This window comes from Euleptes europaea, chromosome 5, assembly GCF_029931775.1.
Source record: "Euleptes europaea isolate rEulEur1 chromosome 5, rEulEur1.hap1, whole genome shotgun sequence".
Classification (NCBI taxonomy): domain Eukaryota; kingdom Metazoa; phylum Chordata; class Lepidosauria; order Squamata; family Sphaerodactylidae; genus Euleptes; species Euleptes europaea.
The window spans coordinates 22,442,140-22,514,228 of record NC_079316.1 but is presented as its reverse complement, the minus strand read 5'-3'; the positions used below and the strand labels follow the sequence as shown (position 1 = coordinate 22,514,228).

At 43.0% G+C, this 72,089-nt stretch overlaps 1 protein-coding gene across 1 annotated transcript; it reads right to left on the bottom strand.

Annotated features, from left to right (window-relative positions):
• Positions 1-16,968: 16,968 nt before the first annotated feature.
• BCHE (butyrylcholinesterase) lies at positions 16,969-57,108 on the bottom strand. The gene is made up of 3 exons (XM_056849667.1): positions 55,592-57,108; positions 23,615-23,781; positions 16,969-17,307 (listed from the first exon to the last, which is right to left on the bottom strand). The coding sequence occupies exons 1-3, from the start codon at positions 57,106-57,108 to the stop codon at positions 17,183-17,185; spliced, it is 1,809 nt and encodes a 602-aa protein (XP_056705645.1). The 3' UTR covers positions 16,969-17,182.
• Between the last annotated feature and the right edge of the window lie 14,981 nt (positions 57,109-72,089).

The window sequence follows — 72,089 nt, the reverse complement described above, 5'->3', positions numbered from 1 at the left end:
CATCAAGTCACAACTGACTCATGGTGACTTATCACGGGGTTTTCAAGGCAACAGATGAGCAAAGTGATGCCCCAGAAACCCTCACCCCAGAGGTTGTGACTGTGCATTACTGTTACATGTGTACAGTCCTTTAGACACATCACAGTCCTATCGAAGACAAATGGTGGCTCAAAGCATATCTGTAGCTGTGGAAAGGATGACAGGGATGTCTAACATAATTTCAGTACTGCCACCGATCTTCATTTGACTTAAAGTCATTTTAATTTATTTGAGATCTCAAAGTTTGAAGTGGTAAATAAATTATGCATTATTATTAATTCATCATCATCCTTACCATATGGTTCTGAGGATGGATATAGAGAAGGAAGGAAGGAAGGAAGGAAGGAAGGAAGGAAGGAAGGAAGGAAGGAAGGAAGGAAGGAAGGAAGGAAGGAAGGAAGGAAGGAAGGAAGGAAGAAAGAAAGAAAGAAAGAAAGAAAGAAAGAAAGAAAGAAAGAAAGAAAGAAAGAAAGAAAGAAAGAAAGATGCCATGTAGGTTTCTTGAAAGCCCTCATTTCAGTAACTTCATTGATACCTGCTGAGTTTGCCTTGTTCATTTAAACAAGGACCAGTGGGCCAGGTCAAATGAAGATCTGCCTAACAGATTTTGGGGGACCCACTTCAGAAGCCAAAGTACCCTAAGCAATTTTTTTGTAATTCTTAAAGATCCAAGTTCTCAGCTGCTCGACCCTATACATTAAATTCAAACATGATAGGAATTAGGCACAACTTTAGCACACCTTTTGGAAATAGTAGTGCCTCCTTCATAGCTCAATAAAAACAATGTTATAAAATGCTGGAGACTGAAAGTGTTCACGAAAATGATTACAATGGTTACAGAACACAGTCCTCTTTGGCTCCTTCATAGGGCTATAAAACGAGAATCGGAAAGGGCCTCTTACCAAAAGAGTGAAAAAGAGAGAAGTTTTAATATAATCAGAGGGATTGATTTCTAGAACCCGTTGCTTCACAGTTCGCTAGCTTTATTGTAACTGCCCTGTAGAAAGTTGATGCTGCTGAGCGACACCTTTGTTTGCGACACCTTCATGTAACCATTAATCTTCTCTTACAGAGCATATTAATGATATAGTCCTAATGGGGGGATCCATCATCTCTGATTATAAGAATCTGTCTGAAAATAAATGAAACCAATTAGCAGTAAAAAGAGTGCTTTCAAGTACTGTTGAACAAGGGCAATGTATTATGAATATGAACCGTGTCCTTAAGGCAACTAATGGCAAGTGTGTAATCCCCCCAGTTAGGCACGGCAAATGTTTCCATAAAGTTTTATGTGGGAAAACAGTCTAAAAGGGTACTAGCTCAGTGGTAAGAAGGGCAAGGCAAGTGAGACCCTTGCCTCAGGCCCATAAATCTGAGGGACGCAGAAAAATATATGTAAAAGATGCATCTACTATCTCAAGCCGCCATGCCATCAGGAAAAGGGTGCATTTCTACATATTCAAATTGAACCAACTAAGCAGGGTTGACTGGTCTACCAAGCTCAGTTCCTTGCTGCTTGTCTCCTTTACAGGAAAAGTAAGGTAAAACAAAAGCCTTACTGAATTTACTACCCGTCTAAGGCTTACAAGTAGGATTGCCAGTTCCAGGTTGTGAAATACCTGGAGATTTTGGGGGTGGAACCTGAGAAGGGCACGGTTTGGAAATGAGAGGGACTTCAATGCCATACCCAATTAACATGTTTGTATTTTAAAGTCTCCTTACCACCAGACAACCAGGAACATTAACACAAGCAGACTGACACTGATGACTTGAATGAGTTTAACCATTTCTATTTCAGACTTTCCCTGACACAAAGCAATCAACCACTACTCTTGAAAAGGGCAGAGAGAATGGAGCAGCAGCATTTGTGGAACCATGAACTTACACACTACCACACAAAGTCTGAAATAGAAATTGTTAGCTATTTTTTTAAAACAGAAAGTTCAATACTCACTTGCATACGCATTAGTTGATTGTGTATGCAGGTTTCATGACTAAAATAAACATTGTGTTGGTCCTTGTAGGTTATCCGGGCTGTGTAACCGTGGTCTTGGTATTTTCTTTCCTAACGTTTCGCCAGCAGCTGTGGCAGGCATCTTCAGAGGAGTAACACTGAAGGACAGTATCTCTCAGTGTCAAGTGTGTAGGAAGAGTAATATATAGTCAGAAGGGGGTTGGGTTTGAGCTGAGTCATTGTCCTGCAAAGTATTAAAGGTAATGTGCAAATCATTGTCCTGTAAGAATCAAGATAATGTGCTAATGACTGTTTGGTATGTTAATGTGGAACCTTTGTATCCTGAAGTGATCTGTTAACATGTGGAATCCAAGGCTAATCCACATGGCTATTGTGGACTGTAGTCTTTGTTAGTCTGGAGGTTTTCAGGACAGGAAGCCAAGCCTCTGAAGATGCCTGCCACAGCTGCTGGCGAAACGTCAGGAAAGAAAATACCAAGACCACGGTTACACAGCCCGGATAACCTACAAGAACCAATGAACTCTGACTGTGAAAGCCTTCGACAAAACACTGTGTTGTTATTCTTGTTTCTTGTTATTACCTTTTTACTAAAATAACTACTATGAAATTAGGGGGGGGGATACAATTTTATAATCTTGCCTCAGGCACAAATTTAGCTAGTTACAGCCCTGGCTCAGACAAATCTCTTTCTCTAAAGGTGCGGATGCAAGCCTCCAGGTAGGACCTGGGGATAGGGTCGCCAACCTCCTGGTAGTAGCTGGAGATCTCCAGCTATTACAACTGATCACCAGCCAACAGAGATCAGTTCACCTGGAGAAAACGGCCACTTTGGCAATTGAAGTCCCTCTCCTCCCCAAACCCCATTCCCCAGGAACGCCTGGGGAACACTTCCCAGGATGCTGGCGCTGGGAGATATGCCGGAGAAATGCCACCCGGAGGCAACTCCGGTGTCCGAGAGCCATGCTGCTGCCACAGCCCAAGAAGTCTGGCATAGGTTGCCCTACACCAGTGTCTGTGCCAGTTTGCACGGCTTAAGTGGGGTCATTCCGGCTCCTATGGGCATTAAGCCCCCCCTTCAGGATTGCATAGTTAATCTTGTTTTCCTCTACTTTTGCTTAACAGAAGAGTTTCTTATAAAACATTTCTCTTATCTTTTTTTCTTTAATTCTCACCTAAACTTCCAGCCATATATAAAAATAATCATTTTTCCTGAAATTCTGATATTGGTTTTTCCCATATATAATTTGTTAGTTTTGCCATGACAGCCTATTCAGCTAATTTGTTTTCCCATTCTATTAGACTTGGGCATTTATCAGCTTTCCATTTTGCTGCAAATATTATTCTAGCCGCTGTCACCATATATTTGAAGAATTTATTATATTTTTCTGGGTATTACTTGGCAATATATTTAATATTGGACATAATAAACTTAATTTTTTAAATCTTTTTCATTTCATCATGGATCTCTATGCAATATCTTCTTGCTTTCTTGCATGACCACCCCATATGATAGCAGGATGCCTCCATGTTTGGACATTTCCAACAGATCCCACTATAATTGCTATTATTTTTTGCTATATTTTGGTGAAATATACCATCTATAAAACATTTTATACCAATTCTCTCTAGGCTATGATTTAAATAAAAGAAAAAAAAATACCAGCACAGTATGAAACATTCTTAGAGTATGGGTAATGAAGGGGTCAACATGCAGAACTTTCTTTAGGCATGTATGACATGTCATGTAAAATGGAACGTCTTGAATGCTTCTTCTTGTTGCAAATACATTCCATAATTGTTGCCTCCCAGCCAAAGTGGGGTCCCATCTGCATGATCTTTGAAGATATGTTGAAGGTCAAAAGATGTTTTTGCTGCTATGTCAGGCTTGAAGCAAACTATAAGACGCTTCTCAGTTTATACATACAATTGGAACTGAAGCTGTTTGGGGAAGGAGAGAGGGAGAGACGACAGTAAGAGGAGGTAAGAGAAACTTGAGAAGAGAGCTGCATGTGTTTTTAGTACAAGAGCAAATCCTGTTACCGGAATTGCTGATGGCAACGATGAGGTCATGGATAAGGTCTGGGAAATGAAAGACCAATCCAGAAGCTCTGCTTAGCCTACAGGCTTAAACAACAGGGTATGTTGTGGGGGGGGGGGGATCCTTTGGAACAAGATTGAATGCAGCTGAAATCCTGTCAGTAGAAACATGTGTACTGGCAACTGCTATGGAAAAATTGCCTCAGGCAGTTTTTTGTTTTTAGTAGATAAGTACAAACGGAGAGCAGGGACTTCAGGAAATGGCATCAATATCTTAATATACCTAATGATTATGAGTGTAGGGAGAAGGACAAGAAACTAAAGCCACCACAGTTAGAAGGGAAAGAGAAAATGAGAAATGAAAAGTCTTAGTTCTAATGTTGATGGAAGCACCCCATCCCCCAAGGATTTTGTCCATACAGTCCTCATGATCCTCAGCATAGCCTTTTTGGTGACCAATGAGGAGACCCTCTTCTCTCAATTTCACCAGTGGGAAACCTGGCTGCAACCAACACATTAAGAATGATAATCCTCAAATGAATGTTAATTTATATATATATATATAACAACGATAATGTGCCAGAATAAGTGAGTTGTGTCATGAAACATATGAAAGCAATTTCAGTCTTCTGGGAAGAGGAACAAGGAAAGAAGCTTTTGTTAGCTCTTTGACAAATGGTGTCCTGTTTTGACTTTAGGAGGGAGAAAAATTAAAAAGGTTTTTGCTGGAAAGATGCTGCGGCTCAACTGATCTGCAAATGTTTTTACCGATCCTCTACAGTCACTTCGAGAGAGAAAAAGGCGACTAGAAATATGTTCCAATTAAGAGAGCCAATACTGGCTGCTTTCTGGATTTTCGTTACTGAAAGACAGCATGGGATAAGTGTAGTGACAAAAATTATTGGGGGCGGGGGGGAGGGAGAACCTGTTCCTGGATTCTTGGGCTTCAAACTGTTGGTGACATGGGCTCCTCAGACTAGAACCATCTCCAATATACACACTAGTGTTGCCAGACAGGCAAGAATTCTCAGGAAAAAGAGGCTGTTCCATAGAAGAAGAAGAAGAAGAAGAAGAAGAAGAAGAAGAAGAAGAAGAAGAAGAAGAAGAAGAAGAGTTGGTTTTTATATGCTGACTTTCTCTACCACTTAAGGAAGAACCAGCTTACAGTCGCCTTCCCTTCCCTTCCCCACAACAGATGGCCTGTGAGGTAGGTGGGGCTGAGAGAGTGTGAATAGCTCAAGGTCACCCAGCTGGCTTCGTGTGTAGGAGTGGGGAAACAAATCCAGTTCACCAGATTAGCCTCTGCCACTCATGTGGAGGATTGGGGAATCAAACCCGGTTCTCCAGATCAGAGTCCACCACTCCAAACCACTGCTCTTAACCACTACACCACTCCTTCACTGCTCTTAACCACTACACAGCTTTTTTTTACTATAGTTTTGTCCAAATACCAGATCATCTCCTCCACGTTGCCAATGTGATGACATCACTTCCAGAAGAGGTGTCATCATGTCGGTGACATTGAGGCCTAGGCATCATTTTAAGCCCAATAAAACCCCCGCAGGCCAGCTGAACTGTGCCAGGGGGAGGGGGCCAAAAGTGGGCCCCACCCCCAGCAGGAGTCTGGTACCCTATTAGCAGCCAAGCTCTGACAAGACTGGGCTAGTCTGGGTCATCCAGGTCACAGCTAAGTATAATATACTAAGTATAATATACTCTAATATGACCCACATAGAGTATGCCACACTAGCTGTAAATGTAATGCCAGGAAGAGCTATGATTAGTCATTTCTATGCCCAGAGCAGCCTCCCCCCCGCCAAAAGAAAAAAACTCTATTCCCATTTCCTCCACTTATGGAATTGGAAGAGTGAAGAATTGATGATTTTTATGAGTTCTGTTGCTTAAATACAAATTCCTGCAGCTCAAACCTGCTGTCTCTCGGGAGTCATGTGCCTGGTTTTGTCCTGCCCTGCCAGTAATAGTTACTGTCTGAATTTACTTGACTGTATGGGGCTGCAACACTAGTGATGTGTGGAATCTTTTTGACAAATTTCACAAGTCTTACCATCATCCCTCTGCTTTCTTCTATATTCCTGATATATTTTATCTGAGCAGGCCTGTCCAAACAAGCTTCAGAACTTTGTGAGAGCTCCAAAGGCAACTTTAGGCCAATGAGAATCTGCCTTGGTGCTCTTTAGCTTACTTCACTTACAACTAGAGTTGCCAGCCTCCAGGTACTAGCTGGAGATCTCCTGCTATTACAACTGATCTCCAGCTGATAAAGATCAGTTCACTTCGAGAAAATTGCCGCTTTGGCAATTGGACTCTATGGCATTGAAGTCTGTCCCCTCCCCAAACCCCGCACTCCTCAGGCTCCAACCAATTGCCAATATGCCCCTCAACAAGTGTTGCCAACTCCAGGATGAGAAATCCCTTGTGATTTAGGTGGCAGAGCCTGGCAAGGGCTGGTTTTTGGGAGTGGAGGGAGCTCAGCAGGGGGGAATACCATAACATTGGCTGCGACTTGACAGCGCTTTACAGACACACATATCAATACAGAAAGATGTGGATCTATAATTTAACAAATGATTTGGCATTTCAAGACAATACAAATGAAGATCAAAGGTGTGAAGGCTATTAGAAGATCAAAGGGTGAAAAGCCAAGAGCTGAAAATAAAACTGTAGTAAGATAGACTGCTAAGGCGGAGATACTTACCACAATAACCATACAGCCTTAGGCAATTAGATGTAGTCCTTATAGTAGCAACTATATCACTAAAGAATTAATTTCCCCTAGTAGGGTTGCCAACCTCCAGGTACCAGCTAGAGATCTGCTATTACGACTGATCTCCAGCCGATAGAGATCAGTTCACATGGAGAAAATGGCCTCTTTGGCAATTGGACTCTATAGCATTGAAGTCCCTCCTCTCCCCAAACCCTGCTCTCCTCAGGCTCTGCCCCCAAAACCTCCCACCGATAGCGAAGAGGGACCTGGCAACCCTATCCCCTAGTGTAGTGGCCTCCACATTTCCAAGAATTGAAAGATTTCCCCCCATGGTAAATTAGAGCATTCACACAAATGCTTTAGGCTGATCCTACATTGAGCAGGGAGTTGTACTAGATGGCCTGTTTGACCCCTCCCAACTCTATTATTCCACGATTCTATGATCTCTATCATCTGGAGATCAGCTGTAATCCCTGGTGATTTCAAGCCGCCACCTGGAGGCTGGCAACCCTATCAAAATCTGGCTGCATCCCACTAATTGCTTGATACAATGTGTATCCCCACATAATCCATGTGAGGTTGCAAATCTTGTGGTATTTCTGCATATCCCTAGGTGATTCCCAGCTAGATAGGGTTGCCAAGTCCCTCTTCGCAACCGGCGGGAGGCTTTTGGGGCAGAGCCTGGGGAGGGTGGGGTTTGGGGAGGGGAGGGACTTCAATTGCCATAGAGTCCAAATGCCAAAGTGGCCATTTTCTCCAGGTGAACTGATCTCTATCGGCTGGCGATCAGTCGTAATAGCAGGAGAACTCCAGCTAATACCTGGAGGTTGGCAACCCTACAGCTAGATCATCACATGTCTTGAACAAGACAATAGAGTAAATGAGGGAGGGTTTTTTTGTCTATCTTGATTGGTCAGAACCTTCTAGCAAAGGATGGGTTAAGAAGTCCACTTAATTATAGGACGGTAAGAAAATCTCTGGCCTTTTCTCCCTGCAAATGTCATTTCTTCCCCGAAAAGCTCACCTTTCCCATTGCTGTTACCTCCACATAAGTACCTTGTGTCTCATAGAAAAGTGAAACGTTTGAGGGTTGACAGGAAGGTACAGTTTTTCCTTCACATGTGAAGATAAATGGTCTCTCAGTTCAACTTAATATCTCAATGAGGAGGGTTAATTGCAGGCTTTTGCAAACAGCAAGAGCTCCCCCCACCCCACCCCAACTGAAGGCAAATGGCAAACTTTTCATTTATTTAAAGGGAATAAATACCCTTTCTTCTCAACCAGAGGGCATGACACATGATGGTTAGCAGAGATAGCAAATAAGAGGCAATAGCTATCAATCATTTTAATTATATTATAATTAGGACCACAGAAAGTGGGGGTGGGGAATTGGCTTCTTTTGCCTGTAAAAGCCAAGACCTTTCTCCCCACTTCACTCTTTTTTGGTACAACAAAATAAAATACAGAATGTAGAGCTGTCTTTTGAACAATCCAAAAGGAATAAGTTATCACTGCCCCGGGCCCTCGCTACAATACTAACAATTCCAATATTTATTTGCTTCGCTTTGCCTCATTTCTACTGATTAGAAACAAATACAGTATTAACAGCCACGTATATATCTGCATATATCTGCGATATTTCATCGTCCCTAGATCTCCAACCAGTAGCATCTATAAAATGTATCGCTTTAAAATTAGTGAGTGGACACGGGTTTTATATTTCAGAAATATCATTGTGTCTAATTTAAATCGGCTTTTCACCATCCAAGAGTGAAGATCCATGCAAATTACTTCCTAAACAATCCCTGATAGATGATCAGTCACAATCTTTGGTCTCAGTCCCAGTTTAACATCTCGTGCTCTCGAGAGCTGAGAGAATAACATCGGATCAATCCAGAACTCCACTGAAATATACATATCTATTTTCAAGCAAAAAAAGGGGGTTTTCAGTTGGTAATAAAGCGATGGATGGTGAGGTGCCCTGAAAGTGATTAGGCATGCAGCAAGAATAGATTTAATTTGGAAGATTGAGAAGTGTGTCGGTAACTGGTTGCCTGCCTACACACTTTTACCATTGCTCTGTATAACCGAGACTTTAAATACTTTATAAAGTGAAGAAATTAACCGCAGCACTCCTGAACCGAAAGAACCACCTACACCATTTGTGCGTTTATTCTATTAATAGTGTCGAGCACATTAGCTGCTGAAACGGTGGAATAAATTAGAGAAGAGACGAACGCTTGTCTCTCGCTCGTGCGCTTATGGGTGCTAATTGAGGACGTCCATCGAAAAGATGAGTTCAGAAACTCTTGCAGACCATTTGGGGAGGATTGAGTGGGACTGCACCTCCTCTGGCTAAAGAGTAGTCATAAAGAGGGGCTGATTGGGAAGCTAAACCGCCCTAAGGGAAGGGGAAAAGAACATTTCAGACTGGCCCATGTGTCCTGATAAGACACAAATGATGTGAAAAATGAGCATATGTCATAACGCTTACTGGTTCCACAGGTGGACTTTTGACACATTGTGGGCACAGCTGAGGAAGCCATTTATGTTTGTTTATGTATTTATTTATGACCCATGTAGAGTGCATTGCGCCCTGACCTGGATGGCCCAGGCTAGCCTGATCTCGTCAGATCTCAGAAGCTAAGCAGGGCCAGCCCTGGTTAGTATTTTTGGATGGGAGACCACCAAGGAATACCAGGGTTGCTGTGCAGAGGCACTGGCAAACCACCTCTGTTCGTCTCTTGCCATGAAAACCCCAAAAGGGGTCACCATAAGTCGGCTGCGACTTGACAGCACTTTACAAACACACACAGAGTGCACTGCAATGTTCTATCCTCAAGGTTGCTGGGGCATGGATCCACGTTGGCCAGATCAACCTGGTCAAGGAAAAGAGCCATCTCCTGGGCTAAATGAGGTCAGTAAAAAGTAGAGTTGTCAGGTCCCTCTTCGCCACCAGCGGGAGGTTTTTGGGGTGAAGCCTGAGGTGGGCGAGATTTGGGGAGGGACTTTAATGCCACAGAGGTCCGATTGCCAAGGCCATTTTCTCCAGGTGAACAGATCTCTAATGGGTGGAGATCAGTTGTAACAGCAGGAGATCTCCAGCTAGTACCTGGAGGTTGGCAACCCCTAGTAAAAAGCAATTTTTTTGCCATTGAATTAATGCTGGATCCAGTATGACCCTTAGACTCTTAACTGAGTCAGCTGAACCCCATCAAATGTGGAATTTGTGAGGAATTATTCAAAAATGGTACATAATACATAAATAAATAAAAACATAAAAATTGTATCTCCCACTATGAAGTGGTGCAGTCATCACCTTAAGATCCCAACATTTCTTTCTTCTGTGGGGATTTTTCACAGCACAACATGCACATCTTTGCATGTTGTTGTCCAACTCTGTATTTAAGTACAGAAGTTACCACAGGAAGACATCTTTAGTGTCTCTGATGTTAAAGTTTAAACCGTGGAAGAAATTTACAAGTGCATGAATGGAAGCTGAACGAAATCTCAAAGAAGCTGAAAGAAACCTCAAGGAGAAAGGAAAAGATTGCATTGGGCAACTGAACAGTCCCATTGTAAAATAGCATTGGCCTCAAAAAATAAAACTAAGAATTAATAGAAAAGGCAAAGGAAAAAAGAAAAGGAAATGTGATCGAATGAACAAAATAGAGAAAAATATGATTGAAAGCTCAGTCGGGTAAACACAGCTTAATTTAAAAGCAACTCAAAGTGAGTTTGATGGTACTGAAATAAGTGGAGAGAGAAAACTTGACAGAATGGAAATATCCCAAACATTTTACTTGGATAAAAAACAGAGGTGGAAAGCTTTTGACGTGGAAGTGAACAGAAAAAAACATGTGAAAGAAAGCCTCATTGAAAAGCTACAGGCAGAATATAAATAACAGAAGGATTGGGACCGGGGTCATAAAGAATATTTGCAACTTAAGCATAGAACTGTGAAGAGGGTTGCCAGGTCCCTCTTCATTACCAGCGGGAGGTTTTGGGGGTAGAGCCTGAGGAGGGAGGGGTTTGGGGAGGGGAAGGACTTTAATGCCATTTAGTCCAAAGTGGCCTTTTTCTCTAGGTGAACTGATCTCTGTCGCCTGGAGATCAGTTGTAATAGCAGGAGACCTCCAGCTACCACCTGGAGGCTAGCAGAACTATCAGAGACTGTTGTGGCATCACTTCCTGCTTTGGAACAGTGTTGATTTCACAACTGTCTAGGAAGTGTATGGTAAACACCATAGACATGTTAATTCCTAGAGGGTCATCATGTTGCTTACTGTTTCAAAACAGGAACTGCTGTGTCATTGTCAATCAATTTGCCCCCCACTTCATTGATTGAGGACAGGGAATGGGAAATGTTGACAAGAGGTCCCCTCCTGAACAGGGTAAGTGAGAACCATAGCTGCTTGGGGAAGGTCAACCAAAAAGGCATCCTTGTGAAAGGCAGGTTGTTCATTGCAGTTAGGGTTGCCAATCTCTAGGTGGGGCCTGGAGATCTTCTGGAATTACAACTGATGTCCAGACCACAGAAAATTATAACTGATGTCCAGACTGGAGAAAATGGCTGCTTTGGGAGTTGGACTCAATGGCCTATACACTGCTGAGGTCCCTTCTCTCCTTAAACCCCACCCTCTCCAGGCTCTACCCCAAATCTCCAGGAATTTCCCAATCTGGAGCTGATAATCCTAAACGCAGGCCAGGGTTGCTAACTCTGGACTGGGAAGTTCCTAGAGAGTTAGGGGGTGGTAACTGGGGAGGGCAGGGTTTGGGGAGAAGAGGGAGGTGACCTGGGATGTTTCTTTCCATAGGACACAAACAGACCAGGGCATTTTCCTCGGGTTAACTGGCACCCCTTCCTCAAAGAATTAAAGGCCCTCAGGTAGCTTAAGTGGAAGAAACTAGACCTAAATCAATTTAAGTTGCCTTTTTGGAGTTGGCATGGTCCAATTGATGAAACACCCCCACCAACTAAAGCTATCACGAGTTAAATTGTTCCTTCATCATCTAGGAACAATTATGCATGTTATCCACTCCCCCAAAGATCTGCAATGTAAATGACTGGACTGTGATAAAAACAGAACATGTCAAAACAGGAGATTGATGTTCTTGTTAATTATGCCAGGGACGTTCTCCAGGGGAGTTAAGTTTCCAAGTCCACCCACAGTAAATCCACTGGCATGTGGCCTTTCCTACAGATGGCTCAGCCTTGCTAAAGATATCCAGCTGCAAATGTCTGTTCCATAGGTGCTTGCTTTTCTAACTACAAGCCAGCCAGGAGCTGACAATTTAATTGGCCCTGTGGCTAGTTTTCACTGGCACTGTGGACAGAAGCATGTTGGTAAAAATAGCCCATTCCATACGCGCAAAGTGCTGCATAGCAGGAAGCACCATGCAGAGACAAAAGAAGTCCTCAGATGCAAAGTCAGTTTTACGGGGTGAATCCATACAGCCATGTTCATCTCAGAGGGTTGCCAGGTGGTACCTGGAGACCTGGAATTACAAGTGATTTCCAGATTACAGAGCTCTGTTCCCCTGGAGGAAATGACAAATTCCAAGAGTAGACTCTATGGCAGGGGTGTCAAATATACAGCCCATGGGCTGGATCCAGCCCCTTGAGAGCTCTTATCTGGCCTGTGAGCCAGCCGAGACAGCCCCCCCCCCCCCCGTCTCCATCTGGGCTGGCAAGCCCACTACGATCTTTCCAGCCAAGGAAACCACCACCAGTCCGCTCCCGATCTGGGCTGGCAAGGCATGGCCTGGCCTGGCCTGGCCCAACCAAGGGACATTAATGTCATATCCAGCCCTCGGAACAAATGAGTTCAACCCCCCTGCTCTATAGTATTATACCCCACTGAGGTCCCTCCGCTTCCCAAACCCTGCCCTCCGTAGACCCCCAAATCTCCAGGATTTTCGCAACCCAGAGCTGGCAACCCTATCGTCTTCCCAGTATGTAACTGTGGCCTGAGAGGCTTGTAATTGACCCATTTCAAGTTTTATATGCGTTCCAGGATATTCAAATCTGGAGAAGTTCCAGTCCAGGCTTTACTCATGTATCTGGATGAGCTGGCTGGCAGAACCGCTAGGAAGGAGTCTGGTAAACCTTGGGTTCCTGCACTCCTTTCACCTGAATAAAGTTACTATATTTTATTTAAAAGATCATCAGCATCTTACAAAGCTATTTCAGACAGACCTCAAAAGGGCAGAACGTTTTCAGTGGAAATTTGATAAGATTCGTTCACACGGTTTGTTTTGAGATGATTAAGTCCTCATGAAGTTTTTTGGCAACTCGATTAGAAAAGAAAGCACAGCGGAACCGTCCTGGCTGTCAGCATGCAGATGACAAAGCTCATGTCATGCATGATCAATATGTTAAAGAAAAACATATGTTCTGGGAATGTTATGGCTGCCAACAATTTGAAGAAGAAAAAATATGTCCTGTCCTTTGAATATAGGCTTCCTACATTGAAGTGGGCAGGTGAAGCTTTTCGTGGCATGGAGGTAAGTGACACCATCTGGCAAATAACATCCCATTAAACCTTGATGGGAAGGACCCAACACTTATCCTCCAGGCTGTTGGCAACTGCTTTTCTGTATGAAGAAAAGGAAGAGCTTCTCAGCTGTGTCCCGTCTGGGAACACAAGTTCATCTGAGGACACTGATTTCTTGTTTTGTTTAGACTCAACCCATAAAAGTAGAGGCCTGCTAGATTAAGCAGCAGGTAGTGGCTGAATTTCCAGGGCCATGCCTTTTTTTTGTATCTGTGTTTGAACCCACTTCTTCTCTTTTCCACCTTTAGTGGGCTTTAAATGGGGATTTGAGATATCCATGTAATATGAGAGAGGGACCTCAATAGCTATCGGCCATCCTTGTTCAGAGGGTGTGCTGAGGGCTTTGTGCTCCATCGGGCTGGGAACTCTAAACTGGGAAATTTCTGATGATTTGAGGGTGGGGTCAAGGGGCAAGGTTTGAGGAAGGGAGAGCCCACCCTCCATGGCAGCTTCATATGAGTTGGAAAACAGTTTGAGAACAGAATAGGATCTGTTTCTTAAAACCTAGATACCTGCCCTCTAGTTTTCTAGTGAGAGAGTTTATACACTGTCAGTATAGCTCAATCAAGCAGAAGGATGTACATTTCCATGGGATTATGACCAGGGAAACTCAAAATCCAGATTAGGAAAAGCAACTAAACTGGGCCATTGCTGCATTTCAAAGGTAATTTGGTGGTGAGCAAGAAATTTTGACTTTGACATCTGGTTCTGCTTGTTTTGTGTGTTGTCTTGGGCCAGTTTGCTCCTGGCGCTGGGAGGGAGACTCCGTTATGTACTTGGAACTCCGCCAGCAGTTCTTTGCATGACAGGCAGTGTGGTGTAGTAGTTAGAGTGTTGGACAAGTTTCTGGGAGACCCAGGTTCAAATCTTCACTCTGCCATGGAAGCTCACTGGGTAACTGTGAGCCAGTAACACACTCTCATCCTCACCCTACATCGCAGGGTTGCTGTGAGGTTTAAGTTCATGAGAGGAGAGTGATGTAAGCTGTTTTGGGGTCCCCACTGGGGAGAAAAGCAGGTTATAAATGAAGTAAAATAAATATAAATTTGCCTCCTCATCCATTTTATCAGAAATTACCAATAAATAAATAAATTAAAAGATTCATTTCTGGACCAAGCTATAATTTGTGTTACATGTGAATGCAGGAATGCCAGCTCCAGGTTGGGAAATACCTGGAGATTTGAGGATGGAGCCTAAGGAGGGAGGGGTTTGGGGAGGGGAGGGACTTCAATGGGATATAGTGCCATACAGTCCATCTTCCAAAATGGCCATTTTCTCCAGGTGAACTCCGTCGCCTGGAGATCAATTGTAATCCCAGGAGATCTCCAGCCACCACCAGGAGGTTGGCAAATTTATGCCTGGGTTAAACAACCACAGTTTTATTGGATTTTAAAACAAAATAACCTCTACTTAGAAACATGTGAATAACTCTGCTTTTCCTTTTCCTTTTCTCTATTTAAACAAACACACACACCTCTCAAATTATTATGCTAAGCAGGTCTACTCCGAATCCTACTCAGGGCCTTCAGCAGGGCTTACTCCCAGGAAACTGTTTTTAGGATTGCACTGATTCTCCTTGATCTCTTTTAGCATAAGGAAAACAATAGATCTACAGTGAGAGGATATTGAAGCAGGAACACACCTGGTACAGCGTTCCTGCTAAAATCCTTGGAAGGGTCCTAGGGCTTCGGTGTTGGCACCCAAATCTGTTGATGTAATCTTGGGGTTCAAGAGAGCCAATGGGATGAATAGACCATGAGCCTTAAAAGGAATCTCCAAACCTGCCAGCAGTGATGTCACATTCTGCTCAAGTTTTTTTTTTCTACTGGGACATAGCCAAACAGTTGCCATGGGAATGGGCTCGTGTGTTCTGATCGAGACTTGGCATTGGATCTGGAAAGTCTGCATTCAAGTACTACGACAGCCACAGACCCATTGTGTGTAGGGTTGACAACCTCCAGGTACTAGCTGGAGATCCCCTGCTATAACAACTGATCTCCAGCTGACAGAGATCAGTTCACCTGGAGAAAATGGCCGCTTTGGCAATTGGACTCTATGGCATTGAAGTCCCTCCCCTCCCCAAACCCCACCCTCCTCAGGCTCTTCCCCAAAAAACCTCCCGCCGGTGCGAAGAGGTGCACTGGGGTGTAACAGGAAACTGCAAAAAGAAATTAAAAAGAAATTATTCTTTTGAAAGAGAAAAAAGAGCATTAGAGGAATCAATGGCTATATCTAAAAAAACTGATTTTCAGAAAGAGAAGTGCCACCCCCCATAACAATTCTAAAGCTACACCTCCTCCTCATTATGAAATGTAGACATGCTAAATAACCAGCTGTAGTACAAAATAATGTTCTTTCTTGGTGAGTAGGGTTGCCAACCTCCAGGTATTAGCTGGCGATCTCCCGCTATTACAACTGATCTCCAGCCGATAGAGTTCAGTTCACCTGGAGAAAATGGCTGTTATGGCAATTGGACTCTATGGCACTGAAGTCCCTCCCCTCCCCAAACCCCACCCTCCTCAGGCTCCGCCCCAAAAACCTCCCGCCGGTGGTGAAGAGGGACCCTATTGGTGAGACAGCTGCCCCCAAGGAAACAAATTAGAGAAGGGATCCCCAACCTTTTTGAGCCTGCGGGCACATTCGGGATTCTGACAGCGAGGTGGGTGTGTTCACAAAACGGCTGCCACAAAATGGTTGCTGCAGGAGGTGGATACAGCCACAGAATGGCTGATGCCGCTTACTTTCAGTTATACATGAAGTTAGACATTGAAGCAATGTGTTTAAAACTCTGTGCAGCCAATCAAATTTCCAATGGCCATTCATAAGCCTTGCTGGGCAAAAGCCCCACCTGGCCCTGCCCACTTTCTAAAAACATTTGGTGGGCACCAATAAAAGGTGTTGACGGGCACACACAGGCACCTTGTTGGGGACCCCTGAGTTAGAGGCAGGAGAAAATATCATCTAAAGAATTCCCCGTTTCATCCAGCTGGGAAAAAAATATTCTGTTCTCCTTTGGACCAAGGAAGAATATTGGTATAATTTGATGCTGAGCGTTTTGATACTGAGGACGTTTAGTTTTTAAAGAGTGAGAAATACAGATGTAGCATCTTTTAAGCACCCCTTTGATTTTACAAGACAATTACATTGGCTTCTTTCCTGCCCAGTTGGCAACTCTTTATGTCTTCATAACAACTAAATTGCAGCTGAAGCGGCATTTAAAATGCTGTAGCGTTGCAGTTGGAGATCTGAGACGGCTGAGCAGTGCCCTGGAATACTGATCTTTCTAGTGCTTTTTTTTTAAGGAGGGAAAAAAAAGTTTCCATTTATCTGTGAACCTAATATAAAAGTTTCCTTTCTTTCAACCCAAGCGTACTAAGGAGAACTGCACTCATAAACAAGTCAGGCATGTATTTCGTTTGTGGGATGGAGACCAGTGGCCGTGAACAAGATACACATTCCGATGCGCATTTGGCTGAGCCTACGGCGCATTTCTTTGGCTGGGATGTGCTCTCAAATGTCCCTCCCCCCCCCCACATACCCGTGCATGGCAACACCTTTTCTGCGCATGAGTAGAGTGGGATCTATGTGTGCTCTACGTGTATAACAATAATAATAATAATTCCGTGGCTTATACAGTCTGTTTTGCATTTCCTGAAGCTTCCAAGTGTAGAAGAGCTTATCATAACATTTATTGATATAAATAGAACTGGGCTTGGCAAGCCAGTATATTTGTGACATGTCACTGAGCCTGCATAACATGCCTCATGGCTAGATGCGCTACATTAGCTATCTCTGTGTTTGCCTTGATCTTTGACAATACAGGCATTCCAGAAAGGCTGAAACTTTTAATTAGAGACCTGCACAGCCTTCCTTCTGACTAGCGTAATCATTAAATTGATTTTTCCAGTCCATCATGTAATTGTTCCAGCGAAGGAATCCAGCTTTCCACTCTCGTTCTGCTTCGTCGATATTTCCTGTAAAACACCAAATGGGTGGCATTAATCTAAATTTAAATCTCTTTGTACATTAATTGAAAAATAATTCTGATTACCACTGCCATTTCTCTCTAAATACACCCCATGCCAAAGTGCCGTCCCGTCCCCCCCGTGCTGCCCCCTTTCACCTAATTTTTATTGAAAATTCAAAGAGCAACATTTTAACTCCAGGTCCTTAGATAATCATTTAAAATTAAGCATTATTCTTCCCCGCTAATATTCAGGAAGCTTGCGTTTTCAACGTTTACAACCTTTTGACATTTTACCGAGGTGCTTGCAGATCATGAGGGATAGGCAATTAGTGAACAAGGGCCCTGATACAGACTTTCCACTAGGGAATGCAGTGAATATCCATCATTTTAATTTGGGAGGGATACAAAAAAAAAAATTACATATTTGCAATCGTGGAAAAAGAATCTTCCAAATGTAGCAACAGGATCCCAAGCTGTTTTGGTGGCTCCGTTAAACAAAAAGAAAAGTGGCAATGCAATACATTTCAAAATTAATTGGCTAATCAGGATATGGAAGAATGCACAAACAGCCCTGCAAAATAGCCTGGTTTTTACACACAGCAGCAAGCCCGGCAGCCATTTGAACAGGAACAATGATGACCGAGCCTATTTTACATTAGCTAGTACTTTGGTCACATTATGAAAAGTCAAGAGTCACTGGAAAAGACAACAATGCTAGGAAAAGTGGAAACCAGCAGGAAAAGACCCAACATGAGATGGATGGACTTAATAAAGGAAGCCACGGCCGTCAGTTTGCAAGACCGGAACAGTTAGCAAGATCTGTTCACACAGTGGCCAACCAAGTGCCTCTAGGAAGCTCACAAACAAGACGACAGCAGCAGCAGCCAGCATGTGTTTCACAGCACCTAATATAATATGCTTGCTCATCTGATCCTGGAGAGAATAGGTACGCATCATGACTAGTATCCATTTTGACTAGTAGCCATGGATAACCCTCTCCTCGATGAACATGTCCCCTGCCCTCTTAAAGCCTTCCAAGTTAGCAGCCATCACCACATCCTGGGGCAGGGAGTTCCACAATTTAACTATGTGTTGTGTGAAGAAATACTTCCTTGTATGTGTTTTGAATTTCTCACCCTCCAGTTTCAGCAGATGACCCCGTGTTCTAGTATTATGAGAGAGGGAGAAAAGCTTCTCCCTGTCCACTCACTCCATAGTATGCATAATTTTATAGACCTCTATCATATCTCCCCTTAACTGCCTTCTTTCCAAGCTAAACAGCCCTAAGTGTTTTAACCGCTCCTCATAGGGCAGTTGTTCTAGTCCCCGGATCATTTTGGTTGCTCTTGGAGTGGTGGACTCTGATCTGGAGAACCGGGTTTGATTCCCCACTCCTCCACATGAGTGCCAGAGGCTAATCTGGTTAATCTGGTTCCCCACTCCTACACACGAAGCCGGCTGGGTGACCTTGGGCAAGTTACAGCTCTGTTAGAGCTCTCTCAGCCCCACCTACCTCACAGGGTGACTGTTGTGGGGAAGGAAAGGTGGCTGTAAGCCAGTTTGTCTCTCTCAAGTGGTAGAGAAAGTCGGCATATAAAAACCAACTCTTCTTCTTTTTCTTTTCTGCACCTTGTCAAGCTCTGCAATATCCTTTTTCAGGTGTGGTGACCAGAACTGTACATAGTATTACAAGTGTATATTAGTATATTATTACCCATACCTGCTTCTTTTATGCCATTAAAGGTTTTGATATTGATACTGAATAGTATTACAAGTGTGGTCTCACCATAGATTTGTACAAGGGCAGTGTGATAGCAGCAGTTTTATTCTCTCTCTATTCCTTGTCTAATTATGGCCAGCAGCCACACACTGGGTTAACATCTTCATCGAGCTACCCACTACCAACCCAAGATCCCTTTCTTTGCCTGTTGCTGTCAGCACAGATCCCATCAGTGTATATGTGAAGTTGAGATGTTTTGCCTCAATATTCATCAATTTACACTTGCTTACATTGCAACACATTTTCCATGTTAATGTCCATTCCTCCAGTTTGAAGAGATCCTTTTGGAGCTCTTCACAGTCTGATTTTGTTTTAACCACCCTAAATAATTTGTCATCATCTGCAAACCTGGCCATCTTGCTGTTCTTCCCCAACTCCAGGACATTGATGAACAGGTTGAGGGACCCCACTGCTCACATCCCTCCATTGTGAGAACTGACCATCAATTCCTACTCTCTGCTTCCTATTTTTCATCCAGCTCTCAATTCATAGGAGGACTTGTCCTCTTATCCCACAACTATAAAGCTTGCTTAGCAGTCTTTGGTGGGGGATTTTGTCAAAAGCCTTTTAGAAAATTATTTATGATAATATGAACTTTATATAAAGATTATTTGGCCTCACTCGTAGGCAGAAGTATACCTTTTCTGGTTCTTGGATAAGAAATAGGAAGCTGATCTTCGATATAAAAAAAACGTACAACACAAAAAGTCTGAAAAAGGGGCAGCTTTATCTTTCCCCCTGAAAATCAGAAAGATCAGGCTTTCCTCGCAATGGAAGCCTGCTCACTAGCCCATAAGGGATAGAACATTGTGCTGAGTCAGTTCCCCCTTTACGTGCTAAAAACAGCCTCTGACAGTTGGGAGACATTTGCAGTAAGAGTCACGAACTGAAGTCTAAAAATCGGATAGGCAAAAAAGTGGGATATGGGCAGGACTTTCCCCATCATACAATATTTTCAGAGGTGGCAAGGAAAGAATAACCGTGACAGCTAGAAAAGTATCTCCATATGCAGAATGACAGCTGTATTTATTATTATATCTATGTGTCTAAGGTGTAGCCCTCTCTTACTCACAGGAGCATCAAATTGTTTACAGTGCCACCATAACAGACTGAAAGTTGAGATTTCATGAACGGATAGACCAACACACCCCGTTAAGTAGGAAACGCAGAAAATAGGATCTTTTTGTATCTCTCGCTCAAAATACAAGACACGACTCCGACTTCATGGATCAGCCAGCATTCCAACAGGGAGGCTGCAGAGACACACTTATGCTTGAATGGAAGGGTGTGTGCAGGGTTGCCAGCTCCAGGCTGGGAAATTCCTGGAGATTTCGGGTTGTACCTGGAGAGGGACCTCTAATTCGGGGAGATCTGCACCTCCCACATGGAGATATGCCAGAGGGCATACCCCAATAACTAGGGTTGCCAACCTCCAGGTACTAGCTGGCTATCTCCTGCTATTACAACTGATCTCCAACCAGTAGAGATCAGTTCACCTAGAGAAAATGTCCGCTTTGGCAATTGGACTCTATGGCATTGAAGTCCCTCCCCTCCCCAAACCCTGCCCTCCTCAGCCTCCACCCCCAAAATCTCCAGGTATTTCCCAACCCAGAGCTGGCAACCCTACTAATAACAGTTACTGGCCTTCCTTCTAGTGTTGTTTATATGGTTTTAATTGAACTATTTTATAATTTCAGCTGTATTTTTAATTGCTTAAACGTTTTAATCTTTTCTGTGTTCACAACCTTGTGGACCCTGATTGGGAGTAAGATAGCATAAAAATGTTTTAAACAAACCAATATATAAACTATATAAATATGCAAGTTTCCCCTCCCCCCTTCATACACAATCTTTTGATTCAGAGGCCGCCTATCTATGGTTGTGTACACAAAAGCACACATTTTTTCCGTATTACATCAATAAATCTTCTGGTAGATTTAAATCTGTCATCTCAATTCTCCCTGCCCCTTCCCCCACATGCAAGATGATCTCACTAGCCTATTAACTAATGAATAAGTTTTTCTATCAGTTATGTCACTGAACATTTGGTAATACACAGTGCATTTGTACATCACCAGCATCATCCAAACAGATGGTATCTACTGTGATTATTTCTGTGAGTAATGCCTGATGATCAAAAGGAACGTTTAGTCAAATTCACAATTTACCCTGTTTTTGCCTGAAAAGGGTCCAGATTCACACGGAACCTACTCACTGAGGTGAGGGGGTGGTAAAAGAAATCTCCTCCATATCCTACATAGAATGAGATGTCATGATATGAGGAATAACATCTCTCAGACATCAAATGAAAAACTGAAGAACACTATGTTCTATGAAACTTTATGCATACAGGTACTTGAAAATCCAACCAACCAAATCCTGCATATTTGTAAGGATACAAAGAAAAACTAAACAATATTGTAAGAGACTTTTTTAAAAGCAAATATATAAAAGAATTCAAGACCAATTTTTTTAATGAGCTGATGATTGTGGCCTTAATCTAAGTCAAGTACCTTCAAAAATGCTTATGCATCTCAAGACAGGGCTATGGTCTACTACCTCCAATCATGAAGGTTCTGTCTGACTTGGTATGGTTAATATCTGCAGACACATTTATCTTCCATGGGTTTGTCTAATCCTTTAAAAACATTTCAGGTGGTGGACACAGCACACAAATGAAATACTCCTTTACTCAATGAGTAATTAAATTGTGGAATTTACTGCCACAAGCATAGAGGGTTTTAAGAGGAAATTGGAACAGATAAGCAGTCAGTCCTAGGTAAAACATGCAAGTCAGGTTGTATTAAGTTTCTCTGTGGTTGTCACCAGGCATGGCCCCAATAAGTTCTTCCTTAAAGGCTAACACAGCGATGGCAATTGATCTGCCCCTCTTTTACTGATAGAAACCAAGGCTTGAAAGCTGCTAATAGTATTGTGGTTGCCTAGCAATAACTATTGATGTCATTTGTTTCTTAAAGCTGAAGGCACTGTTTCTATTATTTGGGTTTTTTAACCCCATCCCATTTTTTCAAATGTATGATTTTTCTGCAAATGGGAGACTTTTTCATGTTTGTAGAAAGATTTTTTTTTTGTCTCTTTATGGCTCAAGTTTCCAGATTTAAGTATCCACAAATAGAACCATGTTGAGAATTAGATACATTGATTCAAAGAGGATAGATCCATCAATGGCTATTAGTCATGGTGAACCCACTGTTCTTTCTTGGAGACTGCCCACTTGGGCCCTGCTGTTTCTAATCTATGTTGTTGCTTCTTACTTGCCTGTTTGAAAGGGATCAGTGAACAGATCAAAGAATCAGCTACTACTGAGTATTTCCCACACTCTCTGAATGGCAGAAGAAGAGGGCATATTAGTGGGCAGCAGCAAGACAATGCAACCACTGAAGGAAGGGGAATTCATCGAGACCATCACACTCAATAGTTCTTCAACACCAGGACCTCGCTGCTACATGTTGCTGGTATCACACAATGACTTTCAGATCTTGCTGCTCTTATACCATTGACTGCCAATCTCATACACTTCGCCTTTTGTGTTTTCTATGGTCATTCCATGTACCCTAAGACCTGTCACTAGTTCAACCTGTTTTGCCTTTTTGGGATATTTGGAAAGACCTCTTCAAGCAATGCTAGTGCACTCAGCTTATTCCGTGTTTACCGGGGGGGGGGGGAATTGGGCCCAATAAACCTGAACCCAAAATTTACTGATTTTTTTTTTGCATCCCTAATGGTTTCAGAAGCTGGTTTGATGGATCCTAACTAACCACATTTAGTGATATGGCTTATGGTCCGTTGAGTTAAATCATGGCTTTAAGTGATGTCTGAACTAATGAGTAATTGATCCACTTCTTATATTAAATCTCTCAATATTGAATAGTTTGTGATCTTCTTGGTCCCTTTCAGAAAAAGACAAAGACTTCCCTTTTCTCTGTGTTCTTTAGAGACCCCATTGTCAGATCCCTAAAGCTGCACTGGAATGAGTCTGAAATCATTATAAAGGAAAATCTGTCATTAATTCAAATTTATGAATTGTGGAGAAGAACCAGCATGATCCACTCATCCTACCTCCAGTCTTAAACTTCTTTGTTAGGAGGAAGGTCCCACTGAACAATAGTAGGACATAACTTCAAAATGAATCCTTCTTCTCACTTCCCATTTTTGATTCTGCTGGAAATGAGATCAGTTGTAGTTTTGCCCAGCCCGTTTCAATGGAGTTCTTGCAGAAGATGTTCTTTCCCCAACAGATTGCAATCAGATACTAAACAACCAACATAATCTGAATAAGGCTGAGGAGAGAATGCGAAACGTGTATAAAGCTATATTGTGCATAAATTAATAGATAACCTTATTTAAGTGAAGTTGGATGTTTTTCTGGAAGGACTTCTTGATTTAATTTTACACAAATAGTTCTTAGGCTTAAAAACCCTGAAATTGAAATCAAAATCAAAATTTAGTAGCAGTAAAGTGACCTTGTATTAACCAGTTTACAGTACATACATACATTTACCACAAAAATTACCTGTCATCTCCAGGACTTCTGGAAAAAATATGTCCCAGAATCGGCACTGCTGGGCACGTAATTTTCTACGAATCTTTGATGCTTCTGTGCTTAATGTTAAGTATTTTTGTTCAGTGCGGGTGAAGACTGGCCATCTTGTCCCATTAATCTGAGTCCCACTGGGTGTTCTAGAGGATTAAAGAGAAGCATTAGGTCCCTCATGGGAAATTACTGGTGAGCATCAGTAGTGTAAAATTATTCTATTGAAAGTTATTTTATTTCAAAGACGGGCAGGTTTGCATGGAATTACCTCTGTAGTTTTGAAAGTAGGTAGGAATAAATATCAACAGCTTAAACTTTAAATGGGATCCTAGCACAAAGTTTAATTAAAAATATAGCAATATGCAGTGGGTTTTTAAAAGCTCCAAGAGGAGGAAAAAACACACACCTTAATGAAATCAACTTTCATCAGTCCCATGTGATGAACTCATGAGGTCAGAGAGAAAATGCAATCTCATGGCTAACATTAAGGGCATTTATTCAGTCACTTGGATTGCTCAAAGTACTTAACAAGAATGCTAATGCCCAATTCAAATATGCAAGAATATTGTTTTGAATTTTAGCTAGAAAGCCCTGCAAAGGTGTGCACCTGTGTTAGTGAAAAGAATTAAAAAAAACATGTCCTGATTAAAAGTATGCTGAAAGAAGTATGAGGTTAGTGTGATGTTGTGGGCAGTTTCATTGCTGTCAAGACCTGGATTTGAATCCCCGCTCATGCTATGGTATATGGAAGCTGGGTGACCTTGGGCAAATCATAACTGACCTCACAGGGTTGTTGTGAGAATAAACTGGAGGAGAGGAGAATGGTTTAAGTTGTTTTGGGTCCCCATTGGGGAAGCAAATAGAAATGAAGGAAATAAGCAAATAAATAAATTCCATTGGTAACATATGAAAGAAGACAGTGTCAACAGCTTAAGGTTCAGCACTAGAGAATAATCCAACTAAATTAGTAAAGTATCTGCCCCACAAACCTATCCTGTGTATGTCTCCTCAGAAGTAAGCTCCACTGAGCCTGAAGGACTTACAGAAATATCTGCTTAAGACTTTAGTCCTAAACTCTTGCCTTTTTCTATTATCTACCTGTCCATTTTATCATACTCTTCCTCCAATGGAGTCAAATTCTGATACATTGTTCTCCCTTTCCATTTTATCCTCACCACAACACTGTGAGATAGGTTAGTCAAGGGAAGAGTGAGTCAAGGGTCACCGTGTGACCTTAACAGATAAATGGGGATTTAAACCTGGGACTCCCAGATTCTAGTCTGCTGCTCGAGCCCCTACAAATCACTGGCTCTCACATTTTCCAGTAATGTCATATTTGTACGAACAAAAAGTAAAGGTCCCCTGTGCAAGCACCGGGTCATTCCTGACCCATGGGGTGACGTCACATCCCGACATTTACGAGGCAGACTTTGTTTATGGGGTGGTTTGCCAGTGCCTTCCCCAGTCATCTTCCCTTTACCCCCAGCAAGTTGGGTCCTCATTTTACCGACCTCAAAAGGATGGGAAGCTGAGTCAACCTTGAGCTGGCCACCTGAAACCAACTTCCGTTGGGATCAAACTCAGGTCGTGAGCAGAGCTTGGACTGCAGTACTGCAGCTTACCACTCTGCGCCACGAGGCTCCTTATTTGCATGAATAGGAATGGCATAACCACATTTCTTCACCTTTAGAAATCCCTTCCTCCAGACATTTCCAAGTGCCGAAGATTGATGGTGTTCTTAAATACTCTGTTCTGGAGGGTATAAATTAATCACTGGGTATCGACATAAATTTAACAGCTTCATATCAGTATACAACAATGAGAGGAAGGATTAGAGTTCTGTATTATTTTATTTCCTTATTTTTAAAAGCCATCAGCTTCTTTTCTGGGCAAGACTCTGAATCATAGTGACACGATAACAATCACAAGGCAGGTTCTACAAAGCAAAGCCCTGCCTTCGGGAGAAGCATGTTTTCTTCTAATAGTTTATACAGTGTTCTAAGTAGTATTTAAAAGGACAAGGAGGGGGGAGAGAGAAACGAATAGAAGTCTTTAAAATGTCAAGATAATATGAACTGTTTGGTGTCTTCACCAGGATTTTCAGCCAGGATAACCAGCAAGGAAAAACCTGACTCTGTGGCGGTTTAAGACTGTTTACAGTAGTAGAGGCAGAGGTCAACATTGGGCATTTGAGGAACCATCCGAGAACTGCAACTGTTTACTTCAGAGTGATCCCCTCTCTCTCTTCTTCAGCGGCGTGATTGTTAATGAACGCTACATTTAGCAGCTGAATGGCTTCAATAAGAGGGAATCAGCTCTGAGGTTCACCTACAGCTGAAGACAATTCTCCCTTGCTGGACACAGTTCGAGACAAATAGTTTGGTTTGTACAAGGGCTGGATTGTCGTATCACGATTCTTCAACAACAAAGATGCTGCGGCTAAATGTTTTAAAGGAGTAAACAACCAACCAATGCTAAAACAAAAAGAACACCAGCTGTTCTTGCTACAGGCCACTGGCTGGATGCCTAGAATATCTCAGCTCTGTGTAGTGACTACCCAGATGTCGCCGCGGAAAGTAACTTTCCCATTTCAGCTGCTACTGCATTTTGTGATGGCTCCAAGAATTGGGGAGAGCTCTGAATACCGATTTGCATATTTTAGCCCCCCAGGTCTGTTTCAAATTGAGCTCAAACGCCTTCAAAGATCAGACACGATTAGAAATGGGCATGCAGTATTGCCCAGGTCTCCTCAAGTATCCTTATCCCTGACCCTTTCCCACAGAAAAAAATTACCTGGCTGCAGGACTGGATCAAGTCATGCTAAGGTTGCTGACCCAGGGATGAAATGGGGAGGACCCGAGAATCAGGCCACACACTGGTATTTGTTAAAGAATGAACATTTTATTAAGAAGGAACTTTTTATTGGACAAATGGCCACAACTGTGTTGGCAACAGCAATGAAACTCTTTTGGCGTAGCATGAGTGCTGGATCTTAGGCGTAGTCCGACCCCAGCGCGGACCATAGAGCCAACCCTGCCCCCAGCGAGCCCGCTGGGGGTAGCCGGGATGGCGGTACTGGGACTCACCAGGGCTTCAGCCACTTGGTGATCCCCCGCCACTGAGGAGAGGCTGACCTTTTGCCCTCCGAGCTGGGCTTGATTCACCACAAGCCTCTCCACCAAATCCCTTAGTGGGATCCCCTCACAGTAGGGAAAGGGCCACACAGGCTGCTTTCCCCCAAATTAAATTCAGCCTCATGTGCCACCGCCCAGTTGTGACATGAGCAAAGAACACTTAACACTTCATAATACAGGGAGGGAGGGCAGGACAAAGTCACGACGACTGAGCTCAGTCACCACAAAACCCCGCTTTTATGCAGGGCAGACTGACTGAAGGGAAAACCTCCCTCCTTCATCTGCTCTGCTGAGTCACTCCACCACCACCCCGCACTCGATAGGTTATTTTTGAACCTGTCCAGGAAAGCCGATTGGTCGGGGCTGGCAGAGAAAACCATGCCACAAGAGCGAGAGCCTGCTCAACCATTCTTGTGCGCTGCCGCCCCGACGACCAGCTGCGTCCAACCTGCCTTTCCGTTCTGTTTCCTCCCCCGCCCGGGCAGCAAAGAAGATTCCCGGTAAGTTGGGAACCTGCTTATAAGTGAAGCCAAGTTTAAGTTTAAGATTCTCTATGGTTAGGGTTCCCAGGCCTGCACTCTCAATCTCTGGGAGCTGCTGGAGGGGGGCAGAGCCAGGGTGGGGGAAACACAGCTGACTCTGTGATGTCACTTCCAGACAATCACCAGGAAGTGATGCCACTGCCCCTCAGACGTAACAGGGAGCGTTTCCTGGAAGTGACATCACAGCATCATCTATGTTTCCCATTCCCAATTTTTTTCCAGCTACTCATTGGGTGGACTATGAGCAATGAACGGAAGAGGTATGAAAATATTGTCGAAGGCTTTCATGGTCAGAGTTCATTGGTTCTCGTAGGTTATCCGGGCTGTGTAACGTCAGGAAAGAAAATACCAAGACCACGGTTACACAGCCCGGATAACCTACGAGAACCAAGGAAGAGGTATGAGTTTTTTCTGGAAAAAATTGATAATTTAGAACTTGGGTTTTTGTGGGGGGGTTTTTGGTATTTAGATGCCCCTCATAAACAGAGGCCCTAAATGTGCTTTGTTTATGCCTAAATGCAACTCTGCATGGTTGAAGCAGCTGCTGTAGAGACAGTTAGTAATGGGGCTTCTATTATCCACCCCCCCAAAAAAAAACCACTGCTGGAGTAGCATCCTAAGCACTATAAATGTTGGGAAATTTCTCGAGACATCAGACATTCCTAGTAAGGATCCAGGAGCCCTATTTCCCAGGCTTCCTGGAGCACAGAACACTGCTGCAGAAACATTCTAATCAAGGTATTAATGGAAGCTAAATTGTGTACGTAGGGTTGCCAGCCACGGCCAACAACCCGCCAGGAGGAGGTGGAGACAGGTGTGCCAGCAGCATACCAGTGCATAACATCACTTCCAGTGCAATGCTGGAAGTCATGACGTGATGTCAGAGAGACATTCTAGGATTTCCCAACATCATGATGGCATTTCCAGTTTTGTGCTGGAAGTTACTTCACACCTCCTTTCCAACCACTATCCTGTGAATGCCAGACGTCCCCCCCCCCCTCACCTGCATGGTACCTCCCATAGTTGCTGCCACCATCTAGACATTTTTGGAGAAAACATATCAGGTAGAAGTCATGTATTTGTATTTATGAACTTTTTTTGCTTCTCCAGATCATACAGGGTGCAAGCATGGCATAGTGGTTAGAGTGTCTGATGTTGGTCTGGGAGACTCCAGGTTCAAATCTTCATTCTGCCATGGAAGCTTGCTGGGTGACCTTGGGCTAGTCACAGGCTCTCAGCCTAACCTACCTCACAGGACTGATGGGATAATAAAATGGAGAAGGGGAGAATGTTGCATGCCAATTTGGGTTCCTAAAGGGGAGAAAGGTGGGGCATAAATGAAATAAATAAATACATTAGTTTCAAACCCTTAGAAAGGCAAGAGTGAATATTATGAACTAGCAGAAGGCAAAATATATATTATTGCATTTCAGCCATTCAATTATTGCCAAAGCATCATAACCAGTTTCAGAAACTCAATATTTTAGATACTTCAATTCTAACATTTATTTTCACCTCAAATTCTAGCATTTATTTCCTTCCCCCACTGGATGGGGGACTGTAATTCCACCTGAAGTCAAGCTATTACTTTTATATATTCCTTAATCTGATCTGGCATGGTAATTCCTATGTTCCTAAATGCCCCCCATTACTTTTCGCTGATTAACTTATGGCACCTATTTAATTGCAAGTTTATCTGCGGCTCCTGAGAATAGTGACTTAAGCAGAGCTGACTCGTGCTTCAGCTCAAGATCAGAACACTAATAGCACTGTCAAAACTCATATAAGTGTCACAGTGCTACGAAATAAATCATGACATTCCAAATTGTCATCTACAGGTAGGAAGGGGGAATGTGCTTATGGACACATATTCTGCTTTGGAAGAAATTATGGAAAGCATTATTAGTTTAATATAGTACAACACAGTACACCACCATAAGAGATCTCGGTACAACTTGTATTTTTTTTGCATTGCTAGAGCACTAACCGCTTTAAAGAACATGATGAAGAAACTGTCCTCTTGCCAGATTCAGATTCTTTCTTTCTTTCTTTCTTTCTTTCTTTCTTTCTTTCTTTCTTTCTTTCTTTCTTTCTTTCTTTCCCTCCCTCTCTCCCTCCCTCTCTCTCTCTCTCTCTCTCTCTCTCACACACACACACACACACAAACAGCCTAACCAGGGTTACATTCTGAAACTTATTGAAACAACATTCTATATTTTTATCCCTGGCCATTCCCAAATAACGTCTGCCTTGGACTTTTCAACTGTAAGCCTGTGGTCAGGATGTAATTTATTTTAGTACAGTACTTGTTTATTTGTATATTTATATCTCCTGCCCTGCCCTGGATGGCCTAGGCTAGCTTCATCTTGTCAGATTTCGGAAATTAAGCTCAGACAGGCCCGGTTAAAATTTGAATGGGAGACTTCCTTGGAAGTCCAAAGTTGCTGAGCAGAAGCAGGCGATGGCAAACCACCTCTGTTTGTCCCTTGGCTTGGAAACCCTACGGGGTTGCCATAAATTGGCTGCAACTTGACAGTACTTTCTTCTTCTTCTTCTTCTTCCTCCTCCTCTTCTTCGGACTTCAATGCCAGAGAGTCCAATTGCCAAAGCGGCCGTTTTCTCTAGGTGAACTGATCTCTATCGGCTGGAGATCAGTTGTAATAGCAGGAGATCTCCAGCTAGTACCTGGAGGTTGGCAACCCTAAGTATGCTAGTTCCCATCAATATAAGATGTTTGAAACATTGAAAGCCCAAACAAGACAGTAAAACTGTCTTTAAATAACGTTGTGAGGTTTTTTTGCTAAACGTTACAAGTGTTGCAGCAAGCAACTGCTTATTAACCACTATTTTGTAGAAAATAATTCTTTACTGGCGGCCATTAGAAATCTCCATGCAGAAGATTATGTAAATATATGGGATCTCTGAGTATGTATGATGTTTTAATTTAAGCTTTCATTATGTTTATAGATTTTATTATAGTTCACTATGCTTTACAGATATTCCTGACTTAGAAGTGTGAATATGTTTGAATGATGTTTCTTGGCTGTGGTTTACTCCTATCTCTATACAAGATGTAAACTTTAAATTTAGTGAATTTTTGTTGTTCCCTTAAGATCGGGTATAAATAAAGGTTTAATTTTGTATCAACACGAAAGGGTTCACATTATTAAATGACAAGGAAATATTTCAAACTGCAGCTGTGTTAAAGACTCAGCAGAGTTTTGGGTTATTATGTTGGGTTATTATAAATTCAAAAACAATAACTAGCCAGAATGTCCTTTGCTACTTATTGTAGTTAATATATTCATCTTCATAAGAGGTAAGAAGAACAACATTCTGGTCTATTTGGTACTTGTGTTCTGAAAGAAAATTATCTCAGAACATCCGGAGCCTCATAATCTTTGAACTGTGTTTGAACGTGAATTGTGATTCCTCAGTCATTGTAATATTTGTTGTGTGTTGTTTATTTTTTGTTATAGTATGCCCTTCCACAAGTATTGCAGAAATAATTCTTAATATATTTGTATTTTTATCAACACCCTGGTTTTTCCTTATCTGTTTTTCTATTAGCCACTAATGCCGTAAGAGTTTGTTTATAATCCCCAGACTTCTGTGGATTCATTTCGACACTTTTCATTCAAAAACAGGAACTTAGTGGAAATCTTTACTCTAGCGGGGTGGGGGGTGGGGACTCCAAAGTCAAAATGAATATATTCTCCATTATTGTTTTCTCACAAATATAAACAATGAAACTGGAAACACTGGAAACAAATATGTTCTGAGCCACTTTATGAATTACAACAAAAAATTGCTTATTTTTTTAATTTCCACAGAACACATTTGTTCATCTATTTTTATTAATCATTCTTAAAGAACACATTATTAGGGGAACTGGTGTAAATTGTTAAGTGACACAGCACGAGTGAGTGCGTAACAGCTTTCTCCTGGTGGGAATAAGAGCTAACAGATCTTGAAAAAGCAGGAATTCCACAAATGAGGGAAAGTCAATGTAAAAGCTTTATTTTTATAACTTTCCCAAAGGCTGGATTTAGGCTGCAACCTTTCAAGCATTGTAAGACCCATTGTATCAAGTCAAACTTACTTCTGAATAGATCTGCTTACAATTGCTCCCTATGAGGAGTAAGGGTCTGATCAGATGACACATTAAACATGGGTTGTGCTTAATGTATAGGGTTGACACCTCCGGGATGGGAAATACCTGGAGATTTTAGGGCGGAGCCTGAGGAGGAAGGGGTTTGGAGAGAGGAGGGACTTCAGTGCCATAGAGTCCAATTGCCAAAGCAGCCATTTTCTCCAGGGGAACTGCTCTCTGTCTCCTGGAGATCAGTTGTAATAGCAGGAGCTCTCCAGCTAGCATCTGGAGGTTAAGTGAAAAAATAGTATTCAGCTCGCACTGATAATGCAAAAGTGTGATGTTGTTATTTACAAGTGCAAGAAGCCAATGACTTTGTCATTGTACTTACCCTTAAAGGACTTTTCAGGTTGAAACAGACCATCTGTATTGGTAGCTTTTTAGCTACATTGTATCATTGTATACATTTTGTTGCATGTATCTCTATTATTGTTGGCTTCTTGCACTTGTAAATAACAGCATCACACTTTTGCATTATCAGTGTGAGCTGAATACTATTTTTTTCACTTAGCTAGTCTATTTAGTATTTGGTGCTTAATTTTGCTAAGTATCTGGAGGTTGGCAACCCTACTCATTGGTTTGTAATGCCATAGAGCATCTTCCAAAGCAGCCATTTTCTCAAGGGGAAACTGATCTCTTTTGTTTGGAGATTGGTTGTAATTTTGGGAGGTCTCCAGGCCAGGCTCCATCTGGAGACTGGCAACCCTAATACTAAGCAAAGAAAACACCACCTTGAACTCATAAAAATGTGATGGCTAGGTCCAGTGCCAGATTAAGCCATGAAGAGACCCTAAAATGTTTCAAGTTTCAAATTACCCCCCCCCCATGTGTATTACCAAACTTTTGTAATTTAGAGGGTCCTCATAATGTGAGGCCCTCAACTGTAGTTTGCTTATCTTATCTGGGAATGCCACTGTCAGTGAGTGCGGGAACATCTAGGACATGGCTCTACTACAGATGAGTATATCATTTGCATGAAGAATGTCTGAGAATAAATATAAAACATTTCCAGCAAGAGGTCTCACATAGTTGGTGTTTGAAAGATGTTTTCTGTGTCTGAGACTCCAGAGAGCAGTATGTTCTTTTTTTCCCCTCTGACTGAAGGATTTCTTTTCCTACCCATTTCCCAGTTTCAAAGTCTGGGGGGAAAGGAACGGATAGCTTCTTTAGCCAAACATAACCAGTTCAGATGAATCTAATTACTCTTCAATCCATATTTCTTCGCACCCATCTTTAAAGCAACTTTTTGAGTGTTCTTTAACTCCTTGGCGTGAAGCACATAAAAAGGTAATAAAATCAAATGTTTTTTTTTTCTTTCTCCCTTGATGACTTTGGAAAAATACATTTTAAACCTTCGTTCATCACTTTGACATCTTTATTCTTAGTTCATTGTTTATTTTATAACACCTACTAAAAATGTTATAGTGTAACAACATTGCTGGACTGTTGATTCATTTGAAAGTTGCTCTAAAGCAGGCTGTGGTTGGGGTGTCCTATACAGCAGAATCCCTTACCCCTGCATAACCATACAGAGTGTTGTTCAGAGGAATTCTCTTACTTCCTCTTTACCCGATATCTCCCTGAAATCTCTTTTCATCTTTTAAGGAATCTGGAGTCCATTTCAAATCAATTAAATTTTGATCAAAAGAGAAATTCAAGAAGAGAAGAGGCAGAAAGGGAGGTCATACAACATTTCAAGAATCACATTCTGTAGATGTTCCGAACCAGGCAATGTCTTCCCAGACCTTCCTACCCTCTAGCTAGAGTACTTCCACGTGGCATGTAGCTTCAAAATAAATAAATAAATAAATAAATAAATAAATAAATAAATACCTTACAAGAGCTGAAGATACAAAAGGGCATGTTGCTTCAAAATAAATAAATAAATAAATAAATAAATAAATAAATAAATAAAAACCTTACAAGAGCTGAAGGTACAAAAGGGTGCACAGAAGTATGAGAAAACGACAAAGAGAAATCAAAGAGGTTTTTTTTTTTAAGGGAATAAGATAAATCCATGGCTATATCTAAAAAAGGGAATTTCCAAAAAAAGAACGTCCACTCCCTGTAACAGCACTACCACCAACCGCAGCTCTATAAGGACTTTCTGGCCAATTATATGCGGTATTATTAGGAACAGAGATGTCCCATTTCTATATTCCCTGGGCCTATTCTGTTTTCCAGATTATGGTTTGAGAACCAGAGATGTCTTTTTCCATGCATACATGATAAAAGATAATTTGGCTCTTTATTAATGTCAGCAGCATCTAGCTACAAACTGTACAGTTATGGAATATGGGAATGATGATGAAAACATGAAGCTGCCTTATATGAAGTAGAATCATTCATCTATCAAAGTCAATATTGTCTACTCTGACTGGCAGCAGCCCTCGGGGGTCTCAGGTTGAAGTCTTTCATGTAACCTTTTGCTGGATCCTTTTAATGAGAAGCGTTGAAGACTGAACCTGGGACCTTCTGCATGCAGTTCAGATGCTCTACTTGTGAGCCATGACCCCTCCGTTCATTAAGAGGGTATATCTAACTTATCATGCAACAAGCACATTTTAAAACAGTGGTATTTATCAAGTTTGGTGTACAGATTTACAGCTCAGTGCTGCACTTGGGATACTGAACTCCACAGGTAAGAGCAAGGTTAACCTCTGGATATCACAGCATTTGTTCTTGTAGGTTATCCAGGCTGTGTAACCGTGGTCTGGGAATTTTCTTTCCTGACGTTTCGCCAGCAGCTGTGGCAGGCATCTTCAGAGTAGTAGCACTGAAGGACAGTGTCTCTCAGTGTCAAGTGTGTAGGAAGAGTCAGAGAGGGGTTGGGTTTGAGCTGAGTACTGTCCTGCAGACGTAATGTGCTAATCATTGTCCTGTAAGTATCAAGATAATGTACTAATGAGAGTGTGGTATGTTAATATGGAAGCATTGTATCCTGAAATGATCTGGTAATGTGTGAAATCCAAAGCTAATCTGCATGGCTATTGTTGACTGTAGCCTTTGTTAGCCTGGAGGTTTTTCAGGGCAGGAAGCCAAGCCTTATTCATTCTTAAACTCTCTTCTTTTCAGCACAACTTTAACAGAAAAGAAGAGAGTTTAAGAATGAATAAGGCTTGGCTTCCTGCCCTGAAAAATTTCCAGACTAACAAAGGCTACAGTCAACAATAGCCATGCAGATTAGCTTTGGATTTCACACATTACCAGATCATTTCAGGATACAATGCTTCCATATTAACATACCACACTCTCATTAGTACATTATCTTGATACTTACAGGACAATGATTAGCACATTACGTCTGCAGGACAGTACTCAGCTCAAACCCAACCCCTCTCTGACTCTTCCTACACACTTGACACTGGGAGACACTGTCCTTCAGTGCTACTACTCTGAAGATGCCTGCCACAGCTGCTGACAAAACATCAGGAAAGAAAATTCCCAGACCACGGTTACACAGCCTGGATAACCTACAAGAACCAATGAACTCTGACCGTGAAAGCCTTCGACAATATCACAGCATTTGTTTATTAAAACAGGTAATACCAGTGGCGGACCTACATTTTTGGGGTCCTGAAGCTTGAACTGTTATGGGGGCCCCTTCGTAACCAGCAACAATAGGGCAACATCTAACAAGGTCCAAATGAACTTGCTGCCCTTGCAAGGACCTTGAGGCCCAAATGGTGGAGAATAGGGTGGTGGGATGGAATCCTTGAAAATGGGCCATACAGTGATGAAATAATACTATACCATTGTTAAGCCGTGCACCAACAAAGGATTCGAGGATCCAGCTGCCAAAATGTAGGCTACGAATAGATTCTGGTGAGCTCAGAGAGCCCTTACAGCTGAGGGTTCGGGCTCAGCAAGCCCCCAAGAAAATTTTGAAATCTGATCAATTACAGGGACATTTTGAGGCCATATGAAATGGGTATTAGAGCATATTCTAAAGTCAATATTAAGTACTTCAACCCATTGGCTTATGTTTCTATCACTAACAAACTCCATCGATTTTATGAGAAATTCACTCATTAAAAAAAAGTTGCTTCAGGGGGCCCCTCTGGGATTAGGGGCCCTGAAGCTTAAGCTTCATTAGTTTCACAGTAGATCTGTCTCTGGGTAATACAATAACATCTTTAAGGCTGCAATCCTGGGGTGGGGGGCGAAGCTCCTTAGGAGCTGGTGTAACCCCGCTCTGGCATAAGTGCCCATTTAACCCAGGATAAGGGGCACTTAGAGCAGCACAGGGGGCATTCACGCTGGCCCCTGGACACCACACCACTGCGCGGGGCTCAGGTGCCAGTGTGACCTCTTGCCAGCATTCTCCCAGCATATTTCCCAGGATCCTGGGAGGCATTCCCAGGGCGGAACTGCCTTTAGACAGCTTCCTAACCCCTTTCAGGCTGGGAATGTCCCTTTGCCCTTACTGTGAGTTACGCCACCTTTTTAGATAGAGTAGGCCCGTGGAACGCTATGGATCAGTTCCACGGGGTTTGCAAGTAAGAGCAGCTCTCTGGCTAGATCCTGATTTGGAGGTGGCACAGCCACCTCCAGCCGCCAGCTAATTGCCTCCCCCCCACCAGGAATGGGCTGCCCAACTTTTGCTATCCTATTGGAGAGGATAGAGTAACAGTGCTATTTGTGGAACTGGAAGACAGTCTGCGAAGAGTCCTGCTCTATTTTCTACCAGGACAGAAGGGCACTCATAATTATTTTGAGAACTGGAGCAGAGCACAGGCGTGATCATTCCATCCTAGCCCTTCAAACCACAGCCAAGCAGTATTTGCTGCATTACTGAAGCATATGTATCCAGATGTCTCCCATAATTTCTAAAGGCCAGGATATACGATCTGCATCTACTTCCTTTCATTCTCCAGTCACAGCAAAGCAGCAGCTAAGCGAGCAACCTTGCTTCCAATTCCAAGCCTTGGTGTGATTCCCAGTAGAGCTTCAAACCAGAATTCTGATGGTGATGTGCATTCCCATACGGCATAACATGAATGCCACCAGTTTGCAATTAACGATCAGAATATTGCTTATTTCAAATTGCAAACAAGTAATATCAGAATATTGGGAGAGAAAATGGGCATTATGAGCAGGGTAATTTCAGCTTTTGAATATAGTGTTTGACATCCCATTGGTTGTGTGTAGAAGGGGTGGGGGTTGTTAAGGGATAGAGCTGAAAAGAGCTGCTACCTGAGATCATAGAGAGCTGTTGCTAGCCAAACAAGCTGCTGCAGTAGATACACCAATAGTGCGGCTCTTATAAGAGACTTCACATCTAATTATTTATTGTCTAATGTTGCTTCTGAGAAAGTGATATAGGTGTTTGTGGAATGATACCATTTGATTTCCTCCCAAGTTAGCCAATGAGAAGTCACTTGCAAAAAAAAAAACAGGATTATAGTTAGCAGTCGCTTCAGAATAAATAAAATCGGAACCTGCCACACTTTTGCTTTTATGAATGATCAGATTACATTTGAAGTCACTCTCGCTCTCACTGGAGTTCACTGATGTGTGATTTGTTATAACGACTTCTCTCTTTAGATTTCCTTTGAAATTCAGAACCATTCTCCATTTTGGCTAGTCGTTTATCATCTCATCAAAGGATGTGAAGGATTCCCTGTGCAATTCCATCATCCCCTGTACTGAAAGCACCCAAAGAGTCTATTCAGGTTTTTTTATACTGATAAGCCTAAAATAAAAGGTGACAGAAATATTTCACTTCGTGTTTTCAGATATTATTCATGATGCCACTTTGGATCAGTATGGGTAGAGGATTGACAAAGTGAAAAAAGCTGAATCTCTAGATCACCAGCTTCTCTGTTGCCATTTGATTCTCCCTCAGCCCCTTTCTGGGATGCCTCTGTCTCCCTTGGGGCGTGGGACCCAATAGTAGAACATCTGCTCATCTTATTTTATTTAGAATCATAGAGTTGGAAGGGGCCATACAGGTCATCTATTCCAACCCCCTGCTTAATGCAGGATGAGCCTAGAGCATCCCTGACAAGTGCTTGTCCAGCCTCTGCTTAAAGACTGCCAGTGAGGGGGAGCTCACCACCTCCCTAGGTAGCCGATTCCACTGTCGATCAACTCTTACTGTAAAAAAAAGTTTCCTAATATCCATCTGGCAATTTAAATCCATTATTGCAAGTCCTATCCATCCTGCTGCCAACAGGAACAGCTCTCTGCCCTCCTCTAAGTGACAGCCCTTCAAAATTTACAAAATTTGTATCTTGCCTTCCTGCCCTTACAAGGACCACCAAGGTGGCTAACCATGTAAAATGCACATGATAAAATCACATTTTAAAACCACTGAAATAACCCCCCTCCAAACACATATCACTAAAACAATTAAAAACAGAACTATAATGCATACAAAACATTAAAATACTAATGGAGGAAATTATAATGGGGCAAGCATTAGACTTGTGGCTATTAGACTTGTGCACATCGGTCAACCCGAGCCAAAAATAAATCCAAAAATTGCTGTTTCGGCTAATTTCGGCATTCAGGTTTATTGGGGGAAAACCTGGGGTTATTAGCCGAGCCAAATAAGCGATTCTCGAATAAGCCGAATAATTATTTGGCTTTTCGGGTTCATCTTGGAGAGGCATTTTTGGCAGTAGAATCCCCAAATTTGCAGCAGAGCTTGAAGGGACTCTTCTTGCACAAACCCCAAAGTTTGGTGAAGATTGGGTCAGGGAGTCCGTTTTATGGGGTCCAGAAGGGGTCACCCCTCTCCATAGAGAAACATTTCAAAGTTTGCAATGTTTCTCTATGGAGGGAGGGTGATTCCTTCCAGACCCCATAAAATCAGAGCCCCTGACCCAATCTTCACCAAGCTTCAGGGGTTGTGCAAGGAGTGTCCCTACAAGCTACGCTGTGAATTTGGGGGATCTACTTCAAAAAAAATGCCCCCACAGGAGCTTAAAAAAATCCACATGAATTGGCCCAAATTTTTTTTGGCAAACCCGGAAATAAGCCGAATATTCATATTTACTGGTAAGGGTATTTGGCTTATTTCAGGTTTACCCCAAAAAATCGGGTTTATTAAACCCGAACCCAAAATTTTCCATTTTTTTTGGTACAACCCTGGCTATTGTATGCAATGAGTTACATCCAAAGGCCAAGATCAAAGAAAGGCTCTTTCCTATAGCACCCTCCTCTCTGCCTCCCCTGAGCTCCCTGATAAGAGACTTCAGGAACAGTGTGGGATATGATGTGATGCTCTGCAGTGGGAAGTAGAAGGAGCAAAAATTGCTCCCTGTTGCACAAGTGTAAGAGCTCAGGGGGAAAAACTGCAGACCTAAGCCACTATTGACAGCACCAAGCACATGTTAATTATCAGTAGCTAAGCAAGTAATTGTTTTTAAAAAATGTAAATTTAGAAGTGTATGCTAATAGTCCCATCGAAAGAGAGGCCAACACTTTTTTAACCATAGAGATTTGGGTGAATCCTAGAGCATCACTCCTCCAAATGGTGTAATCCAATTTAGGTCCCCTTTGGTAGTGGGGGGAAGTCAGTAAATAAACACTCATGGGTGAGGGGAAATCCCATTTTCTTGGCTCTGGCAACTCCAGATGTCTGTTCTCTCTCCCCTCCCATTTACTAATATTACCAAGTTCTGGCTTTCCCTGCCACAGCCCTGGCTCATTTTCTCTCCCAATATCAGAGGCATGAGCCAGCAGGAAGGGAAAGAAGAGGGGAAATGGGTCTGCTCATCAGAGGTCCTCTCTTTGTATACACATCATGTTTAATGCAAAACATTTTAAATTTTATTTTTTTACAGGGGTTCTCCACATTTGCAGAACCTTTAGTCTTCCCTGTGGCTCACCCTCTTCTGAGGATCTGCCTGACTGCAAAAGGGCCATCCTTGTCGATAAAATAGAGGGATTATACATATAAATGACATACACTTTATGCATAAATACAGTATTCATTGGTATGCAACAGGGATACTCAATGCATATGATCCTCCACAACCCACTGTGAAACCACAGAGTGGAGAAGTGAAATAACGGACAAAAATGTCAATGAATCTAAAATGAGGTGGAATAGGGTTGACTCACCCCTATTAAGAAGCTATGCCTCAGACCCATTTCTGGCCTTACACCATCCCCTCCTGCATAAGTAGGAGGTGGGACGCTTTTGTCTGTATCCATATTTGAATTGGAGCATGAAGCTATAGGAGTGATGAACTAATACTAAGTCAGTCCCTCCTCTTTTAACCCTTAACTATATTGTCTTTGCAGGTGCTGCCTCATGTGGGATTAGCTGACTGATTAGCAGGCACTAAGAAAGGTTCTTTTGAGGGAATTCTTTCAGATTGACCAGAAGAGAGGCAGTGTAGTGTAGTGGTTAAGAGTGGTGGACTCTAATCTGGAGATCTGGGTTTGATTCTCCACTCCTCCACATGAGCAGTGGACTCTAATCTGATGAACTGGGTTTGTTTCGCAGCGCCTACACACGAAGCCAGCTGGGTGACCTTGGGCTAGTCACAGTTCTCTCTTAATACTCTCAGCCCCAACTACCTCACAAAGGGTCTGTAGTGGGGAGAGGAAGGGAAGGAGATTGTAAGCTAGTTTGATTCTCATGCATAGGTAGAGAAAGTCAGCATATAAACAGCTCTTCTTCTTCTTCTGGTTTTTTTTTTTTTTTTTTTTGGCTTACTTAGCATTATAAGAGGAGGTTGGGACTAAAGTTTCCAGCCACTGGCTGGCAACACAGCAGGAGAGGGACAGGCCAAGGGCAGGGTGATAGATATCTAGAATAATGGATGGAATGAGTAAGTGAAAGTGTTGTCACCACATCAGCATGATGCTCTAGGATTTCCACAAAAATCTATGGTTTTACAATAGTTTTGGATGAATCCTACAGCATCATGCTGTTGCAGTAACATCACTTCCAGGAAGAGGAAGAGGAAGAAGAAGAAGAAGAAGAAGAAAGTACTGTCAAGTTGCAGCCAATTTATGACGACGACAACAACAACAGTTGGTTTTTATATGCCGCCTTTCTCTACCACTTAACCTAGGATTTAACTCATAAACTAAGATTAAATGGACATAAGTCTGACATCAGAAACCACAATATTCAAAAACCAGTGGGAGAACATTTCAACATTCCACGACATTCTGTTGCAGATTTAAGAGTAGCAATTCTCTTACAAAGGAATTTCAAAGGGCGATTGGAAAGAGAAACTGCTGAATTACAGTTGATATTCAAACTAAAGACAATGCATTTACCTGGGCTGAATAAAGACCTTGCATTCATGGCTCATTACCAATGCTGATTTCTCCACACCCATCACTCCCCTGGACATCACAGACTCTTCTGCATACCACACCTAATCCCATCATGCCTGCTATTCACATTTACATACTGTTAACATTTACATACTAATGCTTGTCTGAATTCACTCTCCTCTACTTAAAGACAGATGGATTCATATTCTAGCTATATCTGAAGAAGTGAGCTGTGGCTCTCGAAAGATCATACCCTACCAGAAAATATTTTTGTTAGTCTTTAAGGTGCTACTGGGCTCTTGCTCTTTTCTACTAATGTGTGTGGGAGCAACTGCTGCTGCTGCCATGAGCTGGTGGCAGCTGGTAGACCTTGCCTTGAGTAGGGTTGCCAACCTCCAGACACTAGCTGGAGATCTCCTGTTATTACAACTGATCTCCAGCCAACAGAGATCAGTTCTCCTGGAGAAAATGGCCACTTTGGCAATTGGACTCTATGGCATTGAAATCCCTCCCCTCCCCAAACCCCACCCTCCTCAGGTTCTACCCCAAAAACCTCCCACTGGTGGAGAGGAGGGACCTGGCAACCCTAGCCTTGAGCAAGGCTACAGTTGCAAGCTCCAGGTTGGAGAATAACTGGAGATTTTGGGGATGGAGCCTGAGGAGGGTGGGGTTTGGGGAGGAGAGGGTATAATGCCATAGAGCCGACCATCCAGCATGGCCATTTTCTCCAGGTGTACTGATCTGTTTCACCTGGAGAAAAGATGCAATAGTGGGAGATTTCCAGCCACCACCTGGCTGGAGGTTGGCAACCCTAAGCGAGGCAGACACAGCCCATGCCACCACCAAAACCATGCTTCCTCCTTAGGGTTGCCAGCTCCAGGTTGGGAAATACCTTAAGATTTTGGGACTGGAGCATGAAAAGGGCAGGGTTTAGGGAGGGGAGAGGAGGGACTTCAATGGGGTATCATGCCATAGAGTCCACCTTCCAAAGCGGCCATTTTATCCAGGTGAAGTTACCTCTGTCGCCTGGAAATCAGTTGTAATAGTGGGAGATCTCCAGCCACCACCTGGAGGTTGGCAACCCTATTTCTCCTTCCCCTCCAGGCCAGGCTGGGAAGGGGCCCTTTCCAGGTCCACTATGGCCTCCTGATCCACCCTTGGCTGCCATCCAATAATGGGGGTGCCTGATTATCACAATTCTCTATCCTTTTGAAGAAGAATTGTGCTTCCTTTGCAATTGTGTATAAGATTGGATCACCTGTTTAAACAAGAAGGCAGGGAACAGGGAAGGCAATGAACCCAGTTCTTAACTCCATTAAGAGGATGGCAGCTGAGGGTAACTTAAGAATAAGGTCTAAGAGATTAACCCCAATGCCTATTTTATTGCAACCATATACAATACATTGACAACATATAGTTCACTGTCACAGTGACCCAAGCACTCAGTATCTCCCGGTCTTTTTAAACCATTGTCCTTTATACTCACAAATTAAAGAGCATATTGTTCTTCTTTCCTCTGTAATGCTTGGCCTTGTTTAAAGAAAAGAAACAATCCGCAACGTCTTTGAGTGCCGCATGAGTCACTCTCTGGTTGCATTCATTTCATGCCAATCCATTAGTCATGGTTAGCCAAGATAAAGGAGAGGGTAGTTTATGAGAAGCTACACTGCTTACATTCTGTAAGATGCTCTTGGATTTACAGGCAGCGCTTCCTAGAGGATTGCAAAGGCTGCATATTATGTGATAAGGTGAATGACAGGAGGGCGTGCAGTACCCAGCCGAGGAGGTAGCTCTTTCTAAGCATTTATAACAAAGAACGACATGGCAGATACACCGCTCCCTATCAGTCGAAGTCTGAATAATTTGCATGACACCAAACTGAACACTACCTTTATCATTCTAGAGCTCTACTTTGAACACTTAAAGCCATCCTTTTCAAACATTACAGTCATGCGTGCTGGAAGCTCACTGATGGGAGTGGGGTCTACCCACAATGCTTCTGATAAGCGCAGTTTGTGTGAAACCTTCGGTTCTTGTTCATGTACAGGGATTCTGCCAGGGTTGCCAGGTCCCTCTTCGCTACCGGTGGGAGGTTTTTGGGGCGGAGCCTGAGGAGGGCGGGGTTTGGGGAGGGGAGGGATTTCAATTCCATAGAGTCCAATTGCCAAAGCAGCCATTTTCTCCAGGCTGGCGATCCGAATGGCCACTTTGGCAATTGGACTCTATGGCAATGAAGTCCCTCCCCTCCCCAAACCCTCCCAATGAAGGAAAAGATACAAATTTAGATGTAGCTTGAATGATAAAATCGTTGCTCTCTGGGGGTATTTTCGGACATGCCACATAATATTTTCTGACAGACCAGGAAAAAAAAATGTAAAACACAGGGCAATTTATCCCTGAAAGCAAAGTTTTCATACATATATTAACAGTCCTTTTTCCAGTCTGTGAATAAGATGCAAATATTTGTTTACTTATGCAGAGTGAAAGATACCAATGTATTTGTAATGTGCATTATACAACCCATGTATTGGGTGGGGGTAGTTTGGAATAAGAATTTGTCCAGTCTTGTATTGCTCAGATATATTCTGAATCAAGCAGACACACATCAAGTTCATATTTGGCTCAGTTCTTAATCCAAGTTGGACCAACTTTTTTTGCTGCCTTGCTTTCAAGATCAGTAGCAACAGAGAAGATAATCCTAGTCTGACACTCCTAGAGTTCTTGTTGCCTGGGATGCTGAAGTTCCAGGTGTCAAGAGGGTGGATGGGATATAGGGTTGCCAACCTCCAGGTACCAGCTGGAGATCTCCTGCTATTAAAACTGATCTCCAGCCGATAGACATCAGTTCACCTGGAGAAAATGGCCACTTTGGCAATTGGATTCTATGGCATTGAAGTCCCTCCCCTCCCCAAACCTCGCCCTCCTCAGGCTCCACCCCCCAAATCTCTCGCCGGTAGCAAAAAGAGACCTGGCAACCCTAATAGGGTCTCCCTGTCTGTTGCCACTGTCGCAGTTGTTGCAGTTGCAGACACTGCAAAGTATCATGGGGCAGTTGGAAGCTTGTGGGAGCAACTGGAAGCTTGTTTTATTCCTGATATTGGGTTCAATTCAATTATTCCCTTCTGCTAAATGAGCTGTCTTGATCCAATGGAAGCCTTCTTCAACTCCATCCATCAGAGGAAGACTCCTCGCTCAGTGGAAGGCAGTGATTGGAAGCACATTCTGAGCCCAAAGGAAAGTGTCCTGTATCTGTAAGCTACCTACTTTGTTCATGTGAATGGCACCTGATTTATAGGATTGCCAACCTCTAGGTACTAGCTGGAGATCTCCTGCTACCACAACTGATCTCCAGCTGATAGAGATCAGTTCACCTGGAGAAAATGGCTGCTTTGGCAATTGGACTCTATGGCATTGAAGTCCCTCCCCAAACCCCACCCTCCTCAGCCTCTGCCCCATAAACCTCCCACTAGTGGTGAAGAGTGACCTGGCAACCCTACTGATTTAGCACAGAAGTGGAGTCTGGGGGTGGGGACAGACATGGGTAAAGCACTCTCAGGCAATGGTGTGATGTCACTTCTGGAGAAAACCAGGAAGTGGCATCACACCTCTCTAGGGTTTCACCAGAGTTCCCAGTTATATAGTGCCAATTGCTTTTTTTTTTTTTTTTTGGTTTACATTATTTTTATCCTACCAGCCTCAGGAGCAGAACCAGAAAACAGGATATGGTGATGGGAAATCCCCTGTCTCCAGCAGGAATCTGGGAATCCTACCTGCATCTTGTGCCTCATTATGTTACAGCTGTTGAGTATTACTTATTAATATACCTCATCTTCAGTGCAGTAACATAAGCATAAAAGAACTGGTTCCCCTTCACAACACAGGTAAGGTCAAGGAAGTAACCAAAACTAGATGATGATGATGATAATGATGATGATGAAGAAGAGTTGGTTTTTATGTGCTGACCTTCTCTACCACTTAAGGAAGAATCAAACCGGCTTACAATCACCTTCCCTTCCCTTCCCCACAACAGACAACCTGTAAGGTAGGTGGGGCTGAGGTAGCTGTGACCAGCCCAAGGTCACCCAGCTGACTTCATGTGTAGGAGTGGGAAAACCAATCCGGTTCACCAAATTAGCCTCCGCGGAAGAGTGGGGAATCAAACCCAGTTCCAAACCACCACTCTTAATCACTACACCATGCAGTGAAGCAGGGAGAGTGCATTGAACAATGAATTTGAGCAGATGCACTCCTTGAACTCAAAAGTCCATATCCTACAGCCCTTTTCTGCTTATGTAAGTACTCTTGTGTAAGTGAGATCATGTTATCATCAATTTTTAAGAGAGGCCTGTACTAAGTTATCCCCATTGTATCCCAACCTTGTATTCTGCTTGCTCAAGACCTAGTGCAAATGCTTATAATAGGTTTAATGGATCATTGAACATCTGTACTGACATAAATTTTGTTTTCAGTATGGAAGATTCACTTTTATAGTAAAACATGATGTTGCCAGTTCAGAAACACAATGCATAGCTTTGCAAAACTGCCTAGGGAGGGCAGAGTTTGAGGAGAGAGCTGAGAGGGGATGCAGTTCCATAGAGTCTACCCTTCGAAGCTGCCATTACTTCCAGGGGGACTGATCTCTGCAGTTTGGAGATGTTGTATATCTGGGAGAGTTTTGAGCATGTGCTTAAAAGTGATTAATCCCAAATAAAGTTTGGCTCAGCTAGACATTCTAGGTCTACAGGATCCCAGAGCCCGACACATAAGTTGTGTAGAGGCTATCAGTGTCCTGGGTAGGACCTAGTGATAGAAAAAGAAGAAGAAGAACCACAACAACAACCACAGTTGGTGTTTATATGTCGGCTTTCTCTACCACTTAAGGAAGAATCAAACCAGCTTACAATCACCTTCCCTTCCCCTCCCCACAACAGACACCCTGTGAGGTAGGTGAGGCTGAGAGAGCTGTAACAGAGCTGTGACTAGCCCAAGGTCACCCAGATGGCTTCATGTGGAGGAGTGAGGAAACCAACCCAGTTCACCAGATCAGCGTCCAGCGCTCATGTGGAGGAGTGGGGAATCAAACCTGGTACTCCAGATGAGTCCACCCTCCAAACCACCGTTCTTTAACCACTACACCATGCTGGATCCCTCATAGAATAGCAGTACTAATAGAAGCACTTCCTCGCATGGCTAGGAATTGTACCATCTGAGAGTCCATATCACTTGGCTTTGAAGAGGTAGACTAGTCACCACAGCACTAAAACAAAATTAACATGGAAGTTAACTGTGTGTTAAACTTGAAAGATAGTCAAGCTGTTAGTGCCAGTTTATTGCCTCCATTCTGCATGTGCAGTGGCCTTAAAATGCACAGACATCTGAAAATAATATAATGCCACAGAGTCCACATGCCAAGGCAGCCATTTTGTCCAGGTGAAATGATGTCTGTTGGCTGGAGATCAGTTCTAATCCCAGGAGATCTCCAGCCACCACCTGGAGGTTGGCAACCCTACTCACGCTCCTAGTATACACATTTCAACCCCCCAAACGCTGCATATGAAAAAGTTTCTAATAGGCATATAACATTGATTTATTGATACACAATATTGTAAAATGTGTACTTTGGGAGGGGGGATTCAGTGTGAAGGAAAAACTGGCATCTGAACATAAGACCGCCTTTTTACAAAGTAGATGTTCTATAACTCACCCACAGCCCTAGATGGACTCATCCCCTTCAATTAAAAAAAGAAAAAATAAGCAAAACTGAAGTGGAGAAACTTGAACTGAACCAGCAATGTTATTTTTAAAAAAACTTGATAGCAACCCAAACAGTAATACTTTATTATCAACTAAAAAAATGCCTCGCTCAAAGAGGACCCTGTATAATTCCTGTGGAGAAGAAAGTAAATGAGCCAACTTTTAGAGAATCAAAAAATAAACTTTGAGGGACTGTAAGGTTTGCCAACCTCCAGGCACTAGCTGGAGATCTCCTGCTATTACAACTGATCTCCAGCCAATTGAGATCAGTTCACCTGGAGAAAATGGCTGCTTTGACAATTGGACTCTATGGCATTGAAGCCCCTCCCTCCTCAGGCTCTACCCAAAAAACTACCCGCCAGTGGCAAAGAGGGACCTGGCAACCCTTGGGACTATACAGATTCTATTCAGAGGGGCTTGAATGAATATGTATCTCCGACTCTTTTCTGAGACTATCCCACAACCACTCACAGAGAGGATTCTGACCTCCTTTGCATATATTCCAGCGTCTTTCAATATAACAGAAATCATGTACCATAATCACCAAAAAGGGCTTGCAAGGAATTATGGGGGAATTACTTATGGAAAGCTTAGGGTGCCACTCTATGACATGACTGGATTTCATTCTACTCTTAGGGGGAAACCTACACTTGGCTCCACATTTATTTCCATCCATCACTGCTTCTAGCTCAGCATTTTGCAGCTAATCAGATTCATCAAAGAGTTCAGAAGCAGGGCAAGATGGAAACAACCATCCTGATTTTGTATGCGGCCTTTGGTAATTTGTATGCTGTCGGCAATTTGTTTTGTCAGATATCTCTTTTTATAGAGGTCATAGGGCATCTTTTCAAGTACTGGGACGACTGTGGGTGACTTGTGTTATTTGTCATGCGTTTATCACATTGACATCCTGCTTTTTTTCTCTAAAGAGTTCAGGGTGGCATTCATTGGGGTTATCATAAGTCTGTGAGGTGAATTATGTCGGGACAGAGTACATACAGAGAACTCTCACATCAGGGCAACTTGCAGTGCAATCCTAAACAGTTCCAGCCTTCTAATTTCTCAGAAATCAATGGACTTAGAAGGGTGCAACTCCACTGAGGATTGCACCGTTGGTCATCTGTATCATCCATCCATCTGGTAAGGAGAAATTTTAACACTTCTCATCTGCTCATGAGTGTCACAACAGGTGTGATAAGCCCATACATAGCGTCTTGCCCAAGGTTTCTCAGTGGATTCATGACAGAGCAAACATTTGAACTCAATTCATCAGGGTTCAAGCCCAACGCTCAATCAACTACACCACAGTGGCTACCTAGAGGCAGGTGATTCTGAAGATGGAAAGGGTTGGGTTAGATTTCTTGGCACCCATATATTTGCCCTCAAGAATTTAATTGGGTGACCTAAAGTGCTTGTATTTTCAGAGAAAGTAGGTAATGATTCTGTTCATTCTCTTCATGCCAGTTGGGATGAGAAACCTGAAAGAGTTTCAGAAACGGTTTGGAGAGGGGGCTGCTATTCAAAGACATAAATTATGATCCTCGCAGGTTGAGTGCAAACAAAACCTCAGGTGTGCCTAAAGCAGCAGGTCTTGGAACTGTAGACTTCAATGACATGGGGAAATTCTTCGCTTGGCAAGCAAGATATGTGAAGTTTTCCTATGTTATAAAAGGAAACCTATTTCAAATGTTCTGGTTCCAATTAAAGCCTACAAAGAATCGGTTTCATAAAATGGTACAGAGACATGTACTGTCAGTTTCTTTCTAAACGAGGCATTTCACAAAAGGCCTAGCAATGGTACTTTCATGAGTTCTTTCAGTTCCTTTCTTACAGCTTTAATTTCATCTGATTTGTCCATTTTTGTGTGAGGGTTTTTTTTTTTTTTTACTTCACTCATGTCTGGGAAACGGCACTGAATAAAGATAATGAATAAAGTAATGGAAAAGGCATAACCTAGAAACTTCTGATGTTGGTTGACAAGCATTTTCTCCTATGATAAATAAAGCTTCCACTTACAAGGGTTTAGCAGAGCATACTGCTGACTGTGATTGATAGTACCAGTTAGTGTCACTCATTTACTTCCAGAGGCTTTTCTGAAGAACACCAAAAGTCAAGAAGAAAAATGAGGATAAAATGTAGGGTTTTGTATTTTTTTTAAAAGTAACTAAGTTGTCATCATGGACCTAAACTTAAAATAAATCACGTGAGGAAGTGGTAGACAAAAATAGCTTAGTTCCAACAAATGTGCTTTGATTAATATTCATATTTGTTTCTACAGAAGCACAAGCTGGCTGAAAACCATCAGCGTTGCAGGCATATAGTAAAGTATTATCGCACAATCCAATTAGCCATATCATCATAATAATGGGCCACATCTGGGATTGTGTGAAATCCCTGCCCCAGGATGTGGTGATGGCTGTCAATTTGGAGGGCTTTAAGAGGGAAGTGGACATGTCCATGGAGGAGAGGGCTATCCATGGCTACTAGTAAATATGGTTACTAGTTATGATGCATACCTATTCTCTCCAGGATCAGAGGAGAATGCCTAATATATTAGATGCTCCTTTTATCATGGGAGGTTAACCCCAATATTTTAAGATTTTGGATTTTTCTGCAGACTTTTTTTTTCTTTTCTCCACGTACTCAGTTTCCATATTTAAATATCCACAGATATAGCCACACTGAGAATTAGATATATTGATATTTATATCCTGTAATAATGTAGGTCACAAAGCTTTATTGCTATAAATCACATGCTTTCTTTCAGGCAAAAGTGGGTGAAGAACATATAGTGATCAATAGCAAAGCTAGTTAAAAATAAAGTAGGAAAGGAAGAATCAATTCCTATATTCTGTCTGTCTAATAGGTACATACAAATTGGCATTAACATGGAAGCTGCAGTGAAATGTCCTGAATTAACAAGAGACATCATATCTCAAAGACACTAATTGGTTTTGTTCTGTTTTAGATAACTGGTTCTTTCTGATCAGTAATCTGATTTCATAGCAATAATATCACAGATCCTGGATTTACAGTGGTCCATGTAACCTTTGCATTTACAATAACCTTAGTGTCATGACATAGTACACTTTTCTCCTTTCTCCATCCCTTTCCATTTGTTTATTTTCCTAAACTGACATTTCACTTTTCAATGTCAACTTTGAAAACAGTATACCAGTCGAAATGTTATGTGCAGTTAAGATGAACTGTAGACACAACAGAACACCATACCCTTCCCTTTTGACCCTAAGGGGGTTGAGGCTCGACCCTGGAGGTGACGTCCTTCGTCCCTATCCACATGAACCCATGAAGCTGCCTTATACTGAGTCAGACCCTGGGTCCATCAAAGTCAGTATTGTCTACTCAGACCGGCAGCTGCTCTTCAGGGTCTCGGGCAGAGGTCTTTCACATCACCTACTTGCCTAGTCCCTTTAACTGGAGATGCCGGGGACCTGCATTATTTAGGGATTTAAAGGTCAAAACGGGCATAATAAAGTGGATCTAGAAATGTATGGCAGCCAATGGAGTCACTGTAACAAAGGCAAAATATGTCCCTGTTAGCTTATGCAAGCCAAAAGATGGACCCTGAAGTTTAACTAACATGCTGCTGCCCCTGTGCTCCAGGCCATCTTGCTCTAGCAAGAGCAAAATTTGGTGGCAGTAAGTGATGTTGTGATGCCACAACATCACTTCTAGATTGTACCAGAAGTGATGTCACAATGATCTGGGCTATCCATCCATCCTCGTGCAAACTAATAATCAGAAAACCTATTTCCAAACCAATAAGCTAAAACATCAGCTTTCCCTAGGGTTGCCAACCTCCAGGTACTAGTGATCAGTTCGCCTGGAGAAAATGGCCGCTTTGGCAATTGGACTCTATGGCATTGAAGTCCCCCCCTCTTCAAAACCAACCCTCCTCAGACTCCACCCCCAAAATCTCCAGGTATTTCCCAACTGGGAGCTGGCAACCCTAGCTTTCCCTCAGTTGTCATCAGAGGAGGCCGCCTCAGAATTTTCAAGAAAGTTTTTATAGCCACTTCAAAGAACTAGTGCACATATTAATTTGTTCAAATATGTCTTTAAATGAATTGCAATATGTTGTTTGGGTGTGTGTGTGTGTGTACATTCAGTGCGGGGGCAACCAAGTTGGGTCTAGACATACAGAGCTGTCTGATGCTATTGGTTCATTCAACTTGGTATTTCTTTCTCTGACTGGCGCAGTGGTTCTTCAGAAGAAGAAAAGGACTCTGAACTGGAGATGGTGCAGATTAAAACTGGGATCTACTGCAGGCAAAAGTGGTGTTGTAACACACAACAATGGCTCCAAAATAGGCATTAAAATGATTCAGAAACTTCCTGGGGTCACATTGCCCCAGTGGGCGTGGGGCACCCCTCCCTCCTTTTCTGTTGCCCACCACCGCTCTGAGTGGCGTCAGGAGAGGGGGGAAAACCCTGTGACATCAGCTGAAGCATCATGTTACTTCCAGTGGGGAAAAAGGACGTGACATAGGGTGGCTCTAGGAATTGCCAGAAAAGTTATGGTTTTACCATAGAGTTTCCTGCGATTTCTAGAGCTACATGTGTCACTTTTTTTTTTACCAGAAGTTATGTGATTCCACAGCGACTGCCGTATCCCCACCCACAGCCCTCCTACTGGTTGTCAGGCACTGCAACCCTAGAAACTTTACTTTATAAAAACACGCAACCCTCAGTGTTATCCTTTCACCAGAATCTTAGCTCAGCAGAGATTGAAGTTCTTCTGCTTGCTAACAAGGAGTAAATGACAGAGGATAGACAGTCTGGTCCTCAATTGGAATCGTATGAAAGAATTATCTGCCCATAAATAGTCATGTTTTTCAATACTTGCAGAGATGCAGATTCTGAGTAATTGCTGTGGAAACCACATGATATATTATCTGCTAGTTTATCTAATTATAGTCCAATAATAGTTTCACATGATGGCCAGACTATTGGTGGAGAGATTTTCACATATTTAAAATGTGTAATACTTATGATGTGCACTTTAGGCACAAACTTTTCATGACATAGTATTTTTATCTAACTGGTTAGATGATAGTGCTATATGAACATACAGATAAACAGAAATGTATAAATCCTTAGACGGGAGTTTATCCATGCTATTTTGTTAAAAATGTCCAGGAATGAACTAATGAACCTGCCCTACACTGAGTCAGACCAGGGTTCCATGTAGTCAAGACCCATTCTACTCTGCCCTACAACGGTTTCAGGCGGAGTTCTTTCCTACAAGGGATCTACATGTCACTGGATATTATGCTACTGCAATCATTCACCTCTTGGATTTGCATTGCCAGAAAGCAAAACTGAGGAGGTGAATTATTACAGTGTCACAGTGTTGTGACACTGTAATAATCTGCTCCTTCTCCTCCAAGTCCTATATCCGGAACACATTAATAGGGTTGCCAGCTCCGGGTCGGGAAATACCTGGAGATTTTGGGGGTGGGTTCTGAATGGGGCAGGGTTTGAAGAGAGGAGGGATTTCAATGCCATAGAGTCCAATTGCCTAAGCGACCATTTTCTCCAGGGGAACTGATTTCTATCGCCTGGAGATCAGATGTAATAGCAGGAGATCTCCAGCCACCACCTGGAGGTTGGCAACCCTACACTTGAAGCTGCCTTATACTGAGCCAGACCATTGGTTTATCATGGTCAGTAACGTTTGATCTGACTGACCAGTTTGGACTGGGGACATACTGGGAATGATAAGAGGGGTTAACTAGTACAAGTGTTTACCAAGACAGATGCCCCCAGACTTAGGGTTGCCAGCCTCTAGGTACTAGCTGGAAATCTCCTGCTATTACAACTGATCTCCAGCCGATAGAGATCAGTTCACCTGGAGAAAATGGCTGCTTTGGCAATTGGACTCTATGGCATCGAAGTCCCTCCCCTCCCCAAACCCCACCCTCCTCAGACTCTGCCCCAAAAATCTCCTGCCAGTGGCAAAGAGGGACCTGGCAACCCTACCCACAGTGTTAGCTCTCAAACAAAACCATAAGATGGGCAAAAGATAGTATGCCTGTATTCTCCCCGCCCCTCGAGGGGTAATAACAGCATAGGAGCAATTGTGCTCTATCATGGAGAGCACAAAGGTGGGGAAAGAGTTAAATGCCATGGCAGCCCTCCAGCATGAACCAGGCCTCTGTGGTTTTTCTATTAACATTTGTAAAAATGCTGGGAGGATCCAGTCATGGATCTCCCAGCTTCTCCTCTGTTTTGACCCTGAGTAGGCTGCAGTTATCTGCGCAGAAAGCATAGCATTATCTAGCCAAATATCGAGAATGTCAGAGACGAACTGCTTTAGCATCCCAGGAAGACAGATAAACACTGTTATTCAAACTGCCACGGAGCTTGGCCTGAAACGACATTTTGAGGCATATGTGAGGTTCTTGGCTCAGGTAAAACATCCAAGGAATTTTAAAGAGGAAGAATAGGAGTTACAATACTTTGGGGGCGGAATTCTAGGGAACTTTGGAGGTGACATTCTGCAAGTTCCTCCATTTTTATTTTCTTTAGAGGTAAAGATGTAGAGTCTTGCTTGGGTTAAATAGGTGAGGAATTTTGTGGGAAACACAGAGCCTGCGGGCACATTTGGAATTCTGACACGGCATGGTGGGTGCAGCAACAAAATGGCGGCCACAAAATAGTCGCCGCAGGAGGTGAAGCCAACCACCCAACAATTGCCACAGCTTAACTTCAAGAACACAGTGCAGATCTTTGTGTCGTGGTCGCAGCTGCTGCCAAAGCAATAATTTAAAAAATCTGCACAGCCAGTCAAGTCCTCAATAGTCAATCAGAAGTCTTGCTGGGCAAAAGCCCTACTCGGCCCATCCCACTTCCTCAAAACACTTGGCAGGCACCAGAAAAGGTCTTGGTGGGCACCATGATGCCCATGTGCCCCACATTGGGGACCTCTGGTCTGGACCTTGTAGAAGGCAGGATGGGAGACGCAGGGTGTAAATTTTTAGATAAATCAAGTTTAAGAACATAAGTTTCCCTCTATGGAACTTCAGTCATATCTCCCGAAAACCTTTACTCAGAAGTTATTATTACGGGGGCAGTCTTCATTTTAATTGCCTCCTTACACAAGGGTCAGAAACAGTCATAACATCTAATGGGTTGGATCCAGACTAACTTTTCTGCTAACAGAAAGGGGTAGGGTCATTTCCACCAATCCCATCTTCCTAGGGCTGCCAGTTCTGGGTAGGGAAATACCTGGAGATTTTGGGGGTGGAGTCTGAGGAGGTGGGGTTTGGAGTGGGGAGGGACTTCAATGGGGTACAATGTCATAGAGTCCACCTTCCAAAGCAGCCATTTTCTCCAGATGAACTGCTCACTTATTGCCTGGAAATCAGTTGTAATAGTTGGAGATCTCCAGCAACCACCTGGAGGTTGGCAAACCTATATCTTCCTGCTGCAGACCCCTGATTTGTCCCTCATGCCATTCCTGAGGTTCCTTGTCACCTAGGAGTAGCATTGTGGGGTGATCAGATGGGTGTGGTGGGTGGGGCAGATGCAAGTGCCTTTTGTGAGCTGAAAATTTAGTCAGGAGGGTCCAACACAAGGCCAGGAACTGTCAATGATTTGCTACAGGCCCCAGAATAAACAGCTTCGAGAGAGGAGGAGGAGGAGGAGGAGGAGAAGTTGGTTTTTTACCCTAATTTTCTCTACCTTTAAGGAGTCTCTAACCAGCTTACAATTGCCTTCCCTTCCTCTCCCCACAACAGACATCTTGTGAGGTGGGTGGGGCTGAAAGAGTTCTGAGAGAGCTGTGACTAGCCCAAGGTCACCCAGCTGTCTTCATGTGTATGAGTGGGGAAACCAACCCGGTGCACCAGATTAGAGTTCACTGCTCACGTGGAAGAGTGGGGAATCAAACCGGTTCTCCAGATTAGAGTCCACCACTCCAAAGCACTCCAGCATGCTGGCACCACAACAAACTAGGTATTTGAGTTTGGGATATTGAATGTTTGTGGTCTTATCCTTTAAAGACAAAGGGATCATCACCACTCCCACATGTCACACTTCTATTTGAAGATGAAAAATCACTGATTAAGTTCCTTCTGTGTCTATGTGCATAGGGATGGTGAGAGGGGCTGTAAATACTTGCAACTTGAAACTGCATCCTTCACTTGTAACAGCTGCTGTGACAGAACAAAAGTTTGCTTCTCTTGTAAGGTAGGCAGCAGATGCCCAACAACTCCAAAATGTACTCAGCCTTGTTATAAGTTCATCTGATGCCGTGAGATTCCAGAAGTGACAGAAACTGGAGACGTTTGGCCTATGAGGACAATAAGTACTTCCTTGCATCCCTCAGAAAAGTACACAATGTATCATATTATTTTTAATTGTCTCTTCAGCTACCAGTATCCTTTACCATTGCTTTTGGCTACCACAAGAAGTAAATTTTACTGCTACATCTATGACACATGTATTAGCATCACCACCACTTCCACAATTTATGAGAAGAAGAAGAAAAAGAGTTCATTTTTATATGCTGACTTTCTCTACCACTTATGGGAAACTCAAACTGGCTTACAATCACCTTCCCTTCCCCTCCCCACAACAGACACCCTGTGACATAGGTGGGGCTGTGACTAGAGCTCTAACAGAGCTGTGACTAGCCCAAGGTCACCCAGATGGCTTCGTGTGGAGGAGTGGGGAAACAAATCCAGTTCCCCAGATTATCCTCTGTCGCTCATGTGGAGGAGTGGGGAATCAAACCCGGTTCTCCAAATCAGAGTCCACAGCTCCAACCACCGCTCTTAACCACTACACCATGCTGGGTCTCTATTCTAAGCAATAATTTTACTAGTAGCGTTATAATGCAATCCTGTATGGCATTACTCCAGAGCCTATTGATTTGAACTAGCTTAGACTAGTTCTGGATACGATGGCACTGTTAGTAACCACTGTAATATTGATTCTAGTAATGTACGAGTTGCAATAATAATCATATGTAAAGATAAGCTTCTATTTTGCTAGGCGTTAGGGGGGAAATAACAGAAAAGGAAAGGAATCCTTTTGCATGTCTTCAGGGGAAATAAGTAAGAGAAGAAAGCAAAACAAACAAGAAGAGCAAAAAACTTACCCAGTTTTTGCAAAACTTGCCCAATATCTCATCATAGACCTACTCAGTAGCTCCTCTGCTTTGGTATAATTGATTCTTCTCTCTAGGGGTAGTCCAAACACAAACTCTATTTCATAACCATGTGGTACTCCCATCCACTCTGGCCAAAGAAGTTTTGAAGATCTGTGCTCAAATGAGTATAAGAATGCCGTGTTTCCTGCCTCCACAAAATATTTTATGAACTTTACCACAGGGCATATGAAATTGTAATCTCCAAGGACATCATCCATGGCATCGCGGTAATTGAAAGGGCTCTGTTCATCTTCCCAGTCCGTATAGTGAAAGTGTATAGATTCCAAGCTTATATCACTAGTTTCTGGAAAGGAGAGCTTCAAACCTGCCCGAAATTCTGCATCGTTAATTAGACTGTCGTTGTCTTTGCTGAAGCCGGGTGCTCCATAGGCAAGGAAAACTGCCCCTTCGTCTTTGTTCACTCCCATCAAGACCTGTGTTTGTTTAAAATCCCCATTCTTTAGCAATGTTTCTGGCATTTCGGTAAGAAAGTCACTGTCAACTATAGGAGTGAAGTACATCTCTATAAGAGTCCTGTATGTGAAGACAGATGCTTCATTGTCCAGTATGTCCTGAGGATGTTTGCTTTGAAGACAATGAATGATCTCTGCTTCATTGCTACTTGTACACTGGAGGAGGTGAGCTAGAGCTAGCGTTCTTCTCCTCGCTTCAGAGGGCAGAAGCGCACCCCAAGGAGCGTTTCCAGCGCCACTTTGCATGATTGCCCGAGTGAAGAGAGGATAGCTTTTAGGAGAAAGGAGGTGATAGCTGACAGATCCGGCTCCAGCGCTCTCTCCAAATATTGTCACACTCTTAGGATTGCCACCAAAAGCTGCTATGTTATCCTGGACCCATTGAAGTGCCAACCGTTGATCAAACAACCCAACGTTTCCTGGAGCTTCCACGTTCCCTGGCAAAGCCAAGAACCCCAGTGCCCCTAACCGATAGTTCATTGAAACTACAATGACTCTTTCGACTCGGGCCAGAAACTTCCCATCATAGACATATAGCGAGGATGTCCCAGTCTGGAAGGCTCCTCCATAGACCCATACCATGACAGTAGCATTCTTAGGCTTCGGTGAAGGAACCCACACGTTGAGGTAGAGACAGTCTTCACTGAGGTTTGTGTTTGGGTTCCACATCTCTGATCCTGCAAATCCAGGGAACGTGTTGTCTCTGTTCTGGTAGCAAGAGTTGGAATACTTGGTGGCATCCCAAACCACAGTCCATTCTTGCCTGGGCTGCGGCTTTTTGAACCGCAGAGTCCCAATAGGTGGCTCTCCATAAGGAATCCCGAGGAAGGCTGTGACGGTCCCCCCAAGCACAGGCAAACTCACCCCTTTTACTCGTCCGTTCTTTGTGGCAATGTCTGTGTCATCTTCTGGGACCACCTTCTTGACAAGAGTATAGAGAAGAAGAAACCGTATGAGAATTCTTGTGTGCCTGCAGGCTCCATTAATGCACATCGTGATTCCTGAAGTAAAAACAAAAAGAGATTTTGATGCAGCAATACAAAGAATGGCTTAATTCTGAGAAAGGCGACCTTTACCATATAGTCTGAAGGCATTATCAGGAGGCCTGTGGAGGGGAAACCAAGGAAAACCAATCAGAAACAGTAGCCCAAGTAACATGCAACCAGGTTGCTGTGTCACCAGCAAGTGTAACCAAACAAGAGTGGAGTACACGAGAGAATCAATAATACTTATGGTGATATTATTTTGGAATTGCCTATGAATGTCACTTAACCATTTAAGATGAATTTAGAGGTTCCTGCTTGAATAAAACAGTGGAGGAATGAGTTTAAAAAAAGATATGAACAAAGTAACAGTTTCCCCCCTTTTTTTGCTTCCTAAGATTATTGGGTTCCCAGAGCAGTGTAGTGGTTAAGAGCAGCAGACTCTGATCTGGAGAACCAGGTTTGATTTGCCGCTCCTTCACATGAAGCCTGCTGGGTGACCTTGGGCCAGTCACAGTTCTCTCAGAACTCTCTCACACCCACCTACCTCACAAGGTGCCTGTTGTGGAGAAAGGAAGGAAAAACGATTGTAAACCACTTTGAGACTCCTTAAATGTAGAGAAAAAGTGGAGTATAAAAATAAACTCTTCTTCTTCTTTTGTACCTTGGAATCAGACACAGACCTTTAAATCTCATGATGGAAGAGGCAAGCCAAGAGCAGTTCTTCCTACTTGTCTTTTCATTGAGTGTTGTCTTTCCCTTCCCTCCTCTCCTATGGCAGTCCTCCAGATGAACCACACACATTGGGTAAGGGAGAGAGGATGGTCAACAGGGTTAGAGTGTGGGCAGAAGCAGCTGCCTTCTTTTCCTCTTTCAAATAGAGATTTAAAGGTCTCCATCAAGTATTGAGGTTAAGAGGTTGCAACCCTTCTAGACTTCCTAATTTCTTCCCCAGGTCACATTTCCACTCACACTAAACAATGAAATGAAACAAAAAGAATATTGTTGTACTTTGCATAGATTTCTGGGAGTCCCCCTGGGCCCCTGTTTTCAGGAGGAAATATGGAGAACGGAAACAAATGCCATGTAAGTCGCTGATAAAAATAGCCAGCATGAATACATAACACAAACAAATCTATAAATGCAAGAGCAAAAAGTACATATCAAAAACCAGTGTCAAATATATAAATATAAAAACAAACAAAAGTGGGAACATTCACTTGTTGCTGCTCTGAACTCTTCTACTTTTCTATATTCTCCTCCTCTCAAAAATAGGGGTGGAATCACCAAGAATGTCTTAAGTTTAGTGCAACATTATTTTAGAGGGTTTCTCTCTGTTTTGATGAAGGTTGGCTCCAAGGTCTGCAGCTCAATAATTTATTAAAATATAGATTCCCAGCCAAATTATGTGAAACCCAGATAAGACAGAGAACACAATCAATAGATGCAAAACAGTGTTATGATTGTAAAAAGTTCAGTTACTAAACCATTTCTAGCAAAGGATTTCGTGTAAAATGCAACTAGGATAAACATTGTTATTTTTCAGTCCCCTCCATGACAGAAGTATCCTACATGGGTGAAAACAAATTTCTCCTTTTGACCTCTCAAAGACCCTATGAAGGCCTAAGTAAGATCAACATTCTCTCCTTTACACCCTCTCCACTCTTTCCACTGCACTATAGCCTTCTGAATCAAAGTGGAACACAGGAAAAAATAAATAAATAAATAAATAAATACAGAAAGCAATAGTCCTGGTTAGTCATTTTTAAAAATTCTGCCTTAAAGAAATCTTTTTTATGGGCAGGAGGTCTTATGGGCAGGAAGGAGGAGCTAGTGGTAATTGCCAGTTTAGTCCAGACCCGACCCAGTGTCTTCTAAAAGTCAGCAGGGAGTGTGCTCTTCTTATTGCCTGTAGTAGCCCGTTCCAGATTGGTCCTTTATTTCTTTTAATTAGAAAATTTATATTCTGCCTCTCCAGGGACCTGCTTGAGGAGGCTCACAATCTAAAACATTACAACCAAAGCAACAGCGTTTTAAAAAAATGTAACAGCATTTTGAGCAGCCCAAAATAATATAAAACAGTCTTCAAGCTAGAAGCAGATCATAATGAACAACTAAAAAAAGATGAGAGGAACCCTTCAGTTAAAAGCTTGTTTCAAATGACATGCTGTGGCCAGGTGCCTAAGAGAAAGCAAGGTAGGTGCCAGGTGGGAACCAAGGGGGAGGGCATTCTAAAGGCAAGGTGGCCACCACTGAAAAAGCTTGCTTCTGCAAGTAGGGGGATAGAGAGCAGGGCTTGAGAAGAGATTTTAACTAGCAGGCTAGACAGTGCAAGAGTTGGCCCTTCAAGTACTCCTTTAGGACCTTTAATGTAAGAACCAGCGCTTGAAATTGTGCCCAGAAATAAAACAGGGAACTAGTGCAAATCTTTTAGCATGGAAGCGATACAAAAAACAGTGCGAGGAATAATACTTCCCACTTGGAAGTATTATTCATACGTGGAGAGATAATATTAGGGATGTGAATTCGGGTACACTTGAGCCAAAAATATACCCATATATTCAGTATCCCAAATATATCTGGGAATTTTTCGGGAGACTGGGAAAAATGGTCCGGAAAAATCCCAGAAAGATTTGGGATTTTCCTGGGAAGATCGGTAGCCAGTGTTTGCAGCTTCCTGGGGACCTTTTTCTACTCTCTTTTCCCCTTTGGTTTTGCATCTCTAGGGAGTTCTATGGGCTTGCCAGGCTGCTTTTGTCAGTTTCAAGTTTCTTTGTCAGTTTCATGATTTTTTTTTTTCCTTTGCAAGAGTTGCTTTGTGTTCCCTTGGAGTGGTGGACTATGATCTGGACAACTGGGTTTGATTTCCTGCTCCTCCACATGAGCGACACTAATCTAATGAACTGGATTTGTTTCCCCACTCCTACACATGAAGCCAGCTGGGTGACCTTGGGCTAGTCACACTCTCTCAGCCTCACCTACCTCACGGGGTGTCTGTTATGGGGAGGGGAAGGGAAGGTAATTGTAAGCTGGTTTGATTCTCCCTTAAGTGGTAGAGAAAGTCGACATATAAAAACGAACTCTTCTTCTTCTTCCTGTGTTGCTCACTTCTCTGTGCTTGGATTTGTTCTCCTGTGGATTTGCATTAGTTCTGTTGATCTTGAAATGCCCCTGGGGCACTGGTTTCTGCTGGGCTTCTGCACATTTCAGCTGGTTTTGCTGGCCTTGCTAAAGTACCTTCCCCACCTTCAGTTTCTACTGTAGAGATTCTCTGGTTTGACATTGGTTCTGTTGAGCTTGCATTGCCACAGTGGCCCTGGGTTCTGCTGGGCTGCTGCATAGTGTCATTGGTTCTGTTGGGCTTGCAAAAGTGACCCCCTCCCCGAGTTTCCACTGCAGGAATTCTTTGGTTTGATTTTGGTTCTGTTTGGCTTTGCACATTGGCTTATGGTTCTACTCGGATTACTGGATTCTGCAATGGTTCTGTTGAGCTCATTGTGTTGATTCTTCTATGGGAGGCATGATTTGACCAGTGATTGCTGCTCGCAGGTATGGCTTTTGTCTGGAAGTAGCTTGAAGATTTTCTTCCTTCCTTTTTTCTTTTTTCCCCCTCCATAAAAAATAATGGAGGATGGCTGGGGGCACCCTGTTCAGGGGCCCAAAGGATTCTACCCCTTGGTTCAATGTACTTGAAGTTTGGGGGTCTTTAAAGGACAGGAACCAGCAGCTCTGCTGAAAGTTTGATGCCTGTACCTTTAAAAACAACAACAAACCTGCCCCCCACCACCCGGAAAGTTTCCTCATAGGGAATAATGTTTTTGGGGTCCAATATACCCAAATCTGAAATATATATTGCACCCCCTCTACATAGCATCTTATGGAGTGGTGTTGTTTGCTGGGGCAGCTGAGTTATATGAGAAAAATCAGTATCCAAAGGATGGAATGGTTTAATGAATATTTTTAGATTAAGTTATTTTAGCATGATTACTTATGTCTTATGCTCTTTGTTTCTGGCTGTAATGGCCTTTGGTTATCTGTAGCAAATTCTATTTGTACTGTGTACCTTGTACTTCATATGTGGGGGTTTCGTGAAGGGGGTTTGAACCCATATTTATTATTTATATATTTAGATCTTTATATCCTGACCTGGATGGCCCAGGCTAGCCCTATTTTGTCAGCTCTTGGGAGCTAAGCAGGGAAATCTCTGGTTAGTACTTAGATGGGACACCACCAAGGAAGTCCAGGGTCACTACACAGGAGTAGCCAATGACAAACCACCTGGGATCAACTGTTGCCTTGAAACCCCTATGGGGTTGCCACAAGTCGACTGTGACTTGACACCATTTTCCACCCCCTTTAGATCTTTATACCCCAAATTTAGCCCCAACCCAAAGCAGCTTACAACATCATTCTCCCAGCCTCTATTTTATCCTTACAACAAGCCCAAGAAATATATTAGACTGAGAGAGAACAACTATCCCGAAGTCACCCAGCAAGATTCCATGGCAGAGAATTTGAACCTGGGTCTCCCAGAGCCTAGTCCGACATTCTGACCGCTGTGCCACACTGGCTGTTGTCATATCCAACTAATAATCTGTTTTTAAAAGTAGGTGTTATGGGATGGAATGTACACTCCTGTGAAAAGGCAAGCCCCCACATTGCATGCTAATTGAAGTGTCCAGGTTGTTTTTAAGGGCAACCGCTGTACTTAATATTTAATGCTGATTTATCAAAGAACAAATGCCATTAAGAAATCGGCACAGGGTGAAGACACAGAAAATGGCACACAAAGATATCCACAAGCAAGAAACAAGAGCAAAGCGGTGATGCAGGTCGCAACCGCAGAGACGAGAAATTTGAAATCATCCTGAGTCCTCACTGCTATTGCTTTAAACATCCCCGTTCTCGGTTTCTGAGTAGTACTTCTAGCCTTAAAAGGAGCGAAGTTAATTTCTGTGGAAAATACAGCTGTGCCTCTCGTTTAGGGCCGTTTTGCTTATTGCTTGCTTAGAGCTGAAAGCTGAGAGGGGAAAATAGGAACATTTTTTGCTTGAAGTGCTTCCTAAGTATGTGAGAGCATCAAAGGAACAGAAGGAGAGAGGGGAGATTATCAGAGACAATATTTCACAGATTCAGTCGAAGGCAAGAGCAAATAAAAAAGCCACAGCATACGGGCTGAGTATTGAGGGGGAAAGGATTTAAAGTAATAGTAGATTTTATGCAAAGCCTCATGGGGTGATTCATAAAAAAGTGTAGAGCATTATTTCACGTTAATCTAGCCTCAAACCTTCCCGATCTAAGATCTTGCACCTGTAAACTTGATGGTTACCAGGTGTTTGGTGATAACAATATTGCTCTGCATTCTCTCTCTCTCTCTCTGTGTGTGTGTGTGTGTGTGTGCTTGTGTATGAAATGCTTTACACAAGTTATGTCATAAGACCTGAGTTCTGCCATTAATCGGTAGTGTTGGAAGAGCTATCTACCTGTTGGGAATGGGTTGGAATGGAGCATGAAATCAGGCTTCGCTCCACAAATCAGGTGCTTAGTACTGCCCAAGTGAAGAATGTTGATCACTTATTTGGCAAGTTCACTTATGGTACTTAAAGGCTCTGGAAACTGGATGCCTATGGGTTCTCCCCTCCCTCAGAGCATTGCCCTTTAGGAGCAGGTACAAGAGGCCTCAGAGAGAACAGTGAGGCTATTTCCTTGTTCTAACACCCTACGGAAGGCTTAGGTGGGAATTCATCACAGGCCTTCCCTTCACAATTTAAGCAAAATGATCAGGGGCCTAGAGCAACTGCCCTATGAGGAGCTGTTAAACCACTTAGGGCTGTTTAGCTTGAAATAAAGGCAGTTAAGGGGAGACATGATAGAGGCCTATAAAATTATGCATGGTATGAAGAGAAGGGACAGGGAGCAACTTTTCTCCCTCTCTCATAATACTAGAATGCGGGGTCATCTGCTGAAGCTTGAGGGCGAGAGATTCAAAACAGATCGAAGGAAGTGTTTCTTCACACAACACATAGTTAAATTGTGGAACTCCCTGCCCCAGGATGTGGTGATGGCTGCCAACTTGGAAGGCTTTAAGAGGGGAGTGGACATGTTCATGGAGGAGAGGGCTATTCATGGCTACTAGTCAAAATGGATACTAGTCATGATGCACACCTATTCTCTCCAGTATCAGAGGAGCATGCCTATTATATTAGATGCTGTGGAAGACAAGCAGGACAGTGCTGCTGCAGTCGTCTTGTTTGTGGGCTTCCTAGAGGCACCTGGTTGGTCACTGTGTGAAGAGACTGCTGGACTTGAAGGACCTTGGTCTGATCCAGCATGGCCTTTCTTATGTTCTTATGTTCACAATTGCTGTTGTTGCCTTATAGGGTCCTGCAGGGGGCAGTGGGGTGATGTCTCTTTGGTCTCCATCAATCTTGCAGTTCCCCAAGTGAATCCTGGAACAGTCTTGATAACACTTCTTGACAGTCAAAAGTCATCATCATATGGGAGTCTTGTCATGAGGAGAAAGTAACTCTCATAAGGATGTTCCTGAAGCTTCATTTGGGCTATTTATATTAGGCATGGTCTGAACTCAGAAAGATTATGATTCTTTCAGCTGCACCTTGGGATTCCTTCCCATCTGGAACTTTGGTACTCCTTCTGTAATCTGTGAATGGGGAAGGATGGGCATTTTCCACTGGTGGCAATGCCACAGCACTTCCAGCCTGACCAGCCCGACTGGTATGCCCCCTAGAGAGCTTTACGCTCTACAAACAACAACTTACTGGTGGTCCTCAGGCCTGAAGCATGTGTGGCTGTCCTCGACGAGGGCCAGGGCTTTCTTGGCCCTGGCCCCGGCCTGGTGGAATAGTCTCCCTAGTAACATCAGGGCCCTGTGGGACCTTAAAAAGTTCCGCAGGGCCTGCAAAATGGAGCTATTCCACCAGGCCTATATTGAGGGCAGCCACAAACCCTTTCCAAGCTATCCATTGTCACTGGCCTCCCCATCCCTTGTCCTCCCACTTGTGGGGGTGATCCTGCTATCTGGCCCACAGCAACTATTACAATGATTACGATTACTACTATACCAATACCATCTTGTTTTAAATCACTATGCTGTTATGTTTTAATATGGATATTGTAATGTTTTATGGTTCTGTTGGTTTTAAAGGTTGTATCCTGCCCTGAGCCTGGTTTGACTGGGAATGAGGGTGGGCTATAAATGTGAATATAAATAAAATAAATAAATAAAATAAATTTGGGCTTCTAGTCAGGCCTATAAGATTATGCATGGTTTGGAGAGAGTGGATAGGGAGACGTTTTTCTCCCTCTCATATAATACTAGAACACGGGGTCATCTGCTAAATCTGGAGGGTGAGAGATTCAAAACAGATAAAAGGAAGTATTTTTTCACACAACACATAGTTAAATTGTGGAACTCCCTGCCCCAGGATGTGGTGATGGCTGCCAGCTTGGAGGGCTTTAAGAGGGGAGTGGACATATTCATAGAGGGGAGGGGTATTCATGGCTGTTAGTTGGAATGGATACTAGTCATGCTGCATACCTATTCTCTCTAGTATCAGAGGAGCATGCCTATTAGTTTATGTGTGGTGGAACACAGGCAGGATGGTGTTGCTGCTCTCGTCTTGTTAGTGGCTTCCTAGAGGCACCTGGTTGGCCACTGTGTGAACAGACTGCTGGACTTGATGGGCCTTGGTCTGATCCAGCAGGGCCTTTCTTATGTTCTTATGACCCAAAGTAGCCTACAAAAATACAATTTAAGTGACCAAACAGAAAAAAGTAAAATAAAATACATCCTAAGCTAGTTTCCCTGGGTCAGGTCAAGTAAGGCTACAGGCTGTGTGTGAACCCTGGGGTAAGTGACCAGGGCAGAAAGCCCTTTGGCTGTTGTCCAATTCGTGCCAATAACCCTTACATCTTTGGTCATGCCCAGGTTTAAATGCCTGCAAACAGCAAGGGAAACTCAGGCTAGATGTTATGCAGCTAGCAGAGAGGTTCCCAGGAATTCCCCTCCCTTGCTATTTGTGTTAAAAAGTGGAGTGGGGGAAAACAGATGTGCCTATTGTCAGGCAGTCTAGCAATAGAGAGTGTAGATGGAGAAACTGCTAGTGAGGGACAGAGAAGGTGGCAGAGGTTTTAATTTGGAGCCATTCTATCTGGGCATCTTTGTTGTCTGGGGAGCACAAGAAGCAGTTCCAGGGAACAACCCAGGATTAATTTAGATTCCAGAATTTCTGCAATTCTATGTTACCCGAAGCCACAGTTAAGACTCCCTGTGATAAGTTTTGAGCTTTGACTAAAAAAAAGGCGGGAAACGGGGAACCGAATTCGATGACTTTGGGGTGTTCGGTGAATAAATTTGGCAGATTCGGGGTTCGCCCCCCCGCGCGCCTTCACGGGGCCTCCATGAAGGCGCGTGGGGGGCTCTTTAAACAGATCTGCGCCTCCCAGCCAGGAGGCGCAGATCTGTTTCCCTCCCTTCCCTTCAGCTGGGAGGCGCAGATCTGTTTAAAGAGCCCCCCGCGCGCCTTCATGGAGGCCCCGTGAAGGAGCACGGGGCCAAATTTTCCCCCAAACTCCAGATCTCGCGCCGAATTTTGCGGATCCAAAGCGGGGGAGTTCGGACTTTGGCACTTCCCGAATTAAAAAGGGCCGAATTTTGCCAAAGTCGAACTTTACCGATTTTTTTTTTCAACAGCCCTGTCTAAGGCGCTACTGGACTAGAATCTAACTGTTCTACTGCAGACCAACATGGTAACCCTCTGAAACTGTGATTAGTTTCTAATCCAAGTTCCAGATTCTGATTTGAGGTACCTTAACTAAACGTCGTTAGTGGAATGGCCTGTGTTCTGATAACCAGCTAACTGTTTGCTAGTTTAATGAAACCATGGCTTTGTGCGGCATCTTAACTGAGCCAATGTGTACAACCAACAAGTTGGCCAGAGATACAAGTGAGGACTAATCATGCCATATGAAATGTTGAGAAGGGAATTCTCTAAATGCTGAAGGCTTAGATGTGCAGTAAATATTGCATTCCTACTTCCTTTATGCATGCACAGTCATTTTTTCCTGCATTCAATGGCACATTTAAATTGTGCATGCAGTGAAATGGAAATAGGAAACATTTTGGTAAAGAACAGCAAAAAATCAAAATAAATCTTGGTGGGGTGGGGGAGAGGAATCACAACTAACCAGTATGTCATTTCAAAATATTGTCCAATATACCCCCCAAAATGCTGACAATAATTGGTATAGTCCTGCCAATATTAGGCACAGTTATAACCTATTGGGTTCAATGAGAGTAATGAACAGTTCAACCCTGGATTACACCCTTCTATGTCCATTGAAGCCAATAGGCTTAGAAGGGTGTAACTCTGCTTTGGATTGCACCATTAAGCTTGTGCTTAATTCTGCAGCTGGAATCAGTTAATTCATTTACTTTTGGTTGAAATGTGCCCCATCCTTTCCTTTCCAAATAAAGCAATGATAACAGAAAAACAAAGATGCAGTGCCTTTCATAAGCCACATATCTCAAAGGGTAAAAGTATTTATTATTCTTGACAGAAGAGATCAAGAAGCACTATAATCTTTTGCTTTAAAGGATGCAGAAGGGGAGAAGGGAGGGGTGAACATATTGATTCACCTTTCCAGGATATCATGACTATCATGTATATTCAGAAGTAAATCTGATTAAATTGAAAAGGGGTTTATTCCCAAGGAACTATGCATAGGATTGCATCCCTGAGGGCATTCTAGCACACTGCTACATGTACGTGTGCATAACTTTGTGCTGGCTTACAGTCAATGTCAGCTCTTAAATATGTACGCTGAATCCCTGTGTAATGTTAAGCACGTCACAATTGTCCACGTAATGGCATGGGCGTCGATTCCCCCCACTCCTGATAGAGCGATGGGTTAAAACCACGCACACACAAAAAGTCAGACATTCTTTCACCGTGCGGCAAAGCTCTCACACAGAAACCCGAAGTTGCCAAAAGCCAGCCATCAGTTGAAAAGTTCGACTACAGTTGTCTGGAATTTTTTTTAAAAAATTGAATTTTGTACCGAAATAAACTCAGGTAACGTAAAACAGATTGAACGGAGGAAAACTAACTTGATGACACTCAGCGTAAAGAGAGGTCAGAAGAGGGCTGCAGGCTGTCATCCTTAGCCAAATGGAGACACATTCTCAGCTACATTTACATATTTCTTTTTAAACAATTTTTTTTTTATTCCATTAGTCTTAGCCCATGAAAGTTAAACAGAACGAACTTCGGCATTCTCATTCAGCAAAGCGATACAATTCATTTCAATGATTGTTTCCTCTCCTTGCAAGTCTTTAGCCAACCAAGAAATCTATACACAAGGCTGTGTAATCTCTATTTAAATACAGAAGATGGTTGAATTAATAAATGATTTTTTGGGGGTAGTTCAGTTTAATTTACTTAGCCCGGGATCTGTTGAATAATACTACGGTTCGATACACATGCCTGCTTATTTGGTCCATCAGTTCCATTTGCAGAATAGAATTTGTATTCCCGGCAGAGCAACAAATGGACAGAGCAGAATGTTATAGAAGAGCACAATTCCCATACAAATTGAGCTTAACTGTAGCTTAAGCTGATAGAGATGAAGGTAAATAAAGAACCTCTTACCCCGATTCGTATTGCAGAAGTGCCGAAGTTTTTTTCTTCTTCTTAAAGAGCCAAGATCTTTGGTACTTCAGCAAAATGCAGCGTTCAGCTGCTTCTTTAAAGCTTGCAAATTGGACCGTGCTGACATTATAATCAACTGTTTAAAACAAAGCTCGCGAGACTTGGCAACAGCAACTTGATCTGAAGGCAGGCAGTCTTTATATCTGACATCTGCTCAAAGGATAATGCCAGAGTTGTTGAAAGGCTTCAGAGCAAGTGGGGAATTGGAACATTCCAACTTTTCGGGATTTACAGGAAAAAAGGAAAGAAGTGATCTGGAAAGAAACCAAGTCACATTTAATTCAGAACGCCAGATTGTTAAAGGTATTAACTAAAACATGTACAGCTTGCTTTTTTTTTTTAATTAAAAAGGGTTTTTTCTTGCAGAGGATAAATCCTGTTGCATGTTCTATAATAGTCACAGACAGGACTGGAGAAATGACTCCACTGTAGCATTGGTCTTGAGCTGGTGAGTTTGGTCTCCAAAACTGGATTATAGTCCAAATCAATCCAACATGGCGTTGTACTTAGAGTTTTGGCCTAGAATCCAGAAGGCTTGGGTTCAAGTCCTCACTTGTCATGAAGCTTGCAGCATGACCTTGGTCCAGTCCCTCAGTAGGGTTGCAGGGTTGTTGTGATGATAAAACTGCAGAAGGGAGAGAGACTAATGTAGCTTATCCTAAGCTCCCTGGAGGAAGGGTAGGATAAAAATGTACTGATTAAAAAAATAAAGTCAAGAAACTGAGGTGGGTTGTGCCAATGATGTCTTTTATCTTTAAGGGTTTTTATTTTTTAAGAGAAGGGCAAAGAAAAGCAGATATATATTGTGACGCTTAAAAAATGGGGCTCAGGCGAATGATGGATCCTGTAAAAAAATGACAGGTCTCAGAGAAATGAAGACATTTTCTGGGGTACATTTATTTCTGATGTCCTTGGTACAGGAATGTACCAGACTATATCTTTCCATTCTGCTCAGTTCAAGGTGAAGCTACATGTTACACTTTTAATGGCTCAGGCAGTCACACACCAAGAGCAAGTTTCCTAAATGGGTGAGGGACCAAGTGTAAGGAAACAAGTTTCCTCAATAGGTAGAGCCCCAATTTGGATTAGGTCTGCAGTGCAGGGGGAGAAAAGGCGCCAACTTTCCTTCCCTCACACTGTTTCCCTGACCCCAAAGGTCCCTGTTGGGATGTTTCCATGTGTAGCTCATCAGTACACTCATCAGTACACACGGAGTTCCTTAAAGGGCAAATAAAACCTCCAGTCCATTTCTATTCAGGGAGACTTTGTATGTACATGGAAGGCTTCTGCCTCAGGAAAAGCACTTTCTGTTGGAGTAAGCCAACAGAGTAAGCCAATAGAGTTCTTTCACATCACCTACTATCTGATTCTTGTAACTGGAGATGCTGATGCTTGAAATTGTGACCTTCTGCATGCCAAGCAGATGCTCTACCACCGAGCCACACTCCCTCTATGAAACTTTGCTCATTGCCCAAAGCATAATGAAGGTGGTGGACCAGACAGGATCGGATCCAACAGGGAGAAGCAAGGGCACACATATTTGACTTCTAAGTAATAGTTTCTTCAAGTCATAGTACATTCACTGCCTATTCACTGCACCTATTTAATTACCTACAATGCGAACCTGATGCTGACATATCTTGAACGTTTATCTAATCTTATGTATTTATTTGTTGTATTTATATCCCGCCCTCATTCCCAGAAAGCCAAGCTCAGAGCAGGTCACAACATAATTATAAAATGTCCTAAAAAACCAATTAAAACATACATTAAAACAGACTTAAAATTTATACTTCATACTATAACAAACAAGATGGCACATAATTCTCAGTTGCAGCCACTGGACAGACCTAGTCGGCTGTAGACACCAAATAACGTCGGGGGGAGGATGGGGAGGCCAGCCAAATGATGGTAATGGAGGAAAACATCTGTCAGTTATAGGCCTGGTAGAACAGTTCTGTTTTGCAGGCCCTGCGGAACTCCTTTTGGTCCCGCAGGGCCCTTACTTGGTAGACTGTTCCACCAGGTCGAGGCCAGGGCCGAAAAAGCTTCTTGGTTAGCAAAAAATATATTCCCTTAACCTAATCTCATGGTGTGTTCTGTGGTGTGAACCTATTTTTGTGCATACAGTGCAATCCTAAAAAGAGTTAAAGAGTCAGCGTGGTGTAGTGGTTAAGAGCGGGGGTCTGGAGAACCGGGTTTGATTCCCCACTCCTCCGTATGAGCAGCGGAGGCCAATCTGGTGAACTGGATTTGTTTCCCCACTCCTACACATGAAGCCAGCTGGGTGACCTTGGGCTAGTCACAGCTCTCTCAGCCCCACCTACCTCACAGAGTGTCTGTTTCGGGGCGGGGAAGGGCAGGTGATTGTAAGCTGGTTTGAGTCTCCCTTAAGTGGAAAAGAAAATTGGCATATAAAAACCTCCTCTTCCTCCTCCTCTTCTTCCCACTGAACTTCAGTGGACTTCAATAGGTGTAGCTCTGCTTAGGGTTGCACTATAAGCATGTTCTCCTAGATTTCTGTAATGCACTGAAACCTACTGAGGTTGGTGATGATCCAAAGTATTTTAACAAGGAACTGTGAATTCTGGTTGAACTCCCTGATATCTTAACTGGGGTGGGATCACCTAAGAGTGCATCCAGATGTTCATAATTTGACTGATGAACCTGCTGTGAAAACGCACACACACCACTGTTTACTGTCTCTTAAGCTCTGGGCTTAGGGGAAACCCATTCTTCCTATGTGCTGTCCATCTGCTTTACGCTGTGATAACTGGCTGGTTATTGACACAATCACAAAGCTACCTCGCCCTTCACAAGAACAGTTTTGTAAGTTTTCAAAAAGACTTTTATTTTAAAGAATAAGGAACAAACAGTCAGAAATACTTTTTTTAAAATAAAAAGCTGGACAGCCTCCTGAAGCATGGAGAGACGACGCAAGGAATTTAGAGTTAGATTCAGAGGCAAGTCTGTCATTTGCAAAGTGAAAGCTAGGGTTGAACTGACCTGTTGTTCTACACAATGGGAAACAAATATGCCTCTTTCTCCCTTGATAAATATTCAACGGTATGCCACAATTCTCACAAAGCGGTAGGCGCAGACAGATGCTGCCGGGTCTCTAGGTACACTGCCGAATGCAGGTAAGCGATGACATCTTTAAATACTTCTGTGCATCATAAACTCCCAGTGAGAAAGCTGTGGGAATCTAGCATGTCAGGAAAATGGCTTCTAGCCTGGCTCTCTCCTTGACATATCTACATGTAGGCAGGCTTCCCCCCTTCCACATCCCACATTTGTAAAGCATTCAAATATGCAATTCCCCCACTTGCAGTCTGTACCACTTGATCTTTCTTAATATGTCATTCAGGTCACAGATATTCCTTCATTCTCCCATGCCCTGCCTGCTCTTCTGGCCTGCATTTGAGCAAGCGGTATTCTGCTTTCAATGCTTGCTGAATGACCTGTATTCCAGCATCTTGGAAGACAGTCAAAGAATTTGTCCCTTGTGGTAAGGCAGTACCCATTATGTGCCCATCAGCAGTTCAGCAGGTACACAAGGTACAGCTTTCATTATGGATGCTTGAATACTCTCCAGTTTGGCTCATAAGAACAAAAGAAAGGCCCTGCTGGATCAGACCCATGCCCATCAAGTCCAGCAGTCTGTTCACACAGTGGCCAACCAGGTGCCTCTAGGAAGCCACAAACAAGACGACTGCAGCAGCACCATCCTGCCTGTGTTCCACCGCACCCAAAATAATAGGCATGCTCCTCTGATACTAGAGAGAATAGGTATGCAGCATGACTAGTATCCATTCTAACTAGTAGACCCTAAGGGGTTGCCATAAATCGGCTGCAACTTGATGGCACTTTCCTCCACCAAAGGGGGGAAATGAAAAACAATTACAAATTTGATCAGAGCTGAATTTTTAGACCAGGGAGTTGGATGTACCGGGTCTATAGCTGGTGCAAGAGGGAGAAGGAACCTCTTTTGACTTCTCCAAAGGACCCTATTTTGTGGCACTCCACAAGTTGTTGGTCAATATAGTTGGATCCCACATGGACAGAATTCCACCCAGATGGGGCTGCAGTGATGAGGGATATGCCAGCCACAAATCTTTTATTTCTAACAGTGAGAAGATGCTGACATGAATTTGTATAAGATGGACTGCTGTGACATCATCAGAGTAATCACATTACGCTAATGCCAGATAGATGAATGCTGACTTCAGTGGATCGGATCTTATAAGTTCTTTGGACCAAG

What these genes read in the sequence shown, in the direction of transcription:
- BCHE (XM_056849667.1), bottom strand. Translation starts at nt 57,108, where the DNA reads ATGTGCATTAATGGAGCCTGCAGGCACACAAGAATTCTCATACGGTTT. An exon ending in GCAAGTTTTGCAAAAACTGG is followed by an intron (nt 23,782 to 55,591) that starts GTAAGTTTTTTG and finishes TTAATCCTCTAG; the next exon opens with AACACCCAGTGGGACTCAGA. An exon ending in AGAAGTCCTGGAGATGACAG is followed by an intron (nt 17,308 to 23,614) that starts GTAATTTTTGTG and finishes GGTGTTTTACAG; the next exon opens with GAAATATCGACGAAGCAGAA.